Here is a 72,089-nt window from a genome sequence, read left to right on the forward strand (position 1 = left end):
AGATCCCGCAAGTCACAGAGGATGCCAGAGGATTGTGGCTCAAGGAAGGAAAGCTGGCAAAGCGAATGAACTAATCCTGCAAGAAGATTTGATCTTCATACCCGTTTATTGAAGGAAACAACAAAACCATTAATGGCGTATGACAGAGAAAAGAAAAAAAGCATGATGCAGACCTCCAGATTTAGAAAATGCACATTGGAATGTGAAGCTTCACTGGTATTGATCGATGTCATGAAGATCATATCCCTGGAAAATAGATCTAATCAAATCTGATTGGGTTCGAGTTGGAGAAGGAAAAACCTAACACGACATTATTGAATGCAATTTTAGATGGGAATCCAAGATGATAAGTACATGAGCTCGAGACAGAAAAGGGGATGCTTGATAAGAAGAAGGAGAGTGAAGAGAGTTTGAGTGCAGAGAAGAATCATCTCCCTTAGATTTTATTCTAAGAAAGTTGCAGAGTGAGTTAACAAGAAAATCAGTGAGAGGGTTTAATTGATAGTGATAGAGTACCGATAAACTGTAGCAGGTCTAACAATTGAGCTAACCGATGTAGTGTGATTGATCAAGAAGGCATCCAAGTGTGACACAATGTTTTCTGAGGCTGTGAAAGAGAAAGAGAAGAGAGGCCAAGAATCAGAGGGAGCAATCTGTTAACTGGCAGTGTGAGATCCAGTGAAGAAGAGAAGTTTGTTAATCGACAGAGACCTATTTGATCAAGAGTTGCAAAACTCATTTTCAACCAGAAACTATAACTGTATCAAAATTGTATTTCACTATACATCACCAAGTTGGAGCTTGGTGCAGGGGTTGGTGCTCCTTGGGTTGGTGCCCTAAATCAATAGGGGTTGGTTATCCTTGGGTTGATGCCCTAAATTTTTGTAATTCAATGTTTCACTTGTGAGGCTGGATTGGAGCAGTAGTCTCCAACAACATTTCTCACCGAGGTTTTTCCCACATTGGGTTTTCCTCGTACATTTGATGTTGTGGGTTGCATTTTTGTGATTGTCTTCTGTGGTAGCCTCATTTGCCTTACTGGTTTGATTATTTAGTGCTTAAGATAACAAACAATATTCTAAGGTTTGTTTAAAAGGGAAAAGAATTTAGGAACCACTGATTCACCCCCCTCTCAGTGGTACATTGTGTTCAACAATTGGTATCAAATCCTAGGTTCCTGGTTGTTTAAAAACCTTGGGTAGATTCTAGTCTTAGAACACAATGGAAAGAAACGAGTCTGCCTCCTGAAAAGCTCCCATGTTTGACGGGTCTAACTATGCCTTCTGGAGCAGAAGAATGGAGACCTATATTTCCTCCCTTGGTTTTGATGTGTGGATGTTTTTCAGGAATGGGTATGTTGTCCCTAGTGTTACTCCCACTAATTCGAATGCCAAGGAGTATGAGAACAATGCAAAGGCCAAACATGCTATCTTGAAAGGGTTGTTTGATAATGAGTTTGTCAAGATCATGCACTGTGCATCTGCCAAGGAGACTTGGGATAAAATGCAGAGGTTATTTGAAGGAGATGCAAAAGTTAAAGAGGCTAAGCTTCAAGCACTAAGGGGCCAAATTGAAGGCATCAAGATGAAGGATGCAGAAAAAATTGCAGACTACCTTCACAGATTTGATGAAACTATGAATACCATCAAAGGACTTGGAGAATAAATTGCAAATGAGATCCTTGTTAAGAAGATACTTAGGTCTCTTACACCTAAGTATGATACAAAGGTTTCTACCATAGAAGAAGCCAAGGATCTGAAGATCTTTACAATGGATGAGCTATTTGGATCACTAACAACCTATGAAATGAGAACAACTGGTGATGCATCCTTAAGGAAAGAGGCAACGTTCAACTCCACCTAGAAGGGCAAAGAATTAGCTACTCAAGGATCCAGTGAAGACTCTGATGTAGAGGTAGCAAACTTTTTTAGAAAGCTCAAAAAAGGATTTGACAAGTATAAAGGAAAGGTACCACTCAAATGTTTCAACTATGGTAAAGTTGGACACTTTGCTACAAAATGTCCTTATAATAAAACCGATGGAGATGAGTCAAGAGATTTCAGCAGATCTACTAGTAAAAATAAAGAAAGAAATGCCTACCGGCAAGGAAGAAGAGGATACCAGAAGCAGAACAACCTCTATACTATTGAGGATGATGCCATGGATGAAGAAAGTGCATCAGAAGATGACTACCATGAGAATGACAAAAAAGTTAAATCTCTTTATGACACTTGATGAACCAGTTGGTGAAGAGGAGGAGGAAGAGGATATTGAGGTTGAAGTGGATTTAGAAGGAGAGATTATAAGTCCTCTTGAGGAGATGATTAAAAAAAGAAGAGAACTCAATAAGTTCAAGCTTACTGTTGTAGATGAACAAGGTCTCTTGAAACAATCCTTGGATGAGTCCAATTAAGTTATATTTGACTTGAAACTGCAATTGGAAGAAGCCAAGAGGATATGTGAAGTTACATCTTCTAATCTGATGAAGAAGGAAAGGGAGCATCAAGATCAAGAAGCAACAATAGTGAAGCTCAGAAGGGAGCTTGAAGAAAGTAAGGAAGAAATAAAAGCGAGAAGCAAATATGAAGGCAACACTGAAGCCTTAGACAAGATGTTGAGCAAACAAATGCAATCCAAAGATACCGGTGGCTTTGAAGAAGGTCAAAGTTCAAACAACAAAGACACATCTGGTAAGGAGATACAATTCACTTCTTTCAATGAAGGTAAAGAGAAGAAGATGTTCACAGTCAGCAAGGATACCGAGAAGAAGACATATGCAGATGCTGTTTGAAATCGCCACACAAACCGGTATACACAAGCAATGAACCGGAGGCCACACTCATTGTACTAACATGCAGATCCAAGGAGAAATGTAAGAGTTGACCATGAAGGATTCACTAGATTCAACATCATGAAGGGAAGACCCCTGATGAGGTAGTCATTTGCAAGACTAAGGCAACCTAACCAGTATGTTTCAAACTTTCATGGTTACTGTTATCAGTGTAACAAATTTGGGCATAGAATAGCTAACTATAGATTAACCAATAAGCCACTATGAGTTATGAAAGTAGAAATCCTTTTAATGCACTCTGGGATATGAATGTTGTCTGTTATCAGTGCAATGGATTTGGTCATAGGAGTTTTGAATGTAGGAAGAATAAACCGGTGTCCTACAATAATTTCAAAGATTCATCTTTAAATAAAAATATGAAATGCTATAACTGTCAAGACTTTGGACATATAGCAAAGTTTTGTGAAAAAAGGAAGATCAAGCAGAAGAAGACAAATCTTGATCAAGATCCGATAGTTGAACCAGAGCATAAAATAACAATTGACAAGAAGAAGGAAACCAAATTGGTATGGGTTGAGAAAGAAAAGGACAAGGCAGAATCAAGTCTGATAGTTCAGACTGCTTTACATGTTGAAAGGAAAAATCTATGGGTTGTAGATAGTGGTTGTTCCAACCACATGACCGGTGATAAAAATAAATTTATCAAACTTGAAGACTGGAATGGTGGTTTAGTAAGATTCAGAGACAACTCATCCATAAAAATAAAGGGAAAAGGTAGTCTAAATATTGATGAAAAATTGAAGGCACGTGATGTATATTATGTGGAAGGCCTAAAGCACAATCTACTGAGTGTGAGTCAGATGTGTGACAAAGGTTATAAATTCACCTTTGATTCAACTAGTTGCCAGATAAAGAAAGAGAGTACCGGTTAGGTTGTGGCAGAAGGAAAGAGAACAAATGGCAATGTTTACAATCTGAAGGAATGTTATGAGTCCTAATGCATGATAGGACAGGTTGATGAAAGTTGGTTGTGGCACCGAAGATTAGGCCACATAAAATTTGATAACTTAGTTGCAGTAAGAAGAAAGGGGTGTGTAAGGAATATTCCACCCATCATCAAACCGGTAAGCACATTTTGTGATGAATGTGTAAAAGGGAAGCAGACTAAGGTGAGCTTTAGGACAAAAGAGCACAATACCTCAAGACCACTTGAAATTGTGCATACAGATCTGTTTGGTCCAACTAGGACAAGAGCTCTTGCCAGTGAAAGATATTTTATGCTCTTTATTGATGATTATTCAAGAATGACATGGGTCACTTTCCTGCAAGATAAGTCACAAGCATTTGACAGATTCAAGATCTTTAGGAACATGGTGGAGAAGGAAAGTGGGTGCAAGCTAAAATGTCTAAGATCACACTGGGGTGGAGAGTTCACATCAAACAAGTTTGAAGATTATTGTGAAAAACATGGAATTAGAAGGTAATACCTCCTCTAGAACACCACAACAAAATGGTGTGGTAGAAAGGAAAAACAAGACAGACAAGGAGATGGCCATAACCATGTTAAATGAGGCTAGTCTGCCAAACACATATTGGAAGGAAGTTGTTTATATTATTGCATATACTTTGAACTAGGTTCAATTAAGAACAAACAACAGAATGACACCTGATGAGTTATGGTATGACTGGAAGCCCTCAGTCAAATACTTCAAGGTATTTGGAAGTAAGTGTTTTATCAAGAGAGATATGGATGGTCTAGGTATTTTTGACTCCAGGAGTGATGAAGGAATCTTCCTTGGTTACTCTTCTAACAAAAAGGCGTACAAATGCTACAACAAGAGACTAAGAAGAGTCATTGAGAGTGTGGATGTAAAAGTTGATGATGATATGCACAAAGGAAGTCAATCACAGGTAAACCGGTATGATGATTCCGGTGATGAAAGTGAGGAAGCTCGGTCAGACAATGAACCAGAAAAAGCATCTAAGAAGGCTCTCAACTGGTATGTGCAGTTGAATTACTCGGAAGAGAAAATTCTAGGAAATAAGAATGATGGTGTGTAGACTAGAAGAAGACTTGCCCAGAATGATGAACAAGTCAGCTTCTGTCTCATGACTGAAGTAGAACCTAAAACATTCAATGAGGCCAACAAAAGACAAGAATGGATGGATGCCATGGAAGAATTGCAACAGATTGAGAAGAACAAGACTTGGGAATTAGTCCCTAGATCGAAAGACAAGAAAATCATTGGCACTAAGTGGGTCTACTGGAATGAGATGAATGAAGAAGGTAAAATTGTTAGACATAAAGCTAGACTTGTGTGCAAAGGATACTCTCAAGTAAAGGGCATTGACTTTGAAGAAAAATTTGCACCAATAGCTAGATGAGAAGCGATTAGAATGTTTCTATCATTTTCTACCTACAAGGGTTATAAGGTATATCAAATGGATGTAAAATCTGCCTTCCTAAATGGAAATTTGGAAGAAGAAGTGTACATGGAGCAATTGGAAGGGTTTCTATTACATGATGATGAAGCCTTTGTGTGTTGGTTGAAGAAAGCTCTGTATAGTTTAAAGAAAGCTCCTAGAGCATGGTATTCAAGATTAGATCAGTACCTGAAGGAGCAAGGATTCAAAAAGGGGAGTGTTGAAAACAATTTATACATAAAGAAAGATGGAAATCACATGATCATTGTGGTTGTGTATGTAGATGACATTATTTTTGGAGGCAATAAGGACACCCTTTTCAAAGAATTTGCTGACTAGATGCAGTTAGAATTTGAGATGTCAATGCTTGGTGAATTGACACACTTCCTTGGTTTGCAGATATTACAACAAGATTGTAGTAACCCACCAAAATCGATTTCCACAAAAAATTGAGTATTATTATTATTATTTTTCATTATGTTTTATTCAATTCCATACTCTGGGCATCCATCCCCTTAGGATTAGGCATTCATCCATTCGGGATGAGCTTCTAACCATACGGGTTAGGCAATTGTCCATACGGGACGTAATATTCCATCTATCCAATACGGGATAGGCATCTACCCATACAGGGTAGGCATCCATCCAAACGGGATAGGAGATGCTCTGGCCAGAGACTTAGACTCATCGGGACCATTCGGGTCCTGAGCCACTCACTAAGTACTACACTCTTCTAACAAGAATGCACCGAGGTCGCCGTCCTTAGGAGTAATTAAAAAAATAATACAAGCTTGAATTCCGCCTCGGAATTTGGCTTAAAGCCTCGGGAAGTCAAGCGAATCCATACGGGATTCCTTCCGAGTATGCATTGAATTAAATTGATTATCTTATTTTTCAATTAGGATTCTTACTCAACCAAGCCTAGACCCCACCCACGAACGCCTGAGTACGAGGGACAACTCCATCCCAAGACTGCCTACATACCCGCTTCGGCACGGGATCAAGGCGTAAAATATGTAGTTCTATTTTCTAATCTATGGTTTGATGTAAACTGATTTGTGGGTACGCAACCCTTTCTAGGGTCAATGTCCCAGACAGTTTCTCTGCGGTTGCTACCCACGATGGTAGCGCTTAAGCGAAGGCTCAAAATGGCCTATTGCTTGTGGCCTAAAAAAAAAATAACTAGACCCTAATACTTATCGTGAGCGTCACCCAATTGCAAATCACTAATATCCCTTCAAGATGAAATAAATAAATAAAGAAAATAAATTTCATGAGGGTATTTAACTTGACCATCCTTAAAAAGGGGTTTACTATGGTGTATCTCAACGGATGTGAAAATCATTTAAAAGTTATCTTATTAAATTATCGATCCAAGAGGGATTACCCGCCCCTTGGATTTTAACTTCCAAATGTCCCTTATTACTCCCCGACGATTTATAGGGACGATGCCACAAACGTCGTTAATGCAACTTTATTAGGCGTTAAGTGCAGTGTTTCAACACGACGACATTACCCGTAAGCGTGACCCAGAGGCACCATATATACCGAACGCTGCTAGTTTTGGTTTTCCAACTTCCTTTGTTTAGTTTTCTAACTACGAAAAACAAAAAATGAAAAGCGTAAATAATTGAAATAACTACTTGAAGTGTAATTTGCATAATAATGACCACCACGAAACTTGCATAATAGTAATTGCATGAAAGATGTAATTATTCCATAAATAATTCGCATGCTATGAACCATCAATGAAAGCAATTAATCTATGAGAAACTTGCATGATGTAAGAAGATTTAACGAGTCCAAAATAACGATGAAATTTAAGCATTTGCATTAATGTAAGTTAATCTCTAAAGACCAATCAAGTGTCCCAATGATTCTTAATGGGTTGAGTAATTAAATTTTATGAGAATATAGTCTACAATTTTAAAACTTACTAAGGATAATTTAATTATGAACTTGCTACATATTAGCCCAATTTTTCTAAGTCGAAAACGATATCTTAAAGTTACACTGAAAAAAAAATCATTATTTCCTAAATGCCATTACTATCAAACTAAATTTTTTTTTAACTAAATAACCAATAGTAATTGACACAGAGTATTAATTTATATATAAAAAAAAAACCCCAAATTAAAATTTCAATTTACAAGTTAGAAAGGGAAAAAAAAACTTTTAATTAAATAACTTGTTTTACTTTGGGTAGTAAATAGGGTGCGGGGTGGGGACCACGGGTCCCATCACCCCTGCGGCCCTGCATGCGCAGGTCCGCAGAGATGAGGGGACCCGCGGGCCCCTCCGTACCCCCTGCGACGGTTTTAATATAACCGTCCCGCAGTGATTGCCGTCCCTTATTTTGAACGTCGTGCGTTACGGAGTTTTAGGGGATTTTTCTTAAAGTTTGAAATGATTTCCTTTTTTTTTTTGTTATTTATATATATATATATATATGTTTTTATATATATTATTATTTTTGATCTTTCCCTTTTTTTGATGCAGGAGTATTGCATTTTCAAATTATTGAAAATCACTCAGAGAAGGTTAGATAACAGGTATGTTAGAAATAATAATAACAATTACAGATTAAATTTCAGGGACAAAATACAATGAAGCAGTAACCAGAGAGGTTCTTCTTCTTTTTTTTTTTCCATTTCTTTTGTTCTTTACACAGGGAGATCTATTCACAGAGAAAAGAGATAATTTATTTATACACACAGGGAAAATCTTAAACGTATTTCTACAGAGGATTTAGATAACCAGAAAATGAGAAATCTTAGAGAGATTGATTACAGCGAGATCCTTTCAAATATACATTTCAGACTTTAAATCAATAACCAGAGAAAAGAATACATTTCAGACTTTAAATCAATAAACTAGAGAAAAGAATGCATTTCAGACTTTAAATCAATAACCAGAGAAAAGATTAGCTCTTCAAATCTAAAACTTAATAAGATATTTTAACGATTTAATCTGGATGAATCTAATTCTTATCAAAAATTTGAAACGAATGGATCTAATTTTTATCATAAATCTAAAAACAATAAATCTAATTCTCATCAAATGACTCTAATCTCCTAAACCATTTAATCTACTTCTTATCAAAAACTGAAACTAATTCTTATCAAAATCTGAAACAAATAAATCTCATTCTCATCAAATGATTCTAATTTCCTAAACAATTTAATCTACTTCTTATCAAAAACTGAAACTAATTCTTATCAAAATCTGAAACAAATAAATCTCATTCTCATCAAATGATTCTAATTTCCTAAATAATTTAATCTACTTCTTATCAAAAACTGAAACTAATTCTTATCATAATCTGAAACAAATGAATCTCATTCTCATCAAATGATTCTAATTTCCTAAACAATTTAATCAAATCTAATCTGCAACAAGAATAAGATGCACGAAACTAAATTTGAAAGAACCTGGGTGCTTGAAAATGGTGTGGAGCCTTCTACGAATCTTCCTTGATCCTCCAAATTTGAAGAGAAATCCTCCCAAACAAAATCTTAGCTGAAATGAAACTTGACTACAAAGGAAAATTTTACTTGCAGAATTTCTTATGGAATAGCCAACAACTCTTTTTGAAACTTGTACATCTTTTATATAAAAAATTTCAAATTTCCACTACCTAATTTTTAATTGAAAAAAAGAGATTCTCTCCCAATTTGGCCTTCATGCAAATTGATTAGACTTAGTGGGAGGAGTTACATGCAAGGTGGTGGAGAAGCCTCTAGAAGCTTCTTATTCCTCCTACAACATGTGCCTTAATTTGGGTGAGGGAATTTAAATAACCAATTAAAAAGATATATATATATATATATATATATATATATATATTTTCCATGTGTGTGTGTGATTTATTATTTTTATTCCTTTACAATATTCATTCAATAGTTTATCCAAAAGAAATATATTAGAGTTTTGTAAAAAGGTGATAAAGGAGGGTTGTGACATCCTCCCCCCCTTAATCCGCGCATCGTCCCGATGCACTTATTAAATGCATTCAAAAGAGTTTATAGTTCATGTTCAAAACAAAAAAGGAAACAACTGCTGCATCTCCCTAGTATCCTCCCACGTGGCATTCTTTTCGTCATACTGGTCCCATTGCACTTTGCACTGATCAACCTCTCTGTTGCGCAACTGGCACTGGCGCCTCTCCAAGATTCTGAATGGCTCTATCATTATTCCTCCCATTTCTTGGACCTGTAAAGCATCCCAATTCAAAATGTGTTTCTCATCAGGTACATACTTTTTAAGAAGAGATACATGGAAGACATCATGGATTTAGCTCAATTGCGGAGGTAAGGCCAACCGATAAGCAACTGGATTAATTCTTCCCAATATTTCAAAAGGTCCGACATAACGAGGTGCAAGCTTAGTCTTTTTCCCAAATCTTATGGAACTCTTGTGTGGCCTAACCCTTAGGAAGACTTTCTCTCCTACCTCAAACTCCCTTGGTGTTCTGTTTTTGTCTGCATAACTTTTCTGCCTATCTGAGGCTTCCTTCAATCTTTGCCTAATTTCCTTAGTTTTCCTTTCCATTTCTTTCAACATATCTGGTCCAATAATCACTCTATCTTCAAGACTATCCCAACTCAAAGGTGTTCGACATGGTCTACCATACAAAGCTTCAAAAGGCGCCATTCCCAAAGATGTTTGATATGTATTATTGTAGGCAAACTCTACCAAAGGTAGGTACTCTTCCCATTTCCTCTGTTGGTCCATGCAGTACATGCGAAGCAGGTCCTCCATAATCTGATTTGTTCTTTCTGTCTGACCGTCGGTTTCCGGATGGTATGCGGTGCTAAAATTTAGTTGAGTTCCTAGAGCTGATTGAAGAGTGGTCCAAAACCTTGAAGTGAATCTTGCATCTCTGTCTGATATGATTTTCTCTGGTATTCCATGCAACCTAAATATTTCCTTAACGAAGCGTCTAGCCAAGGTGGGTGCATCATCCGTCAGATTTCCTGGTATAAAGTGTGCCACCTTAGTGAGTTTGTCAATTACCACCATTATTGCATCATGCCTAGAAGGTGACATGGGTAACCCTTGTACAAAATCCATGCTAATAACTTGCCACTTATGTTGAGGTACATCGTGCAATTGCAACAATCCAGCTGGGTGTCTATGTTCTGCCTTTACTCTTTGACACTCCAAACATTTAGCTACATACTTGACAATATCGCTCTTCAACCCTTGCCAAAAGTATAACTTCTTTAGATCTGCATAAAGTTTGTTAACTCCTGGGTGGCCTGAATAAGGTGCATTGTGAGCCTCCGACAAGACTACTTCCCTCAAGTTCCCTGAATTAGGAATATAGATTCTATTATTGTATCTGAGCAACCCATCTTCATCTAATGTATACCCTTCGACCTTAGGATCGGTCGGGTTGTGTCTTATAGTTAATTTGACTTGCTCATACCATGGGTCATGCCCTTGTTCATCCATTACTTGCCTTTTGAAGGAGGTTTTGAATGTTGCTATAGTCATCAAGTGTCTCCTCCTACTTAAGGCATCTGCCACCCTATTTTCCTTTCCCTTAATATATTCAATTTCAAAATCATATTCACTTAGAAACTCTAACCACCTTCTTTGTCTGGCATTTAAGTGAGGTTGGGTAAAGATGTATTTTAGTCCTTGGTTATCTGACTTAAGCTCAAAGGGCTTCCCTAGTAAGAAGTGTCTCCATTTTTGCAGGGCATGCACAATTGCTGCCAACTCTAAGTCGTGGGGTGCATAATTGACTTCATGAGTCTTTAGCTTCCTAGATTCGTAAGCCACTACCCCTTCGTCTTGGACAAGTACTCCTCCTAACGCTTCAATAGAAGCATCTGTTATGACCGTGAAGTGTCCATTTGGATCTGGTACCTTTAGAATGGGTGCTGAAGTTAGTTTTCCCTTCAAGATTCGAAATGCCTTATCACTATGCTCGGTCCACACAAACCTTTTGCCCTTCCTTTGCAACGAGGTGATGGGGTTTGCTATCTTAGAGAATCCTTCCACAAACCTCCTATAGTAACCTGCTAGCCCCATAAAGCTTCTTACCTCTGAAACATTCTTAGGGATTGGCCATTCTACTATCGCCTTTATTTTATCTGGGTCGACTGCTATTCCTTCTTTTGATATTATATGCCCAAGATAGTGAATCTTTTCCTCAAAGAAGGCACATTTGGACAATTTCCCATATAACTTATGTTCTCTCAATCTTTGCAAAACAATTTGTAGGTGCACTAAATGTTCCTCTTCATTTCTAGAGTAAATCAATATGTCATCCAAAAATACCAAAACAAATTTATCCAAGTAGTCATGGAATACACTATTCATTAGGTTCATGAATGCAGCTGGGGCATTAGTTACACCAAAAGGAACTACTGTGAATTCATAATGTCCATACCTCGTCCTGAAAGCTGTCTTCGGAATGTCTTCTTCCTTAATTCTGAGTTGATGATACCTTGATCGGAGATCTATCTTTGAGAAAACTGCCGCTCCTTTCATTTGGTCAAAAAGGTCCTCTATGCGGGGTAAGGGATACCTATTCTTTATGGTGACTTTGTTCAACATCCTATAGTCGATGCATAGTCTTAAGGTTCCATCCTTCTTCTTAACAAATAAGACTGGCGCTCCCCATGGTGATACACTTGGCCTTATTAACCCTTTAGTTAAGAGTTCCTCTAGTTGCATTTTGAGTTCTTGTAATTCGGTTGTGTTCATCCGATAAGGTGCCCTTGATACTGGTTCAGCTCCTGGGAGTACTTCGATAGAAAAGTCAAACTTCCTCTTGGGGGGTAAACCGGGTAATTCTTCTGGAAAAACATCCTTAAACTCCTTTAAGAAAGGGGTATTTTCAAATGTTGGTGTATTTTCCTCCTTTCCTTCATCAATTTCAACCATAAAGATTTGTCCTCCTCTTCTCCTTTCCTTCTTTAATTGCATTGCTGAGATAGTTTCTATATTAATGGGTTTAAACTTTCCTTGGATTTTGACCCTTTTCCCCCCATCATCCAAACATTCAACAACTTTGTTATAGCAATCTACATTAGCTTGATGGTCTGCTAACCAACTCATTCCCATAATTACATCATATAATCCTAGGGGTGCCACATAGAGATCTACCCTTGTTTCGAACTCAGGGAATTGTACCCATGCCCTCGGTAAACACTTAGTTACTTCCCTAGTTGCCTTATCCCCATATTGAACCGTCCATGATGACTCCATTTGATTAACTTTTAATGCATATTTGTTCACTAATTCAGGTGAGATGAAACATTCAGATGATCCACTGTCAATTAGAATTGATATTGGTTGTTCAAATAGTGTACCTGTAGTTTCCACGGGAACATTCTGGTATCTTCTTCTTTGGTTCCTAACTGCTACATGAATCCTTTGTTGGGGCCCTTGTTGGGGTTGATTGGCCCTAATTTGTCCTTGCATCCTGGGGCACTCTCTAGCAAAATGGTTTTCCCCGCACATAAAGCATCCGCCTGGAGGACCTCTCCTACCTTGATTTCTAGGGGGATCATTCCTTGTGTCATTTCCCCTGGGTGGATAAGTTATCCTGTTCTGCTGGTCATTCCTGTTATAGTTGCCCCTGTTATTATTGCCCCTGTTATTATCATTTCCATTCCTCTGATATTGATTAGGCGGTGGTCTCCTTTCGGAAGAGTTATTCCTTTGACCCTTGTTGAAATTAGTGTTTCCATTGAATTCTTGCTTCCTTTTAAATGAGTGGTTCCCATTATAGTTCCGTCCTGCTAGTGTTTGAATCTTCCTCTCTTGCCTTAGGGACTTTTCAAGTACTTCATTCATATTTCTGGGTCCATGCATGTCAACCTCTGCCCCTATGTTGGTATTCAGTCCCAAAATGAATTTCCTTGCTTGGCCTTCTTCATCCTTTTGGTACATAGGCACATATTTAAGCAACTTGGCGAACTTATCCCAATATTGTTGAACGGATAGGGGCCCTTGACGTAGATTATGAAATTCTGTCACTTTCTCATCAAAGAATAATTGAGGGAGCCACCTATCTCGAAAATGGTGAACAAATTGATCCCATGTGATCGTATCCCTGTTATACCCATTTTGTTCCTTGGTGTTGGTCCACCAACTAGCCACCTCCCCTGTGAGTTGATAGGAGCCCCATAAAGCCTTGGTTGTTTCGCTAAAATCTCTTAGCTCAAAATATTTTTCCATTTCATTTAGCCAATTCTCAGCCCCTTCACCAATCTGCCTCCCATCGAACTTAGGAGGGGTGATTTTCTTTAAATCCTTGGAGAGTTCCAATATGTTATTTTCCTTTCCATTACCCATCACATTTCCTTGATTGCTACCAGGGTTTCCATTCTCGGTACCACTTCTGTTCTCATAGTCATTCTGCCTTTCCCTAAGGTCCTGCAGTGATTGTTCCAAGAAGTTGATTTTATCTCTTTGTTCGGTTAGAAGGTCGATTATAGCTTGGACCCCATCTCCGTTATTCCCTGGGTTGTGTCAATCCTCTTCATGATCTTCCTCATGGTTTCCTTCATGGTTTTCTTCATGGTTTTCCTCCCTTTGACTCCTAGTACATCTTCCATTACCCCTTCCTCTTCCTCTTCCTCTTCCTCTTGCCATTCTAGGTTTTACCTGAAAGTTAAATTATGTAGTTAGTTTTTTTTTTGTAGAATAAAATTTAATTTCTATTATTGTAAAACATTCCCTTAGTTGAATAAATTGAAGCGAGCACAAGGCCTAGATTTGAACCTTTGCTCTGATACCACATGTAGTAACCCACCAAAATCGATTTCCACAAAAAATTGAGTATTATTATTATTATTTTTCATTATGTTTTATTCAATTGCATACTCTGGGCATCCATCCACTTAGGATTAGGCATTCATCCATTCGGGATGAGCTTCTAACCATACGGGTTAGGCAATTGTCCATACGGGACGTAATATTCCATCTATCCAATACGGGATAGCCATCTACCCATACAGGGTAGGCATCCATCCAAACGGGATAGGAGATGCTCTGGCCAGAGACTTAGACTCATCAGGACCATTCGGGTCTTGAGCCACTCACTAAGTACTACACTCTTCTAACAAGAATGCACCGAGGTCGCCGTCCTTAGGAGTAATTAAAAAAATAATACAAGCTTGAATTCCGCCTCGGAATTTGGCTTAAAGCCTCGGGAAGTCAAGCGAATCCATACGGGATTCCTTCCGAGTATGCATTGAATTAAATTGATTATCTTATTTTTCAATTAGGATTCTTACTCAACCAAGCCTAGACCCCACCCACAAACGCCTGAGTACGAGGGACAACTCCATCCCAAGACTGCCTACCTACCCGCTTCGGCACGGGATCAAGGCGTAAAATATGTAGTTCTATTTTCTAATCTATGGTTTGATGTAAACTGATTTGTGGGTACGCAACCCTTTCTAGGGTCAGTGTCCCAGACAGTTTCTCTGCGGTTGCTACCCACGATGGTAGCACTTAAGCGAAGGCTCAAAATGGCCTATTGCTTGTGGCCTAAAAAAAAAATAACTAGACCCTAATACTTATCGTGAGCGTCACCCAATTGCCAATCACTAATATCCCTTCAAGATGAAATAAATAAATAAAGAAAATAAATTTCATGAGGGTATTTAACTTGACCATCCTTAAAAAGGGGTTTACTATGGTGTATCTCAACGGATGTGAAAATCATTTAAAAGTTATCTTATTAAATTATCGATCCAAGAGGGATTACCCCCCCCTTGGATTTTAACTTCCAAATGTCCCTTATTACTCCCCGACGATTTATAGGGACGATGCCACAGACGTCGTTAATGCAGCTTTATTAGGCGTTAAGTGCAGTAGTTCAACACGACGACATTACCCGTAAGCGTGACCCAGAGGCACCATATATACCGAACGCTGCTAGTTTTGGTTTTCCAACTTCCTTTGTTTAGTTTTCTAACTACGAAAAACAAAAAATGAAAAGCGTAAATAATTGAAATAACTACTTGAAGTGTAATTTGCATAATAATGACCATCACGAAACTTGCATAATAGTAATTGCATGAAAGATGTAATTATTCCATAAATAATTCGCATGCTATGAACCATCAATGAAAGCAATTAATCTATGAGAAACTTGCATGATGTAAGAAGATTTAACGAGTCCAAAATAACGATTAAATTTAAGCATTTGCATTAATGTAAGTTAATCTCTAAAGACCAATCAAGTGTCCCAATGATTCTTAATGGGTTGAGTAATTAAATTTTATGAGAATATAGTCTATAATTTTAAAACTTACTAAGGATAATTTAATTATGAACTTGCTACATATTAGCCCAATTTTTCTAAGTCGAAAACGATATCTTAAAGTTACACTGAAAAAAAAATCATTATTTCCTAAATGCCATTACTATCAAACTAATTTTTTTTTTAACTAAATAACCAATAGTAATTGACATAGAGTATTAATTTATATATAAAAAAAAAAACCCCAAATTAAAATTTCAATTTACAAATTAGAAAGGGAAAAAAAAACTTTTAATTAAATAACTTGTTTTACTTTGGGTAGTAAATAGGGTGCGGGGTGGGGACCACGGGTCCCATCACCCTTGCGGCCCTGCATGCGCAGGTCCGCAGGGATGAGGGGACCCGCGGGCCCCTCCGTACCCCCTGCGACGGTTTTAATATAACCGTCCCGCAGTGATTGCCGTCCCTTATTTTGAACGCCGTGCGTTACGGAGTTTTAGGGGATTTTTCTTAAAGTTTGAAATGATTTCCTTTTTTTTTTGTTATTTATATATATATATATATGTATATAAATATATATGTTTTTATATATATTATTATTTTTGATCTTTCCCTTTTTTTGATGCAGGAGTATTGCATTTTCAAATTATTGAAAATCACTCAGAGAAGGTTAGATAACAGGTATGTTAGAAATAATAATAACAATTACAGATTAAATTTCAGGGACAAAATACAATGAAGCAGTAACCAGAGAGGTTCTTCTTCTTTTTTTTTTTCCATTTCTTTTGTTCTTTACACAGGGAGATCTATTCACAGAGAAAAGAGATAATTTATTTATACACACAGGGAAAATCTTAAACGTATTTCTACAGAGGATTTAGATAACCACTTAATTCCCAAAGTCTCCAAAAACCATTAATGGTTAACCCAAAACGTTCCACATGGTTAAAACATTTGTTTTGACTCAACCTCTACCCAACCCAAGGGTCTCATCAAGCCTTTAATGCTTTGACCATGATTATCTCTTAATCATTTGCACAAAGGTTTATCCTTGGATTAACTCCTAATCCAGTGGGTAATCCTAATTTAGGCTTGACTCTTAGCCTCTAGATAACCATGAGGTCTTCTCAGGCCTTTAATGCCTCCAACCTCTTCTTTCAACCCAACCCTATGTTGACATTTGTCACCATTTCATTGGTGCAAATTGTGCACATGGATTCCCAACTTTCAAGCTTGACCCTTGATTAAATCATTCAATCCTGGCCATCCATTGCTCCATTTTTCCTATAAATAGAGCCCATTCCTTCATAAACTAGATCCTGAAAACTTGTAAGCATTTAGACTATAGACATTTTTAGAGAGCATTTAGCATAGCATAACTAAATCTTGTCTTTTGGTTAAAATACTTCATTTTAGCATAAAAATAGCTTTTCATTTCATATTTGGAGCTATACTACAAATCTCAATCCTCCATAAGCATCCATAGTGCAAAAAGCTGCTGAGAGCTACACTATTTTGGAACTTGGAGAGGAGAGGAACAAGGGAGAAGAAGCTAAGGCCATGCTATGAGGCAGTTGGAGATGTCTCATGATCTTTGTTCTACTTATTAGATATATTAGCATGTCTCTTTGTGTCTCTTTTGGTATGCCTTCATATGTTTAGTTTTAGATTGACTAACACTAATGTTTTGTGTGCTTTTGTGTTATTTGATCAAGAACTAACCTTGTGCCATTTAGGAGGGCATCATTTGGTGAACCTGACGTGAATCGAACACGCAACCTTCTGATCCTTTTTTTTTGAAAATTAACATTTTTGCTTGTTGAAACTGCCACACAGGTCGTGCTTCGGCGCTAATGAACACGTTTTAGCGCTATCGAAACAATTTCTTTTAGCGCTATTGAAAACGTTTTAGCGCTACTGATTCTATTCTGGCGCTTTTGTCACAGTTCTGGCGCTATTGCAACTATTTTGGCGCTTTTGTTCTCTCGGATTTTTCCTATTCTTTAAGCGCTACTGTGTAAAATAGCGCTTCTGCGTCCGCAGACTAGCGCTATTGTATTAATTAGCGCTTCTGTCTAAAAAAATAGAATAGTGCTATTGTGACAGAGTGTTGTCCAATTCGCTTTGTAAAATCAGAATTTAGGCTTGTGTAAGCCCACACTAACATTTGACCATTGACTATGTGCAGGTTCTAATCTTTTTTGTGTGCAGGGGAAGGAGTTAGTTTAGATGCCTTAAAATCTTTCTTTACTTTCTTTCAAAAAAGTTGGTTAAAAAGAATCCATTTTTCCTTCTTGCACAAGTTAAAATCAACCTCACGTTTTATTTTGGAGTGCATAAAATGAACCTCAAACTTGTTTTTGGTGCTTAAAACAAAAATTCATCTTTCTTTATTGCAAGGTAAAAAGAACAACAACTTCAAACATTTGTTTTCTTGCAAGTTAGGAAACACACTTTATTTGGTGCTTAAAACCAAACAATTCCATTTTCTTGCATCAAACTAAGGAATTTACAATCCACACTTCAATTTTTGGGCAAGTAAAAAGAACAAATCAACTTGTTTCAAAAATTTTGCAAAGCGATTTTTCCTTCATGCAAACGTGTTGACCAGGATTTCCAAATTCTAGATTACAAAACACATTGCCTTTGGAGTTAAAATGAACACCATGATTGTTGGAGCAACATCTCCAAATAGTTAGATCACATTGCAATGGTGGATTAAAAAGAACAAGTGAATTTGGTGTTTGGCACGCTTGTGCACAAAGGTCAGTCGAGTGGTCCTACCTCTAACACACACTATCCTCTCCCTTGGCTCTCGTGGTCCTAGGTGCAAGAGAAAAGTGTTAGTAACACTCAAATTTTATCTTTTTAAGAGAGGCCTGCCAAGGGATCGATACTCTTGGGAACGACCTCGAGCGGTAAATCCTTTGAGCCGCTATAGAAATCAGGTGAGAGCGAAAGCTGTAGCCTTGGGTATAGCTGTTCCTACAGTGTAACTGGCCGAAAGGACAAATGGGCCCCACCACCAGTTACAAGGCTCTTAAGTGAGTCACTGCAGAATGAACTTATGTCCAAAGCCATCGAACATGACTAAACACCTTTAAGTAGTAGCCCACCTGTTCTATTGATTGAGGATATTTGAGATATAATTTAGTGCAAGAGCATAGAAGGTTTTGCTCCCAAGATACTCACCATACATATTTCCTTGAGTAAAAACATAGCTTTTTGAAAAGTCACTTGTGGCTTGATAAAAGTGGTGACTCCCCCATCATAGGGATCATCTATTTGTTATGCTCGCGCAAGACTTAGTATATCACATCCTTACCTGCCACGACGGGATTCATAAGGTATGTAGTACCAAAGTCGAAGAAATATCAAGATGTGGGCTAAATTTATCACAACTGGCCATTTGACCTTAGGGATAAAAAGTGTTTGAAGTGTGTTTGTTTTACAGACCTAGTGCAAATTGAGCCGACTTCAGGCTTTGGAACTACACCTTAAAATAAATCTAAAGGAAGGGTCAAAAACAAGTCCAAAAATTGGGTTGATCTAGACCCATACTCATTTGTGCCTTTGAGGCAACATTCTTGTGTTTGTGTGCTTGCTTTGTTTTCTTGTCAAAGAAAAATCAGAAAATCAATCCCAAAAACAAAGTATTCATCCAACATTTCTCAAAAACAAACAAAAATATCAAAAACAAAGTGCAAACAAACAAAGAGTCAAAAATTATGACCATTCTTCACATCTTGCGAAAGAAGAAGCGTCATCAGAATATCACCTTGAAAAGGAGACCACTAAGCTCAAAGGCTTTAATCAAAAGAAGGAAATTCTTCTATCTCAATAGACAAATTTTTGTCTCACATAGAGTCTTTCTACATCGCATGTGTCTATACCTTCAAGGTAAAACAAACGAGTTTGATTCAGGATCATTGAACCGCAGAGCTTTTATGCAATATAGAGCTCTGAGTTATCACAAAAATCAAGGAGGAAATATTAATCCCAATTTCTTCCCAAACATCTGTATCACCTACAACACAGCTCGAGAAGTGCCACCAACACCTGAAAGGGAAGAGGTAGAGTTTGTTCCATTTGTAACACAAAGCTTTTATTGAAGTTGAAAAACAAAACATCCATCATCTCATTCATACATCATTATTCCATCATCAATCCATCCCAAAACTCTCAAAATATTAAGAGGTTCTTGTCCCAAAGTTCTCTTTTAGATGTTGCTTGAATCAATCACATGACATTACTTTTTAGATTGTTTCTACATCTAGGATAAGCTCATCCTAAGAGACACATCTACGTAGGTTAAAACTAGCTCATGAGTGAATCCTCTCATTGCTAGGTAGTCAAAATCTGTAACACATCTCAGATTTCTCTACACCTTATCACATCCAAACTCCTCGAAACAAACAAGCAATTCAAAGAAAGAATTTTGGTTACATCTACCTTAGAGTGCTAAGAGATCTACATACAACACAATCCACCAACCATCAATCATTCATCAAACAACTCATCATCATCTTCAATCAACTTCAAACACAAACTTGCAAACATAGAGGATGTGCTGCCGGTACAAAGGATGTTTCTTGGTCATACCGGTAAGGTGAACTGAGTCGGTAGTCAACCTTGGTTGACAAAGAATGTCAAACCAACATAGGAATCCAAGTAGAGGTGGATGTTGCCAAGCATGATAGCTGGATGCTAGGTGGAGGTATTGCACAGGTTGGTGGAGTGTGCATCAACGTAACAAATTAGCTAGCAGCTCGACTTTTATGAAGAACCTGCAAGTCACGGAGGATGCCAGAGGATTGCGGCTTGAGGAAGGCAAGATGAAAAAGTGTTTGAACTGATCCTGCAAGAAGATTTGATCTCCGTACCTGTTTGCTGAAGGAAACAACAAAACCATTAATGATGTATGACAGAGAAAAGTAGAAAAGCATGATGCAAACCTCGAAATTTAGAAAACACACATTGGAATGCAAAGCTTCCCTGGTATTGATCAATGTCATGAAGAGCATATCCCTGGAAAAGCAGATCTAATCAAATCTGATTGGGTTCGAGTTGGAGAAGACAAAACCTAACACGATATTGTTGAATGCGGTTTTAGGTGGGAATCCAAGATGATAAATAAATGAGCTTGAGACAAAAAAGGGGACGCTTGATAAGAAAAAGGAGAGTGAAGAGAGTTTTGAGTGTAGAGAAGAATTATCTCCCTTAGAATTTATTCTAAGAAAGTTGCAGAGTGAGTTAACAAGCAAACCAGTGAGAGGGTTTAACTGGTAAACTGTAGCAAGTCTAACAGTTGAGCTAACTGGTGAGGTGTGATTGATCAAGAAGGCATCCAAGTGTGACACGATGTGTTGTGAGGCTGTGTGTGAGAGAGAGAAGAGAGGCCAAGAATCAGAGAGAGCAATCTGTTAATCGACAGTGTGAGATCCAGTGAAGAAGATGTTGGTGTTGGAAATAAGCCACACCCGGACTGACGATGGACTGGTCCAAGAGGGGCCAGTAGCTCAGTGGTAGAGCACTCCAGCAGCATATGGAAGGTCCTAGGTTCGAGTCCTAGCTGGTCCATGTCTCAACATGGTATCAGAGCCAACATATTAAGAGAATAAATTAGATAGCCATATTACTCATAAGCATTTATCGGAAGTAAATAACAAATCAACACAGAGGCTATATACGCAGAGGATATATTCGACTAAGAAAATATTCAAAATGTCAAGTAATATGAGAGTGGAATATAGACTCAAAGGAGCCTCCAACTTCGTTTCCTGGAAGATACGAATCATTGCCATTCTTGAAGAACTAGAATTAGAGTCTTACATAGAAGAAAATTTAGACATGCCAAATGATGAACCAGAGAAATCTACCTGGAAAAGGCATAATAATAAAGCAAAGAAAATAGTTATTGAATCAGTCAAAGGTCATATTCTTCCATCTATAGCTAGACTGCCTAAAGCATATGAAGTATTTAAAACCATTAAAAATACATATGAAGTTAACAATGCGAGCAAAATGTTAACCTTGAAACAACAACTTTTAAACATAAAGATGAATAAAGATGATACAATATCTACATACTTTTCAAGGATATCTGAAGTAAAAGACCAATTACAAACTATTGGAAATGAGGTAGATGATCAAGAAATCTCTCTCATAGCCCTAAGAGGATTACCAATTTCATGAGAATCCTACATTCAATGTATTAGCAGAACACCCCCCTTACCCAAATTTGAACAACTTAAGAATGAGTGCATTGAAGAGGAATCTTGACTAATCTCAAGAGGATTAGGGACAAATAAAGAAGGAGAAACCCAAGCACTTAATACAAATACCTTCAACAAAAAGAAAAAGTTCTCCAAATGGAAGAGAGGAAATAAAAACCATCAGAAAAGAGATATGTCTAAAATTCAGTGTTACAAATGCGACAAATATGGGTACACTCACAGGAATTGTCCAGAAAGGAAGAAAACACAAGCTACTCTAGCCGAAGTCAAAGGAGAAAACTCACTTTTCTTCTTAGCCCTATCAAGTGAAATAAATACAAATAAAAACACTTGGATCGTAGACAGTGGAGCATCAAGACATATAACTGGATTCAGAAATCAGTTTGAGACACTTAACGGGCACTCAAGTGAAGAGGTTACTATTGGAGATAACTCCACATATCCTGTGAAAGGAATTGGGACCTGTACTATCAAACTAAGAAATGGAGTATCTCTACAATTAAAGGATGTTCTATTTGTACCTGGAATAAAAAGAAATCTAGTCTCAATCTTATCCCTAGCTAATCAAGGATATCGGGTTACCTTCAATGAAGATAAAGTTCTACTTTGGCCTAAAAATACAAATATAAAAAATGCCATAACAATAGGTTCAAGAGGTGGTAGCCTATACAAACTATGTAGTGATCAAAAGGAAGCACTAAATCTTGAAGTTTCAAATAATAATGAATTATGGCACAAAAGATTAGGACACCTAAGATATAGTGCTCTATCCAACATAAAGAAGATTACTTCAGGACTGCCCCAACTAAAATCTGAACACACATGCATTTGCAAAGGATGTGCCTTGGGAAAGAATTTGAAATTTTCTTTTCCCTCAAGCAAGCACAAATCAAAAGTTATTTTAGAACTAATTCACTTAGACCTATGCGGTCCCATGTCAACACCATCCCTAACTGGATCCTTATACTACATAATCTTTGTTGACGACTACTCTCGAAAAACATGGATATATTTTCTAAAGTGCAAAGACTCAAATGAAGTACTATCTAAGTTCAAAGAATTCAAGGCACTAGTAGAAAACTAGTCAGGGAAGAAAATTAAGGTGTTAAGATCTGATAATGGGGGAGAATATACATCTGACAACTTCAAAAACTTTTGTAATTTTGTTGGGATTAAGAGGGAGTATACTGTACCATATAATCCACAACAGAATGGAGTAGTAGAAAGAAAGAACATAACCATAATTGAAGCAACAAAAGCCATGATGCATGACCAAAACTTACACACTTCATTCTGGGCAGAAGCTTCAAATACAAAAGTCTACATTCAAAACAGATGTCTGCACTCAGTTCTAGAAAACATAACTCCTGAAGAAGCTTTTACAGGGAACAAACCAGACTTAAGTCATTTAAGGATATTTGGCTGTCCTGTATATATACATGTTCCTAAAGAAAAGAGGACAAAACTAGAACCATCCGGAAAAAAGAGGTAGCTTCATTGGCTATAGTGAAAATACTAAAGGATATCGTATTTACATTCCAGGAAAAAAATCTGTTGAGATAAGTAGAGATGTAAAGTTTGAAGAAAACACTACACTCAAAGAACCTGAGGATGATAACATTACTAAAGAAGAAGAAGATCACATAACTGAGATTGAGAGGGAGAATATCATAGAAAATTCCAAACCTTCAGACACTGAGAGGGAGGACATCATAAGAGATTTTGAACCTCTTGTTGATGAAAATATTGAAACACTCAATAACAAGAAAAGACCTCTATGGGCAAGGAAAATGATTGAAGAGAATAATGTAGAACCAAATTAAATTTCCAAAGAAAATAAGAGAACAAGAACTCTAAAATGTTATGCTGCACTTCTAACTAAACTCACAAATTCTGAACCAACAAATGTCAGAGAAGCCTTATCAAAACAGGCTTGGAAAGATGCTATGGTTGAAGAATATCAATCTATATTAAAGAATGATGTTTGGGATATAGTGCCTAGACCAAAAGACAAATCAGTTGTCTCATCCAAGTGGTTATTCAAGATCAAATATGCATTTGATGGCAGCATTGAAAAACATAAAGCTCGCTTTATGGCTAGGGGATTCTCTCAGAAAGCAGGAATTGATTATGAAGAGACATTTGCCCCAGTTGCCCGGTATACATCAGTAAGAACAATCATTGCAATTGCAGCATCCAAAGGATGGAAAATTCACCAAATGGATGTAAAAGACTGCCTTCCTAAATGGTTCAATTGAAGAAGAAGTATATATAGAACAACCAGAAGGATTCACCATACGTGATAAAAATTGCTATGTTTGTAAACTAAAGAAAGCTCTCTATGGGTTAAAACAAGCACCTAGGGCCTGGTATGCAAGGATAGACAACTATCTCTCCAAACTAGGGTACTCCAAGAACCTAGCAGATCTCAACATCTACTTCAAGGCTTCAAATGGCAATATGATTATATTGGTCCTTTATGTGGATGATCTTTTGATAACAGGAGAGGATAATCTCATTGAGAAATGTAAGCAAGATCTGGCAGCAAAATTCGATATGAAGGATCTAGGGCTTCTACATTATTTTCTGGGATTAGAAGTATGGCAGAAGAAAAACTACATCTTCCTAAATCAAGGAAAGTACACCACAGATATTCTAACTAGATTTGGGATGATGGAGTGTAAGCCATTAGCTACACCAATGGAAACTAATTTGCACAAGCTGAAAATTGAGGTAGAAGATTCAGAACCTACAGATCCCACACTCTACAGACAAATCGTCGGTTCACTCATGTATTTGGTAAATACTCGTCCTGATATCTGTTATGCTACAAATGTATTAAGTCACTTCATGTGTGAACCTAAGAAGATACATCTAATGGCTGCTAAACACATTCTAAGATATTTACGAGGCACAATAGGACTTGGCTTAAAGTATGAAAATGTTGAGATTCAACTTGAAGGATATTCTGATTCTGATTGGGCCATAAGTACCACTGACCATAAAAGTACTACAGGGTGTTGCTTTAGTCTTGGTTCTGCTATGATATCTTGGTTCAACAAAAAACAGTCAGCAGTTGCACAAAGCTCCACCGAAGCAGAATATATGACAGCCTCCATGGGAGCTCGTGAAGCGGTATGACTAAGAAAGTTATTATTTGGATTATTTGGAAAAACTCTGAATTCAACAATAATTCACTGTGATAATCAGAGCTGTATCAAGCTCTTAGTAAATCCAGTTTTTCACAATCGATCCAAACATATTGAGATCCCTGATCACTACATAAGAGATATGGTAGATCGAAACGTCATAAAACTAGTGTACATCAGTACTGAAGAACAAAATGCTGATATCTTCACCAAGCCACTTGCAAGATTGAAGATAGAATACTTCAGAAGTAAACTTGGTATGACTAGATTATAATTGAGATTATTAGGATGAAATTCCTACCATGTGTAATTTGTTCATGAATAAATAAATAAAATGTATATTGCAATATTATAACTGTGTTCAAGAAGATGACGATCTTCTTATGTTTAAGGTTACTATTTCAAGGTGACGATCTTGAGAATAGTTGACCAAGTGTCAAGATTGACTACATTAAGTTGTTGTCCCGAACTGTGCCAGATATCTTGATCCTAAAGTATGTGATCATCTCATGATTGACTTCTTAAGTGATTGTCCCGGACTGAGCCAGATATCATGATATTGAGTTTATTGTCCATGTGACAAGACTATATTAAATGTTGTCTCGAATTATGTCGGAAGTCATGATAGAATATGCTCCCAAGAAAATTACTTAGATCCACTCCTGCTAAGAGGGAGTGTTAAGATATAGCCCTCATGAATCTAACCAATGGTAAATCGGTTATTATTTGGAGAGTGATATATTAACAGAGCATACAGTTTGGAAATTAAACATAAACAAACTAATTGTTATGAACGGTTGCCTCCGTAGGGACATGTCCATATGTGGCAACTGCCACGTATGGACATGTCCCTACGTAGGCAACCTTTCCTCTTGTATTTAAACCGGATTCAATGATGGAGACGATCAATAACTTATGACAATCAGTCTTCCAGAATCGCTGTCATTATTCTTCGATCCATATTTCACAACATGGTATCAGAGCCAGGTCTAGGCTAGGAGCCCGAAGCACACGAGAGGTGTGGCTTAAGGGGGGGTGTTGGTGTTGGAAATAAGCCACACCCGAACCGATGATGGACTGGTCCAAGAGGGGCCAGTAGCTCAGTGGTAGAGCACTCCAATAGCGTATGGAAGGTCCTAGGTTCGAGTCTTAGCTGGTCCATGTCTCAACAGAAGAGAAGATTGTTAACCGACAGAGACCTATTTGATCAAGAGATGCAAAACTCATTTGCAACCAGAAACTATAACTGTATCAAAATTGTATTTCATCAACAAGTTGGAGCTTGGTGTAGGGGTTGGTGCTCCTTGGGTTGGTGTCCTAAATCTTTGTAATTTAGTGTTTCACTCGGATTGGAGCAGTAGTCTCCAACATCATTTCTCACTGAGGTTTTTCCCATATTGGGTTTTCCTCGTACATCTGGTGTTGTGGGTTGCATTTGTGTGATTGTCTTCCGTGGTATCCTCATTTGCCTTACTGGTTTGATTATTTTAAGATAAAAATTGGTGCTCTAAGGTTGCTTTAAAAGGGAAAAGAATTTAGGAACCACAGATTCACCCCCCCTCCCCTCCCCTCTTAGTGGTACATTGTGTTCAACAACTTTATGTGAAATTTATCATATAAGAAATTTGTGGACTATTTTGATCTCAAGGCAAAGTACATGCGGCAAAAAATTATTACCAATCTTGAGAAAATATAATTTCAATTCAACTTATGGATTTATTCATCATCATCAAGTGTGATAATTCATCACATTTACTTTTACAATTTATGGAGATTTATTATTCCCAACTCTAATTAGTTAATTTAAATTAATATATGCTTATATGTGTATCATTCAATTAGCCTAGATTAAATTTGAAGAAAAGTTATTTTCTTTTACAATTTAGAATAGATTTTCCACACATTTACTTTAATAATTCATAGGAATTTATTATTCACAATTCTAATTAGTTAATTTAAATTGATATATGCTTATATATATGTATCATTCATTCGCCTAATTTAAATTTGAATTTTTCTTTTTTGACTTTTACAATTTAGTATCTCCCCCTACTTTTTGTTCTTCACCTAAGCTAATGCAGCTTTAACTAATCTGTACCACCTATAGTCCGCCCGGCGGAGCCTTGTCTTTTTTCTTTTACAATTTAAAAAAGATTTTACTAGGGGAGACACTTTGTCTAAGTCACATCAATTGTCATTATATGCACAAAGATATCGCTCTACTTATATATTAATTGAATTAATAAAACTTAAATAGTCAATAACAATTTTATACTTATTCACCCCAAAGAGAATACATATTTATCCTTTTTAAAAATAACTTAGGGGCATCCTTGGTCTAATCTCAATGATTCCCACTAGACATTGTCTTGGGCTTATTTTTTTATGTCAAGTTGGGGTGCCAATGGGACAAGATGAGGTGAGACTAGTCCCCTACGAATGGATACAACTACTCGCAAGCCACACCCACCAAGTTAGTTTGGTCATCAAGAGTCGAACCGTGGACCTACATAAAAAGAACCTTACCAACCACTTAGACTAAAAAATTACCCCATAATTATCCTTTTTTAATTGACAAACATTAACCCTTAACTATTAAACTACTAATATTTTAAAAATAATAAGAAAAAGAATAGCGAATTTCAAAGGCTATACTTTCCATACTTTATATCTTTCATTTATACAATAATAGAAATTAAAGCAATTTTCCATTATAGTTTGTGGGTACTTTACCAACCCATTTCTTCTCAATATTCAATATGATCAAATTGTGAATAGAGCCCAACTACCAGTCAAGACAAAGATCCTTTATCCACTTCATTGAAAAAACATGGTACGTAAAAAACAGCACATCTGCACTTTGGAAATGACAAACTGACGTTCCACTTAATTCAGAATGAAAGTCTTCCCCCGCTTTAACTGCTCATTTACTTAGAGAATTCATACCATTTTGGTTATCTACCTACTATTTCAAAACCCAATGTGAGACATTCCAAGCCATTTGAAACCTTCACACTTCTCAAACTCGTTCAATTTCTGGTTTGTTGGGAATACCCTACACGTGCCTATCTTTCCCATATGAAGAAAAATATGAATTGGATTATATTATTTGACTGTAGATTGTAAGTGACCTCCACTATATGTGTGTAGAATATCTTAAGAGTACAAAGACAAAGGAGGTGTGCAGATGGTCCTGCCTAACCCGATTTCCATAGCACAAGAATGACAGTTGAGAAGCCTTAAAAAACTCAAATTGATAAGAACTTGAACAAAAAGAAAATTCTATATCATGTCCTACAAGATTTAAAGCTATCCAGTTGTAGTACAGAGCACTGAATCTGGGAAAGGAGGAACAATATCCATATATCAGTAGTTTTTTCCTTGTGGGTTTGTGTAGAACACTTGAAAATGTCCAACAATGGAGATGGTCTTAGCCAGCGTTTGATTGAAAAGAGGAGGAAGGAAGATGAATTGGCTAAAAGAGCTGAAGAGGAGTCATCCTTCATTGAATCTCTTCTGTCTCAGGAGAGCATTTCATGGCCTGGAGTTTTGAAGGCCTCCATTTTTGAGTCCAAAAAGCTCTGGATTCTTTCTGGACCTTCTATTATTGTCAGTGTTTTCAATTACATGCTCAGTGCTATTTCCCAGATGTTTGCTGGTCACTTGGGAGAGCTTGAATTGGCTGGGGCATCCATTGCTAGTACTGGAATTCAAGGATTGGCTTATGGAATCATGGTTGGTATCATAATCTATCTGCCATCTTTCTTTTTTTTTGGGCCCCAAGTTCATAGACCATGGTACAGAATAGTTTTAATGCAAAGAGTGAGGACTGTGATCTTGATTTTATTGTTGTCTGTTGAATTTTGTGAAGTAGATTTGTATGTTTATGGATTTAATTGACGGACCAGTCTTCACAATCTATCATCATTTTTTGCTCTTTCTGCTATCTATATCTGATGATAAATTATGGAATGTGATCTGAAATGTTGATGAGAAAAATCATTTAATCAAATTCAAAAACATTTCAAGCAACTTAAATCTCGATATATCTTTATATAGACATTATTAAAACTGTAATAAGAAAATCCTTAATCTTTTAATTATAGATTAAGACGTTTAAATTATTGATCAAAAAAGAAAAATCTGATAGCTCAGTGGTAGAGCTCCCAAATTTGAGTTCTAATTGATTCATACAAAGTTGAACATAATCCTTAACATCTGGATTAGACTAAGAATCCCAACAGCTACAGTATAATTGAAAAGTTGAACCCAAACCATAAAAATGACTGATCCAAACCAATAATTTGACACAAAATCTTTCTTTTTTTTCACTGGCTGCTCTGATTGATTTTGTTATTGGCCTTTGACCTTGCTTATAATTTGAATGAAACGTATTTTGAACTTACTGTACAGTTAAATCCTGGGTTTAATTCCTAACAGATGATGAAAACTGAATATTTCTTTCAATAATTGTTTGAGGTTTTCTATCTAAATTTTTTTTTTTTTATGATAATGGATCAGATCTGAAATGTCGATCGGAAAAATATACACAGCTAATCTAGAAACAACTCTTATAATATGAACTGGGAATATTTTCTTGTTGGTATTCAATTTTAACTTGTCTTGCTTTAAAAAGGTGGTGTTGCCCCCATTGTCTAATAAAACTGTTGGGCCATTTCTTTTCTTCAGCTGGGAATGGCAAGTGCAGTGCAGACAGTGTGTGGGCAAGCTTATGGTGCCAAACAGTACCATATGCTAGGAGTCATTTGCCAAAGGTCCATGATCATAATGACTGCAACAGCAGTTGTGCTAGCCTTCATCTATATATTTGCAGATGATATTCTGGTGGGAATTGGGCAGAGCAAGGATATAGCTGCTGCAGGTGGGGTTTTTGCAAGAGGGTTAGTGCCCCAGTTATTTGCCTTTGCCATAAACTGTCCAATGCAGAGATTTCTGCAAGCTCAGAACATAGTGGCACCACTGGCATATATAGCAGTGGGCACTTTTCTGCTCCATGTTTTGCTCTCATGGCTGGCAGTTGACAAACTGGGTTTTGGCCTTCTGGGGGCAGCCTTAACACTGAGTTTATCATGGTGGATTCTGGTCATACTTACTGCTGCCTACATATTCTACTCCCCTACATGCAAAAACACATGGATTGGTTTCAGTATGAAGGCTTTTACAGGGCTCTGGTCTTACTTCAAGCTAACTGTAGCTTCAGCTTTCATGCTAACGTATGGATCCTCTCTCTTTTGCATGTTGCATTTCCCAATAATAGAAGGTTTTGTTTGTGTTTCAGAATCCTTAAAAAGTACAGTTTGGTACATGTAAACTTCTTTGTTCTGTTAATGATATGCTCTGTAATTTCAGGCTGGAGATATGGTACAACCAAGGGCTTGTGCTTCTGTCAGGATGGCTTCCAAATGCTGAGATTGCACTTGATTCCATTTCTGTGTGGTATGTATTTTCTCAGTAGGGAAAGTACTGAAAACTATGTGTTTGTACTGACTGGTACTGACTTTAATTTATTTTGGATTTTACAGTATGAACTACTGGACGTGGGACATGATGTTTATGTTAGGGCTCAGTACTGCTGCAAGGTACTCAGTTATGCTGTACTTGCCCAATATTGTGGGTTTTAAGGAATCCACCATAAATTTTCATTCTTGCAACTTTTTTGTTTTTAGCTCACTTAATTTATAGGATAAGATATTTAATAGAATAAAACTCTTCTTCTAAAAAATTTAAAATAAATAGGATGAAGATTTTCCTCCTCTTTTTAAAATTAGGGTTTTTAATACATATTCTATTTAATAGAGGAGAATAGTATAATAGTAATTAAAAAAACATGTTAGAGGCACATTCACAATGTCTAATGAATCCAAGTTCATAACAAAAAAGATGCTTAAGTTCATTAAAGTCTAAGTAGTTAAAATAGCGTGAGGAAGGTCAGTATTATAACTACTGCCTCAAATATGTAGAGATCATTTTTTTTCTTACTTAACCATTTTTTTAATTGAACATTTTTTCATACCTTGATTGTTTTCATTTTATAGCTTCATGTTGTGACAAAGATTTTATTTTATTAAATTATGTTTTTGCAGTATAAGGGTGGGTAATGAGCTTGGAGCAAGGAGACCCAAAACTGCAAGGTTTTCAGTTATAATTGTAGTTACTACATGTATCATAATCAGTGCCATTCTCTCGTTACTAGTTATGTTGTTGAGGAAGGATTTGGGTCTACCATACACAAGTAGTGCTACTGTTTTGAAAGCTGTCATTGCTTTGGCACCATTGCTTGCAATATCAGTTTTCCTTAATGGCGTTCAACCAATTTTATCAGGTACGAAGACCACGATATCTTTTTGACTATGATGTTAGGCTAACAAGTTAAAAGTCATTTTTTTTGTTATATTCATTAAAATCTTTGAGCTAACACATGCCTTACATCATTCGTATAATTTAAACAAGAAAACTTGAAGCCAATGACATTATTGTATTTTTTATATTTGAAACTGCAGTGTATTTAGTGATAGAAGTATTGTCTTTTGTGGGTGCAGGTGTGGCTATAGGATGTGGATGGCAAGCTCTTGTGGCATATGTGAATTTGGGAGCATACTATGTTATAGGTTTACCTATTGGTATAGTACTAGGATTTACGTTGGGTATGGGAGTAGAGGTAAATAATATTTTCTTCTTTCCAATCATTTAAATTTTTTTTTTTTCTAATTTGTTGGTATTAAGAATATAAGTCTAAGAATAACAATAATTAACATAATTATGTTTCAAACATATCAATTTAATTTATACTACAAATTCAATATAAACACGTGCATATTCATATCTATCAACGTAAATGATGTATTTAAGATATCTCTAACAATTACTTATTCTATAATTTCGATCTTGATCTTACTCTTATTATTCAACCATCTTATGTGATAGGGAATATGGTGGGGAATGACAGTAGGAGTGGGACTTCAAACAATAATCCTTATTATACTTACAGTACGGACTAATTGGAATAAAGAGGTAAAGTAATTTTTTAACATTTTATCAAGTTCAATCTAAAATTTTAGGAACCAAAACTTAATTTTGTAAAATCTATAAATTTTAGATAAACAAAAAAACTAATGAAGAAAATTTGTGCAGGTGGAATCAGCTGAACGACGTGTTGAAGATTCACAATATGAGTCACTTGTTACAAATGAGACAGTTTAATCTTAACGACCCTTTAAAAGACAATGAGCTATTTTTAAAAGTCCAGTCCTTTTAGAAAGGAAGGACAACATAAGATTTTGAAATAACATTGAGCATGAAATGTTTCTTGAAAATTATTCAATATATTAAAGTCCGTTCATCCCTGACTTTTAGATTTTCCAATAATGATCATTATTGACTTTGAATTTTATTTACAAAAAAAATTAATGAATTTAAGTCATTCCAAAGATGACATTACAAATTATTCTAAAATTTTCTTTGGAAGTTCAAACACCAAAATTATTAATGTATGAATGTAGAGAAGGATAATTCATTTCTAAACTTAGACTCAACTTTCAAAGTAATTGTTTTAAAATTTGAATAAGTCTAATTTTATATATAAATAAAATATTATCACTAGACAGTTAATTTTAAATTTGATCACAACATTTTAAATCTATTCACTAATTTAGAAGTGAAATAGTCTTACTAACTTTCTAAATTAGTAGACACCTCACTTTGATGCAAATAATGAACTTTATTATTTTTTAAATTCTAATTTTCTCTTTGTATAATGTTTACACATTATTATCAATCTTCATAATATTGTTGTATGTTTTTCCATGCCATTCATGGCCCTTTTTTTGACAACACATTTTATATCTATACATGATGTTTGGAAAGTGAGAACATTGAATTTTGAACATGACAAAACCCTAATCACACACACATGCTTGCATATGAATGATATAATTTTTCTCCACAATGGATAAATGAAGAATATGAAGCCTTGAAGATCTTTGAAAACGCTTGATAATGAATTCTTGAATGCCTTAGGTTAAATACTTATGAGGCTTCGAGTCTTAGATTCAAAATGAGTTGAGAAGGATGCCTTATATAGGGATTTCATAATTGAAATCACCTTTAGGTCAACATATAATTAACATATTTTCACATGGAGCTAGATTTGAATAGGGTAAGACCCCTCAATCTTCCTCCCGAAGTTCAAGGAAAAAAACGCGTGACCATAATTTCTAGCGCTTTGGTCTTGACCACTTTTTTTTGAATTTATAGGGATGCAAGCTATTGTGATTCTAATGCTAAATCCAGCTCAGTGGCTCAAGTCAAGATGTAAATATGTAAAATATGCTTTGAGAGTTGAAATTAGGGTAGGATTAAAGATAGACTAGGATGAAAGGATAAAGGGCACACCTAGTATTAAGGGTCCAAATAAGAGTGTGATAATGTAATAAAATAGAAAAGACCCATAATATTGAATTAAATATCAATTAATAACAATGAAGGTCCTATAATGAAATTGGACACACTGATAAAGGGTGTACAATTCACGACACTACAAAGATTATAAAGTAATAGATAAAAATATTGATATCACAAGTTGAGGATACAATAAAAATTCCATTGACGGATATAGAAAAGGCATTTAACTAGGACAAGAGAGAAAATAAGTTCTGATGCTCTTCAAAAAAGGATGTTAGAATATGTTTAGGAAGACAAACACAGACACACAAGAAACAATCCAAGTGTTAGTGTTAGAAATCACAAATCAAAAACTATCCTAAGCAAGCATATCAAGAGAGACACCAAACACAAAATAGAAAGCTTAACAAAATTAAGAAATACAACAAAACATCTCCAAATGCCCTCCACCATGTTTGTAGCCACTCCTCACGTGTTCTTCTCCTCTCCAAGTTCCAAATGAGTGTAGCTCTCAGTAGCTTTTTGCACTATTATGTATGTCTTATGGAGATTCAAGATTATAGAATGAAAACTTATGAGAATGCAAATGTGAACAAGCTAAAATGAGATGTTATTTAATTATCTAATGTTAATTTTAGCCAAAAAGACAAATGTAGATTATTATGCTAAAATGCTCTCTAGAATTCACTATAACTTAGATGCATACAAGATTTTAGGATCTGGATTATGAAGAAATGAGTTCTATTTATAGGTAAAATGGAGCAATGGATGGTTGAGATTGAGTAATCTCAACAAGTTCCAGGATTGATGGGTTTATGATCCATGTGAGGGTTTTCAACCCAATCCCAGGATGACAAATGTCAACATGAGATGGGTTGAGGGGAGAGGGAAGAAGCATTAAACGCTTGACATGACTTGAAGGTTAACTTGGGGGGTAAGGTTAATGTTGAGTTGAATGAATAAAGCCATTATCCAATAAATAATGTCTTTATCCAATGGATAAACTCTTGTGCAAGAGTTAGTGAGGATAACCATGGTCAAAGCAATAAATGCTTGAGGAGACACATGGGTTACATGGAGGCTGAGTTAGAGGTTAAGCCTCTAACCATGTGGGTGAGTAGTTTTAACCATTAATGGTTATGTAAGAGCCATAAATGGTTGTGTAAGAACCATTAAGGGTTTGGAAGACTTTAGGGGTTAGCATGTGGGAGACATAAAGCATTAAATTCTTTTCAAAGACTTTGAGGCTTTGAGAAGTGACTCCAAGTTGCTTAGGAATGTGACAATATTTAGGAGATGGATTAGGCTAATTTAGAAGAACTTAGAAAGTGGTTAGAAGAGTCTAGAAGGGGTTTTAGGATTGCAAGTGGGTTTGGTGGGTGAGGGAAAATAGGATTTTATTTAAAATAAAATTAATTTATTTCAATTGTGGTTGCAACTTGCATTTGTAGGAGAATGCAAGTGGGGGGGATTTGTTTAGTGATTTAAATAAATATTTATTTATTTATTTAAAAGAAGAAAGTGGTTAAATTAAATAAATATGATTTATTCATTTAATTGATTTAGAGGTGTGGTTTAATGAATTAATTTAAATAAATTAGGTAATTTATTTAGTTAATAGTAGAAGAGTGTAAGGATGAGTTAATTAAATATTAATTTAATTGACTATTGGCTAGTGGATTTAATAATCAAATAAATAGTAAATATTCATTTAATTAAATGGACAGATTTATGTGACTACAAGTTCAAACATAATCATGAACACTGATAAGGGAAAAATGATATAAAATTAATAAGGTTAAGATGAGTAGAAAAATGGATGGTAGTCTACTGCTAAAAGAAAACATAGAGACCAATGAGGTTATCCCCAAGCTTAGGAAATGGAATAAATATCTTGAATTAGAGAGAGACAATTGAAGGATGCTAAGATAATATAGAATCCATCCATAAAAAGGTGAAAGATCTCAGGTATGAATATTGGGCCATTATTGAAGGATTAACAAACTATGGTAATGACATGAATGCACTAGAAGATGACGAGCTAGTTTTGAGTAAATTTAAAGAAGTTTTTATGAAATCCTTAGATGATCCATCAACAACTTGAATGATGATGTTTTGAGCAAGGTAATAGAAAAGGAGATATAATAAAATTTATAATAGGAAAATTAAAGAAATAAATGTAGATAATTAAGTTGATGGAAAATTATGGTATGTGTGTGTGCGTGTGTCTTAAGACATCAGTAGAGAGAGAATCACCAATTTATCAGTATCTTTTAATGACTACATGAGGAAATAAGATGCCTTGGAGAAGGAGGTGACAATTGATGATAATAGTGAAGCAAAGTAAATTTTGATTGTTACTTATTTTTGTATACCTACAACTTCCCTAAAAAATTTCCTTAGTGATAAAAGGTAATTTTTTTAGTTTTAAATCATTCTTTCCTTTGTTACATCACCAAATATTTTTAGCATGCATTCAATGATTATATTCTAGCAAATATATTGCCAACTGTCAATCTTGCAAATGTTTGAATCTATGAAGGAATATGATTTAGTTCTAGTGCAAAGATGTCAATTCTCTAATAATATTCTCAAGTTCCAACTATTAGATGGTGATTTCAAAGGAATGTGCTTTCAATGTCATTTTGAATTATAGTCATCCAATATTTTAGTGAACTATAAACGATATTGTAATTAACTATTGGCACCTCATGTCTATAAAAGGGCCAACATTATTTATTTTCTGGGATTCAAATTTGTTGATAACTTTGAGAATTTAGTTACAAAATTATTTTTTATTAAGATAGCAGGGAATATAGTCACAAAATTGTGTCTACTTTAAGGTTTTCTCTCGCATTCATGTTAGAATTTGGTGTTGTACACCTTATATATAACATTGATTTAATTTAATCATGTAATTAGATAATTATTTATTTGTGTTACATCATAGGTGATGTGTTTAACCACATTAAATAGTTATTTGTAGCCACTTGTAAATTTCTATGTAACATTCGGCTAGATACTTTATGTGAATCACACATGGGAAAACTATTTAATTTAAGTAGTCTTCCCTTTTTCAATTTGTTGGAAATTAATTCAACCATCCTTCTCACATGATAATATTGAACTATATGAGAATGAATTTGCAAAAAGAAATTGTATGGTTTCCTTCTAATTTTGGTCAATATTTAATTAAAGAGGGTAATAAAGTCTTAGTTGGCCAACATCCTCATATTAATTTTCCAATAATTCTTGTTGGGGCCCAACTTGTCTCCAAAATTTTGGGGCATTTTTGTGATTGCAATTGAACAATAAGATTCTCATAGGCTTCAGATAAGACATGTTCACATTTTTACCATTATTTAAGTGTATTTTGTGTGGGAATGCTTATGAAGATACATATCACCTTCTTTTGAATTGAAAATTTTCCATCCATTTCTAGAAATGGCTACAAAATGGCTTGGCTTGGGAAGTGTTAGTAGCAACAATGCAGGAAAACTGAGAGGAGTTGGGGGGGGGGGGGGGGGGGTGGCGTGAATTGGTTTTCACCAGATTCACAAACTTAATAACTTAATCACAAAAATAGATCTGATAAACTGCAACAATAAAAATGATAAGCAAAATTGATAGCACAACACACAACACCAAGATTTTGACATGGAAAACCCGGTTAAGGGAAAAACCATGATGGGAACCTACCCACAATAAGATGATACACTATAGCAGTATGTGAAAATATTACAATGGGGAATAGACATGCATTTAGGCACACTTCCTAGAGACCACTGCCCAAAAGATAATGACCCAAAAGGCTACAAACCTTAGGGAAGTCTCACTGAGTTACAAAAACATTTGGACTACAATCTGGAAGAAATGAACTGAAACAATAGCATCTCCAAATGCCTAATTACAGTTTCGGTTAAGCTCAATTGTCTGCTCTGCAACATCAATATTTTCTCAATCACAATGTTGAAGGATGAATCACTTGATCACACATACACCACTCTTTGATAATGCAAACACAACCATGACACTTAATTTACATGATTATATCACCTATTTATACAATTCATCAACCTTGATAACATGGTCGGCTGAACCCTCAACTCACAATTACAAAATTACATCACATGATACAAAGATCAATCACCAGACCAATATAATGATATACATGATATATCATGGACCCAATTCAAATCCCGAAACACATAACACTACCAGAAATCACGCCAAGATCAACCACAATATGCTACACCATCAGGAAAACCTCATAACACAAAGAACATCACCGGTTAAGCAAAATCACCAAGAACTTGCACAATGATCAATGTGGATCATCAAAACAAATAGGACATAACTAGAAAACACCAGCATGTTAGAATCATCAACAATAGTTGCACCAACACCACTTATCAAATCTTCATCGATTAACATCTAAACTCAAGAATACCCAAGCAACAACAATTGTCACAAAGAAAAGATAACTTGTGGAGCACCAAATCACAAACCATCTGAAATGAAGATACATAAGACCATCCCAAACAATATCCCAAAATCTCAGATTTATGTCTTGTTTTTAGGAAATACTGAACTCTGCAAAGCACTGATCAGATAAACAAACATAAACCCAAGAAACCATTTGCAATCATCGGAGCAGGAATATGTTGACATCAATGAAAATTCCAACCTCACTAATTTTAGATTACTCACGTCACCAGTCACCACCTTCCTTTAGGCCAACCAATATCAAATTTTGGGATGTCTATAAACTACATAAGCTAAATTTGTTGTATTGGTTTCCATTGTTGAAGACTTGAATATGCATTGGGATCTTAATGACACTTCGTATTGTGTGTAGTTGGTGTACTAGGCCCTACAAAATTTTTATAACCACCAAGGTGTGCTACACTTTGACTCAATCCATGATATAATAGAAATTAAATTAGGGTTATAGCCTAATGAAAATGTCATTTATCATGGATTTCATATTGATAATTGTGAATGTAAAGTGAAGGGAGAAGTATCAATCATCCATTAGATAAGCATTGTCTCACAAATGAATAAATATGAAAAAATTTCATAAGCCCTAGTCGTGTGTCTTGAACTTGTTTATGAGATGATTTAAAATAAAAATATATATTATTTATTACTCATAAAATTGATATCCAATTATACATTTACTAGACTTTAATATGATTCAAATAGATTTGTTAAACACATATTAATGCAAGGTCTAACCAACTTACGTAATGTCTTACCCTTAGTGAATAAATGGTTAAACAAGGGCCACATAAAAAAATATTAGTGACCACTCAAATATTTGAGGAGGTTTTATTTTTATGGAGGGTTAATGGTCTCATTGTTTTTATCCATTTTTTCATATTTATGAAGTGTTTTGTTATACTATAAATCTATATTAAATATTTTTTTTCTAAATTTTGAATATAGCTACTTCATCATTTAAGAAGATTGCATAATCTATGTTATGCATTAAGATTTAAAAATACAAGTATATAAAAATTGAGATTAATTACTAGGTATACACAAATTTATTTTGAATGTTTTTTTTTTGAGTTTCTTAATTGGTTGGTAAATAATTTAATTACTTTTTTATTATTTTTAAATGAATTGATAAAGGATAAATACTTTAGTTAATAAAATAAAATAAAAAAGAACCAAAAACATTTATTTTATAATATATTTTATTTATTGTACTATATTACTACAACCACTTTCCTTTCATTTACACATTCCACTTTCTCAAAAATATATTTCATTCATTTAATTCTTGATAGGAATATTCTTTTCACTAATGTTTCACTATGATCCAATACTAACCTATTTACTAGCAATGTTCTAGATATAGATATTTCTTGCAACATATAGTTCATAAGGTCCATAAATCTTTAGCCAAAGAAAGTTACCTTGTACATACAACAAATCTCAATATGTGGATAGCATTAAGGCTGGCAAATGACAATTAGGTTGGCTAATAATTCAATTTCAAAATTAAACATACTAGAAATTGCAATCTACTGTGCTAACTAATTTTTTAAATAAACTAGATTCATCCACAGTTCCATCAATGTTTATGAAATTCAACAATACCAACTTCTAATAGATGAGACTTAACCATTTAAATGAATTTATGTCTAATGGATGGGTCTCATAAAAGCATGTTGCACAATGCACACTAATGTTGACACTCAAAACTAAGTACAATACTCAACTTAAAATTTGGAAAAACATAAATTATTAATAACATTGAAAAAAATGTTAGGTTAGGATAATTTCTAACATTCTACTATTACGTCCACTAACAAACATTGCTACTCCATTTTTCTTCATCTCTGTAAATTTTTCCTATAAATATGTTAAAATGAATCATAATAAAATGAATCATATATATTTGAATAATGTGTCAAATATAAATTCAATGGAACAAGTAATGAAACATGATAAAAATCACATGAATGGTCACCATTATTTCAAAAACTTTGGTTCATTAATTTATATTGTTTTATATATCACTTTATTACTTATCGACTAAATTTTGATATTAAAATTATTAACTTTGTTTAGTTCTAGCTAAGTTTTATTTATTCCACATTTGAGTGATCTCACAATAATGTATCTCACTTATGGAATAAGGTATGAAAATGACTCCTATATGTGAAAAAACCAACAAGATCTTCAAATGAATCATCAAGTTTGAATGAACAACCTTCTAAATATACATCAATTCAACATATAGCTTTCAAAAGGCGCCATCACTATTCAAAAGTCAAAAATATGGATTTGTAGATATGGTGTTTGTTTTTAGTTAGAAAAATAGGTAAGGTATTTGTCCAACAAAAAAAACCAACCATATTGAAGAATTTTGATATGGTATTTGTTTTTTGTTAGACAAATAAGTAAGGTATTTATCTAACAAAAAAAAACACCATATCAATATTTTGTTTTTTGTTAGATAAATGCCTTACCCACCTTATTTTTCGGATAAGGTATTTGTCTAGCAAAAAGCAACCGCCATATTTACATATTCATATTTTTACACATTGTGAATAAAGTCTTAACAAAGGATAACGCAATGTTATATGATCAATCTTAAATCAAATTTGATATCAAAACTCGACAATAATCTCAACAATTTTGTAGCTATCTAAAATTTATCAAAAGAGTTGTGTTTTTTTTTTTTTTTTTTTTAAACTTATTTGGATAGACATTTTATGTTTCCTCATATTTTTTAGATTAGGTTAAATTAAATATTTTATTTCCATATCATTAATGTTTTGCATTTTTTGGCACTTTGATTTGCACGTGACATTGACCTGGGTCACGAGTTCGATCCTTGGAATGCTCGTGATACTTCTCAAACCGATGTTGCCCTGAGTCACGAGTTCGAACCTCACTCCGAACGAATAGGAAGTTAGTCTATTCGTACAATGGAGCAACTAGTGCAACTCCGAAGACAATAGGTATTTCATAAAAAATGAAAAACCTAACTTTAAATGTATTTCAAGACTCTCCTTTCACATGATATAATTAAAATAAACAATTAATTGTATTTTTATAAAAAAAATAAACAATTAATTGTATTTTTATAAAAAAAATAAAAATTAATTGTTATTTTGTATATAATTATTTTATTTGTATATAAATTTTAAATCTTAAATATATTATCACAATTTTCCTATTTCATGTAATATAATTTTTAAATTTTTTTATTTTATTTATAATAAAAATATAGAAATATGATCATGAGACCATTAAATTTAATCAATGTTAATTATATAGAAGTGTTATTATTATTTACTTATATAATGTTTTTTAAAATTTTTATTGTATTTCACATTTGATCTTCAATATATAAACCACATCAATTTAAATAGGGAAATAAAGATCTTCAAACCATTCAATTCTTTTTAATAAATATCCAACCTTTAAATAGCTTTTTGGAATTTATAGATGTATTCACATTTGGTCGCAGCTAAACTGGCTCCAAAACCGCATAGTACGGATCAGTAACCTTTGTGTTATTGATTTTTGCAAAAATTATAGATTGTTGATCATGATCACCAAAATTAGCCGTGACTTTGATTTTTCGAAAATTTTCGAAAAATCAATAACACTAGTTTTAACATGCGGTTTTGGAGCTAGTTTAGTCACGTCCTTTAGACTTTTGTCTAGATTTCCTTCAAGTTATATAGTTAGTATCTCCTATCAGACACACCAAAGTGAGACTATTGAGTTGGGTGGTTTCTTTTGCTATTAAGAGTAAACTTAAAACCTAGGTATAGGTTATCGACATCTATTTCTTCTAGTGTTGGGAATGTATCTTATATATCCAATTTAAAATGTCTTAATAAAAATGAGTTGGTAGATAGATAAAAATTTAAATTTTAAAATAGTTTTTTATTATCATCATAAGTTTCTTCAGTTCCTACACAATATATATCTCTAACTCATAATATCATTTAGAAGAATTTTTTTTGGTTGATAAAATGTTATATATTTTATTAATAATAATACATTTACAATTACATTATTTTCATCCAAAAATAAAAAATAAAAAAAAATTATTTAAAATGAGCAACTCCTGCCCTCCACCTACTATCTCCCAGTCCATCAGAATACAAAATATACTACCATGAGTGCAAAAATAGAAAATACCCTCCCCTCCCTACCTTCAAAATACCCTGAGGCCATACTGAATACGACCCTCAACATCTACATGTACGCAATCCAAAAGAATAGTATGCAACCTCCATAGTATCGACATGATTATGAAAATTACAAAACAGGCTCCCACATAATAATCTTTACACATTACCTTGCCCTTGACATGCTTGCCTCACCTCACCTCACCGTTGTCTTCTATTAACACCTTGCCCACCCGTCGCACCATTGTCTTCTATCTTGACCGCTTCAGCTCCCCCACTTGCCACACCTTGCCGTAGCCTCCGAGCATGACTGCTTCGACTCCCATGCTTCTTTTTCCCTCTCCAATAGTCTGCAAACTTGAATTTGAGTTTGGTCAAATCCATTAACTTCTGCGGAAACACAGATGCGAGTACCAATTCCCAGTCGTTCACATAGTCTCAGGCCGCTCTCCAACCTTCAATAGCTTCATATCTTTGTGCAATTTTATCCTCCATGACATGCCACAATATGAATGGATGAACATGCGGAGGGTACCCCGGGGCCGCCACCCAAGCTCCCAATACCGTTACAAAACCTCACCCCGACTCTGCATATTCAAGGAGCATGTCCAATCTCTACCTCAATTCTGGCTTCACACGCCTCTCCATCACTCGCTTCACCTCCTGAACACTAGCGCATTCCAATCCCCATGCATAAAACATGGATGCTATGTCTGTGTTCATGCAATACTTCTAGCTCGCTATGATGTAGTCGTAGCCAAGTACCGAGCGGATTTGCAGAAGAAAAAAGGGGTCATCTATGGTAAAAACAATCTTCATCCTTTCGAGCGTGATTTTCCCCTACAACAACATCTGTTGCTTCGACACCTCCAAACTGAAATTCGCCTTCATGTGCAAACCGTTATGATCACCTTCACCATCAACAAACAAAACATACCCTCTCGATAATTTATCGATAGTTGTGTTTCCATTTCCCACAAAATAAAAAAGATGGTAATAAAGGCTGGAATACAAACATCAAACGATCCATAAATGACTTCCACTACCGATCGCCACCTATCATCCCACCTGCCTTCCAATTTTCACAATATCCAACATATAAAAAGGCAAATAAATGCATATATGTACAGTTCCAGCTCGTCGCTAGCTCTTCACTCAATCCTATCAGCCGCCAGTTTGGATAATGAATCTGCCATCACATTTTTGATGTAGAGTCAACAGGGAAACTTGGTGTTATTAGGCCTAGGCCCACACACTAGGCTCCAATTATCCCTCAAGACAAGATTTGAGGTTTCTTAATGCAAGAAAAGGCATCACACCAAATTTGTGTAACAAGATCCATCTATCAACCCCTTAAACCCAACACCTACAAGGCCAGGTATCACCAAACACATGAAATGAAATCACCAACTTGAGGGATGGATCAGAGGGTTTCTTCAACACACAAATACACCAATTCAACAGGTTTTAACAACCCACAAGCCTTATAACCATGATTGTCCGATATGTGCTAGTGAGGGAGGCTTAATTGCATTAGGTCGACCTAATTGGTTTTTGGACCTTAATTCTCCAAACTCACAAAGGACTTCCCAAACACATGGAGGTTTGAAATACCCTTTTGGAAGTTCTTCAAGACTCTAGAATTTTAGATTCCATCCCTCAAGGCAAATGTCTGAACCCCAAATCAGTCCTATTAGGTCGATATGCCTAATTGGACAGGTTTGCAAAGGAAGTACACCACTGATGACTTACCCAAGTCAAGTTATGGTTTTGGAAGTGTTGTCTTACTATAAAAATACCAATTCAAGCATTGGTTTGGCTGATCCATCCCAAATCTGCATGGTATGCATCAATTTGCTCCTTAACACAAGTTGGTCACATGAGGATGCCCGACTAGGGTCAATGTTTTATCACACCTACCCACACTCTCTTGCACAAGGCTTTTATAATTTTAAAATACATCCTCCAAACTTGTCTTCCCCCCAAGGCCGAAAGTTTTCCACAAGGGAGAGTCAAGTTAGAGGTATTTGAACATAAAACCCTAGGTAAGGGGAGGGTTTCAGACCTAGTAGCAAAGATCTGTCTCTAGAATGTCACAAACTCCACCAAAATGAATGAAATCAAAGCCAAAGTGACTCTAACACATCCTAATATGTTTCTATGCCCAGATTAATGCATCCCCAATCTAATAACACCACAAGAATTGCACAAAGAATGTGAAATTGCAGGAAAATATGTGTTTTCATTCAACTTCAATCTCCAAGCTTTCTCTAACTGCCATGTCTTCGGCCTTGTGGGCCTTATATAAGTTTCAACTAACTCCCCCAGCTGATATTTGAAAGTTTTTGACCGTTGGGAAGAGTGGTTGGCCGAAAGACAAAGGTTACATTATGTTGTCAAGAATGTTGCCATGCAACATTCTTGTCAACTTGACAATTTTGATCATCCACATATCAACCCAACCAATTTGGGTTCCACACGATCCAAAGTGACTCAAAAGACTCAAAAATCCTATTCCTATTCATTCTTGACCCTATTGACTAGATTTGACCTTGTAGGCTTATAAGTGCCAAACATGTCTATGGCCTTACATAGTGGGCCTTATTACAAAACAAAAATTAAAAAAAATGGTCCATAGGACCTTGACACATCTAAACATCTAGTTACATCCTTATACTCATGGCATACCATGAGTGGTGGTTTTGTTTGAAGGTGCCCTTGCACCAATTTCCTTCTTGGTACATGAGGGAAAATTTGAAATTTTTGAATCTCTGATTTTTTAAAATATTATTTGCACCATTTTATCCAGTTTCCATACCCCTACAACCCCATTGGCAATTGCATTGATCACTATCTGGGAATCACCTTCCATATGCAATTGATCAATCTTCAACCTTTTCGCCAAATCCACTGCTAGCATGGCTGCTTTCACTTTCGCTTTATTATTAGTCCCTACCCCTATATACTTTGAATCAATAGCAAGAATCTTACCTTCTTAGTCCCTTGAAACACATCCATCCCCGGAGGGACCAGGATTCCCTTTTGAGGCACCATCAAAATATACCTTCAGCCAACCTGGCTCTGGTTTGGCCCACTGCACACCTTCTCTCCCTGTTCTAGGATCAACCCTAGCTTGCCCATTGGCAGGCAAAATTTTCAAATAGGGCTAACATCTTTGCAACAAACTATCAGAAAAACTAAATCTTTGATACTTCGGGTTTTGGCTTGCCATAGCTGCATTAACTAGCTCTGAGATAGAATTCAAGATCCTCATACATAGTCTAGCTTTAGTTTCTTCCTTGCCCAAAAAAATCCTTTTGTTCTGCTACTTCCATAACTCCCATATCACCATCGAAGGGCAAATTTTCCAAATAGAGTCAAAGGCCGATTGACGGATTGGAATTGTCCAACCCTGAAACATTTATTTGATAGTCTAAGGAAAGGCACAAGAGAGGTTTAGCTTACCCAGTACAAAGTCCCAACAATATTTCACATACTTACAATGCAGTAGCAAGTGGTCCATCGTCTCTTCTTGTTCCTTGTATAATACCCATTCGAACGGGCCATGAAACCCATACCACATCAACCTTTCTTCTGCCAAAATCCAATTTCTAGAGGCTGACCATTCAAAAATCCTCACTTTTGGGAGACAAAATCTATTCCAACATAATCAACCAACCCCTTCTTTATCATCTATCACCCCTTCCAATAATTTGTAGCCAATCCTAACATCATATTCCCCTTTTTATCGCCCACACCAAATCAACTCATCCCTTGCACCAAATAGCACGAATTGTTGACTATTCAAAATTTCCTTCAAAGTAAAATTATCATCCCATGAAAGGCCAATTTCATTCCCATCTTTCCACTTCCATCTGATTTCACCATCCACTACTTCCTTTATGATATAGTCTTTTACTTTCTTCCCCCCATCTAGCCTCAGTGATCCGTTTGAGATCTTCTCTATCATTACCTTCACTGAGAGACGAGCACCCTTCTAGTGAATCTTGCCATAGGTCAGAACTCATACCATCACCGAGTTTCCATTAGATATGATCCAAAATGACATGCTTGCAATCAAGTAAGAAATTACAGATGGAAGAGCCCCTGGGAGGATCAACTAGAGTTGTAAGAATTCTATTTTCTTTTAGAGAATCTAAATACTTGTGCTGAAGGATCTTCGCCCATTTTTTATTTGGCTTTCTGTAAATGCTCCACACTAAATTTTCCCCCATAGCCTCAATGATAATGTGCCATTTCCTCAATCCTGCTCCACCAGAGTACTTGGGTTAACAAACCTTATCCCAGGCGAGTAGAGGAATTTTATCCTGCTCTTGCCCCCAATTCCAGAAAAACTTTCTCATCTTTTGTTCAATCATCTTGATAATCTTAGCAGGAAGCTTCATGCACATCATCGAATAGATCGACATAGGAGAGAACACATTTGAGAATAATTAATCTGTCAGTTGAAGAGAGCCATCTTCTTTTCCAGCCCTCTAGCTTCCCATAGCATGAATCAACCAACTTATTCTACAAATCAACTCGATTTTTCCCAACAAAGAGAGGCACAACCAAGAATTTGCCTAGAAGCTGACCCGATCTAATTCATAGGAAATTACAAATATCTCTTTGTTTGTTCAGATCTGTATAAAAGAAAAAGGCTTTTGATTTGTGCCAATTGACCATTTTCCCGAACAAAGCACAATACCTATCCATGGTTTCCCTCATACACCTTGCTTCCCTAAGGTTAGCCTCATCCATTAATAAGGTATCATCAACAAATTGTTGATAAGTGACTGCCTTCGTGCCTTCTGCAATACAAAACCCCTTCCACCTACCTTCCATCATGTGCTTATTAATCAACTTGCCCAAATTTTCTGCCATGACTATAAACAGAACAGGAAACGAGGGGTCCCCCTGTCGAAAACCTCTTGAGGAGTTAAAGAAACCTTGCGGGGACCCATTTACTAGTACTGAAAAACCTAGTAGTTGATATTCAACTTTTAATCCAAGTAATCCATTTCTCATCAAACCCAAACTTACTCAAGACTTGTAGAAGAAAGTCCTAGTCCATATAGTCATAGGCCTTCCTAATATCCAACTTCACCATCATTCAGTTTGTTTTAGCTGTCTTGATGGTATGGATAGCCTCATGCGCAATCACAATACCTTCCAGGAACAAACCCACTCCACTCTTCTAAAACAACAAACGACAATAAAGATTTCAATCTATTATCAATCACCTTCGTGATAAATTTATAAGAAACATTATACAAGGATATAGGCCGAAAGTCATCAAAGGTAGAAATCTCTTTTTTCGGGATCAAGGCAATGGAAGTATTATTGAAATCTCTACACATATAGGAATTTAATCTGGATTCTTCCACAAGCTCTAATAAGTCATGCTTCACTATATCCCACACCAGAGGATAGAATCTAGCTAGCAAACCATTAGGGTTAGGGGCCTTATCATGACCCAATCCAAAAAGAGCCTTCTTTAGCTCCTCCATAGAAACATAGGTGCCAAAAGTATAGCATTCTTTTCATAGGAAATACATTTCAATGATAACCTCTTCTTGATGCAGTCAAGGTAGGGAGATCCAATGAAGGATATCCCATCCTTGCAGCCTAACACAAACACCATGAAAGATATATCAATAACCAGTAAGCAACACCAGATAAAGAAGAAAGAACAACCGGTAACATCATATAATACATAACTGATAAACAATATGAACAATTATTATAACAGTTTGAAGAATTATATATGCCACGTGCTGGATCTCAGTCCAGGATACAAACAATGCCTACAACACAAATATAAGATCCATAGATCATCTACACATCAAGTCGGCCCCCGCAAACAGTTTGTTGGTTCAACCCTAATCCAGACCTCAGCCCTTCTGGCTTCAGTCTACCAGACCAAAATCTCGTCAGTTCTACATCTTCGCTCGATCTCTAAACTTTGTCTTATATCTTCTATCTTCTCAAATAATTCACAAACTTCTATTTATATCGTCCGAAAATAATAACAACTTGATCAAGTTGGCCCAAAGACCAATCGGTTCATGAAACATGTAAACAATAACAAGTCGGCTCAGATCATTAAGAACAACTTACAATGCAAAAAACATCACACGGTCTTCTGAGAACATTGGAAAAGACACAAGAAACATAACTCAACAATCCGCAAGTCACGAAAATCATCCGCAACCCAGTCTAACTTCGCTCAACACTCTACAAGACTAACCAGTAAGAAAATATCAATCGGGCCAATACCGGAATCGATATCTCACCAGGATCAAATCCAAATGCCATGAAACTCGAACACAACAAAGACCATGAACTCAAGGGAATAAATCCAAATCCACAATGCTAAACTCTCAAACATGAAGAAATTCCACGATCTTCAAGACTGCTAACAACTCAACCGGTAAGAACTACATCAATGCTCCTATATCAAACTCTTAGGGTTAATTTAAAGTGAGTCTCATCACTTGATCTGATTCGTCAATTTGTCAATAGGTACTTGCAACTGCCTCAGGGATTTGGTGATCTGACTATAGCTTTTGATTGCCTCTCCTCAGTGATCTACCAGTCCAATTTGCAACCTGCCTCAATCGACGATCTATTCAATTCTCCACCCACTAACTGCCTCAAGCTCAAGCTCTAGGATCGGCGGTCTACCTACAAACCTTTCTGTAGCGTCCTAAAATTGCAACACCTTTCAATTTCGATTGCATTTGGGTCTTCACGATGGCGGCGCAACGTTGAAATTAAATGGAGACCCCGAAACCTGTTTACGACACCAAAAACTACATCTTTTTGCACCTTGGCCTGATCCTCCTTGCACATTGCTGTCTCGGGAGGTGGGACCATGGCGCCCAGTGCCCTAGTCCTTCAGGACCATGGTGCCTAGCGCCCTTGTCCCTCAGGGCCATGGCGTCCAACGCCCTGGTCCCTGGCCCTATTTTGGGCTCGGTCTCTTGTTGGGCATCGGGTCTTCAAGTTTGCAATTTGGAAAATAATGCTCCTAGGTCGGCCTAAGGTCAGAAAAATCAGTCTCCTAACCCTAATTGACAAGTATATAAACTACATTTCCCCTCCCAGAAAAAAGGTGGTAGTAGCAAGAGGCGGAAGCGATATTCAAACATTCAAGCATTCAAGCATTCCTTCAAGCAATTGAGCATTCTAAGTCTCCATTCAAGGCTAGGTGTTGCATTCAAGACAAGGATTCAACCATTGAAGAGGAGATCACCTACAACCTACAACATACAACATACAACATCATTACACCTTCGCATGTAAGAATACAAACATTCTTACAACAAGGTATCAGTACTTGTTTACATTACAAACATTTACATTTACAACATTCTCATTTCTTGGTTAATTCCAAAACCGGGGTTTGACCTGAAGGCAAACCCCTAATCCCTAACCCCCCAATTGTCCTCTCTTTTCTATGTGTAGGTTGCAGGTACGCGGCTGTAATTGAAGATTTGGAATCCTTATGCAGAGACGAACAGATCCCCCTTCGTTTCACAGATTTTTCGGAGGACCGTGTGCACTCCGAGCGCCATCGTCCCGTCAACTTTCGCTCAAATTTGCAGGACAACATCGTCTCGACATTTTACTACTAATTTCAGGTCCGTAGCTTCATCCCGTGTCCCTATCTCTGTCTATAAGTGAATCTTTCTTACTTTACATGCACTCCTAGTTCAATCCTCCTATCTACATTCTTTACAAAAGAGGGTATCCTTGTCGTCTCAACCCTTGAAACTCATTTAGAATTCAATCTTGCATTGTGTGGGATTGGATCTTGTGAGTTTCAACCCCTCTTTTGAATGTAAAGTCTCTCCTAAGTGAAAACCGTCAACCGTAGTGACCTCCTTTCTCTCTCCTTGGAGTGGGGGAACACCTGGGATTTGATTTTCCTCTTTACACTTTCTTTGCCTCACGTTAGGAGATCTGAACAAGTCCACAAGTTGCCTCTACTTCCTCTCCAACAAACTGTGTCTTCCTCCAACAATAGGCTCACAAACTAGCTCTGATACGATTTGATGCAGTCACGGTAGGGAGATCCAATGAAGGACATCCCATCCTTGCAGCCTAACACAAACACCATGCAAGATATACTGGTAACTGGTAACACAACACTAGATAAAGCAAAAAGAACAATTGGTAACATCACAAAATACATAACCGATAAACAATATGAACAATTCTTATAACAGTTTGAAGAATTACATATGCCACATGCTCGATTGTAGTCTAGGATATAAACAATGCTTACAACACAAATATAAGATCGACATATCATCTACATATCAAGTTGGCCTCCGGAAATAGTTTGTCGGTTCAACCCTAATCCAGACCTGAGCCCTTTCGATTTCAGTCCACTAGACCAAAATCTCGCCGGTTCTACATCTTCGCTCGATCTCTAAACTCTGTCTATTGTCTTCTATCTTCTCAAATGATTCACAAACTTCTATTTATACCATCCACAAATAATAACAACTTGATCATGTCGGACCAAATACCAACTAGTTCATGAAACGTGTAAACAATAACAAATTGGCTCAAATCATTAAGAACAACTTCCAATGTACAAAACATCACGCAGTATTTCGAGAACATCGGAAAAGACACAAGAAACATAACTCAATGATCTGCAAGTGATGAAAATCAACCGCAACCTGATCCAACTTCAATCAACACTCTGCAAGACTAACCGGTAAGAACATATCAACTGGGCCAATACCGGAATCGATTTCTCACCGGGATCAAATCCAAATGCCATGAAACTCAAACATGACAAAGACTACGAACTCAAGGGAATAAATCCAAATCCACAATGCTAAACTCTCAAACATGAAGGAATGCAATGATCTCCAATAAATTCCACTGCTAACTGCTCAATCGGTAAGAACTACATTGGTGCTCCTGCATCAAACTCTTGGGGTTAATTGAAAAGTGATTCCCATCACTTTATCTGGTTCAAAAATCTATCAGTAGGTACTTGAAACTACCTCAGGGATTCAGCGATCTGACTAGAGCTTCATGTTGCCTCTCCTCGACGATCTACCTGTCCAATCCGTAGCCTACCTCAATCGACAATCTGTTCAAGTCTCCACCCACAAACTGTCTCAAGCTCAAGCTCTAGGATCAGCGGTCTACTTACAAATGTTACTCTTCCTTATGTTTGACAAACTGAACAATTCAACAAGTTGCCTCAACTTCCTCTCCAACCAACCGGTGCATAGCTGGTTCTTTCTCCAATAGCAGGTTCACAAACCAACTTTGATACCATTTGTGGAGGTGGGAAAGCGAGATTGGGTGACCAAGTCCTAATCCCACTTTTCATGCCAACACATTGGGAATACAAAAGAGCCTAGGGAGATAGATCAATTTAGCTACTTCTTGTGAGAAAGAGAGAGCCAAGGATTACCTCTAAGGGTTTATATTCCTCTTGTTGCAAATGATAAGAAAAACTAGGGTTTGGTTGATCAACTAGACTAGGAGATGATGAATGAAGCATAAATGAATTTTAAATTACACAAACTTGCAAATATAAAACTGAGATACTGAAAGCATGAAAGGGAGAGGATTTTGGATGTGTACTTGATGCTACAAACTGAGATAAATTGACTAGGACCAAGGTGTCACACTATTGTCCTGTTTCTATAAATAGGAGGCTATAACTGAAAGACTACAAACTAAAGATCCTAAACCTTCAACCTACCAAAATTCACTGATTTTGAGGGGGACCAAGGTGACACGCTCCTATCCTGGGCATGACCAGGGCACCATGCCCCTATCTTTGACAATTTTCTAAAAATTTGAGACTTTTGGGTGGTTCTTGTGTCTTTTCCTGATTTGAAACTGCCTCTAGGTACCTGTTCATGCACCTACAACTGAAAAGGGAAGCTTTGGGTGGCTATATAGGGTTTTTCCTTAGTCAAACCCCTATTTTGGTGATTTCCACCTCCACAAATAGCCGATAATGTACTGAAAATGTGTGTGCTAGAACCTTGTGTGTATGCAAGATCCTAAAATGAAAGAAACTAGAGCTACCCTGCGCATGAGAATAAACCTTAAATGTAAATGAAAATACTTCAAACCAAATATACTAAATGACATAAATCATGAATGTAAATATGCAAATTGATGTAAAGATGCTCATACAAAGACATGAAAATAACATGAAATCATACCAATCCCCAAGGGAGAGATATTGACACTAGATCTCCTATTACTCTTCAATGTCTTCAAGGCTCCTAATTGATGATGAATGCTTGATTAAACATTGTTTAATTTTGTTGAAGACTCCACATAGGCTTCTCTTTCACTACACAGAAGGCTCCTTGTGCTCGTTCCAGCAAAATTTTCCTATATTTGATTCCATATGATCCCTTCAAATGAAGAAAGAGAGCTCTTATGTATGAAACCCTAGATCTTAATTTCACCTTGATTCAATCTTTAGGCTGACCTAGGAATTGAATTTACCACCATTATTTTGGGTTTAAGCATTATAATATCATAGAATTATGCTCCCAAAATTTTGGGAAAAAAGTCGAGGACCATGTGCACTCCCGCCACGGTCCGACCAATTTTTCACCAAATTTTCAGGGTTGTTAGATATGATGATATTAGAGCGAATCCCAAAGTTAAATCTGATTTCGAGGTGTTTTGATATGCGAAATTGGGCCTTAAAGGTCGAAATAGGACATAAATAGGGTTTATGATTAAAATGATTTATTGAAGGAATAAAATGAAAATAGGCACACTTAGGGTAAAGGGCCCAACTTTATAACATGTAAAGTGATGAAACGTGACTTTAGATTTAACTAAATTAATTAATTAAATGCTTAAAGGGAAATTAGAAATGTAAGATGCAAGACACACTAAGGCGGATACTAACCTAAGTGTGAAATTGTACCACCCTAGCAAGGGTGTACAATTTACGACACTACATTTAGCCCCCAGTTAATAGGTCATATGACACTACATGCATATGAAAGCTAAAATACATAAAAGTAAACATCATTTGAAAAAGGATACATCCACAAGTTGTCGAACGAAGCCCCCAATGGTATATGTAGTACACAGTTAGGAACCACGCCCTACAAAACCACATGTTAGATAAAATCACAAAACCACCTAAATTCTTACTAAGGAAGGTGATGAAAATTCGAGGGTAGCTATATGCCCCCCTGTTTCGACTTGCTAATTTTAGTGTGTTCAAACAAGGTATCATGTTTACCACATCGAATTGTGAAAGAATATTGATGACAAATGCTCACAAGAAGATTCAATACAAGATAAAAAACTAATGGAGAATAATTTGGTAAGAAAGAGAACTAAACCTCAATTCCAACACAACAAAGAGTGTGAGGATTTGAGAGTTCTCTAACACAAGATGAAATATTTAAATAGAAACAAATGCAAGAGATATAATCCAAAAATGCAACTCCATAAAATAAATTGGAAAAGAATGGAGGATTCAAATGACATCAAAGAGAGATTATTTATAGAAACACTCTTCTAAAGAAGGCAAGAGATCCTCATTAGGGGCATGCACGTTCACAAAATAGAAGGGTTTATTATAAAATATACTACTCAATGAAGAAAACAAATTGATGAATGATCAAAGATTTCCATGACCAAGGAGGAGGTCCCTATTAAGGATATGTACTTAATATCCCCATTAGGGATGCTTGTTCCAATATGAGAGAAGGAATTCAAATATGAATACACCTCCACAATCAATAAGAAATCCTTATAGAAGACACTACTTCACGAAGGGGAAATTTTAATCTCAAGAAGAAGAGATGTTTGAAATCACTCTTTCCCCCCATATATAGGGAGAAGAGATGAGAAAGAAATAGGCTATTATGTTGCTTCTAAAATTATTATTGCACGTGAAATTGTACCATCATGAATGACAATGAGCCCCTAGTAACTGAGCTACCAATGTCACATAATGATGATCAACATAATAGGAATTAATGTTATTTAAAGACATGATAGATTAAATGAGGTATTTGAATATGACATGTTAAATTCTCTACTATAAGTGAGATTAAAACAATGTATAAGATGATGAATGTTAAAAAAAAATTAGAAAGCGAGAAGTTTATAGGAGAAGAATATGCCACTAAGTCATACTTCTCTTGCACACAAAAAATCTTAGGAGAGGGATAAGTATAATTCATTAGAGCCTTATTCCTAAAAGAAGGGATTTTAGAATGAGTAAAAGATAAAGTCTCATAAGGGGTATTAGAAATATCTTGAGGAGATTCATAAAGAGATTTGTTCATCACCAAGATTTCCTTATGAGGGGGATGAGTATTGAAAGAAGTAGAAGGTGATTAATTAAGTTCATCATCACTAATAAATATAGCATTCACATTGAGAGATGGTCTTTTAGATACTTTGGTGGGCTTAGAAGGATTATATCCAAGTCCAAATGAAGCTTCATGTGTGTTATGTTCTAAAGGAACTTTAATTCCTTTTTCATTTGTGCCACAACCATTACCATCATAGCCACTCTTAGGTAAAATGTGAAAACTAGGACCATAAAGAGATGCCAAATCTAAAAGAGATGGTGATGCCTCATAGGTCTTAGTGCTATAGGAATTAGAGGAAGGATTTGAAGAATTATTTGAATTAGAAGCAACCACAAAGTGGTTACTTAGTTGCTTAGACAAGGTGGGTTTCTCTTTGGGTTCCTCCTTAGATCCTTTCCAAGATACTCTATACTCTCCTATAAAAGTAGGGGTAAAGTCTAGAGATCCCCAATCATCATCTAAGAGCACTCCTTTGGGGGAAAAAATATCCTTGGGAGGAGATTTTGATTAAGTAGAAGAATCAGGAGCACTAGAAGGAACAAAATCATTAAAGGAAATAGATGTATTTGAAGAAGTAGGAGGATTGGGAGAAGAATGGGAAATAGTTGAACAAGAAGATCTAGGTTTAAATGATTCTTGAAGTTTGGTATCAGATAATAAGGTGTATGTCATATTGTTATAAATGAACTTGACTTGCCTATGCAAAGTTGAGGGGACAACTTGCATGCTATGAATCCAAGGTCTGCCTAATAAAAGGTTATATGTCAAATTACGAGGCATAACATGAATAGGTATAACAAGACCTACCCTAACAAGCAAGGTTATGACACCTAGACATTATTTAGCAACATTATCAAAGCCTCAAACAGTAAGAGGCAGGTTCAATTAGAGAACAATCCACTTTAATCTTATCCAATAAGTCTACACCACAAACATTAAGGCCAGATCCATTGTCCACAAGGGTTCGTTTTATAACACTATCATGGATAATAACCACAATAATAAGAGGATCATATTGATGTTGGATTTCATGAGAAGGTAAATCTGATGGTATGATGAAAGAATAAGTATCTGATAGATTACTACGAGGGGGGGGGGGGTGAATCAATAGACTAAAAAATTGTATCAAACTTCTCAAACTCAATCTCAATCACACAAAGTAAACTTATCAATAAAATATCACTATCAAGATCAATACTCATAAGAATACTTAACATCAACCAGTTTACTGTAACAACACCTTAATAGTAAATCATCATTCAACTTGTAAACATCCAAATGCTTAATCATATATCAACATAGTTCATCTCTCAATGCTTCCGGTTATCGTGCCTTATCAGAATAGTTAAGTAGTTAATGAAATCAACAAATAAGATCATAGCCACAAAAATATTCACCACATGACACAAATGTTTATACGTGGAAAACCCAAATAGGTAAAAACCACGGTGAGATGAGACTCACAAGATAGCTATCTGAACTCTTTTGAAGTTTGCCCTATTAGGAGCCAAGCCTGTTAAAGATTTTAAAATAAGTCCTATTAAGAACTGATTATGTTAGGAATCACCCGGTTAAGGGATTTACAAATGCCTTTCTAAAAAGAAAATACTCTGTTAGGAGTAACCTCGATAGAGGATTTAAGAATCCAAGAAAATGGACCACCTTGTTAGAGGATTTAAGAAGTAACCAAGCTTTTTAGAGCTTTCCTAGTTAGGGGATTTCAATTCTGTTGTAATTGTTAGAAGACAACAGGTTTTTCTTGATTTGTCTGAATAGCACTACGTTTGCTTGATCAAATCCTTTTAAGCTTCAATATGCCTTTACTCAAACTACAGATTCATTATCCGGTTAGGCAACCACACACTCAACCAATTTTTGTCAACATCTTTTACAAAACAACTTCATCGACCTTAAATACAAATCAATTATGTCGGTAGCACAACAAAAACCTAATTCTCTCATAGAGATTACAAAAAAATCGGTTCAAGTGTGACCGTTAGATTTACATAACAATCTGTACACATTCTTCAAGAAAATTTGAACCGCTCCATGATCACCGCTTCATCGGACTTGTAACTCATCACGATCTTTGCATTAGATGCAATCCAATTTTCTCATTCTTGAGACAAACAAACAAATGCGCCATTACCACTCAACATCAGATAATAAACCATTATAACCATTTCAACAAACTTAATCGGGTAGGGTTTAACAAAGACAACTGGTAGGATTTACCGGTTAGATAGCATAGAAAGGGTTTAATCTTATACACCGTTTTACCGGTTTAACTTACAAACTTACATACCGGTTTACAACATCTTCCACAAATCTCTTCCTACCAGTTACAAGACAATATCAATAATAACAAAAAATCAACAATATCATAAATACCATTACCGATTCAATTGACATCAATGACAACATAATATATCATTAATGCAATCTTCATGCAAATGCCAACAAACTCATCTTGTGTGAATACTTTTTGAGCTTTGGTTTCACCTATAGGATCAATCAAAGAAGTCATGTTATTAGGTGTCACTGCAGGTGGGACATCTAAGTTTTTCAAAGAATCTTGTAACATCCCATGATAAGCAGGTGAAGTTTGAACCAAAGCCCAAATAGAAATATTGGCAGGAGTAGCTTTAAGTTGTTCAATGAGATCATACTCCTTACTAAGAGTTTGTGTTATATGAGGTTCTTTAGGAAGAATAGGTTGAGGATCTGGAAGATAAATTGGGATAATTAGGGGAGGATTAGGTTGCCTATTGTTTCTTGTGGTGTAGGTATGAGCAATCGTATTATAACTCTCTCCAATAATTTTTTGAGCATACTCATAAGGGCTCTTAGTAGGATAACCTCCTTGCATAGTAAGAATAGGTTTCTTGGGAGTGAAAAAATGATCATTAGCTTAACCACCTTGAACCACTAAGATAGGCTTATGTTGAGAACTTTGAGAAGGACAAGCACCTTGAACTATGAAGAGGGATTTATTAGGTGTTTCATTCACATCTATCAAATTGATTGAAGATGGTTTAGGAATATCAAAGGTGTCCTTATGAATTTTAGAAGAAGAATGGACAAGATTATTGGAGGAATTGTTGATAGTCTCTTCTTGCACTAAAATTTTATCATGGATAAGATCAATTTTAGGAGATAGACTAGAAGTACACATTGATGAACTGAACCCCATAGAATTGTAGGGCGATGTTGGGGCACTCATCTAACGAAGGTTACGGGGTGCCTCGATAATGAAGCAGGTGAGGGAAACTAAGTTACTTGATATCGGTTGCCCATCTATTCATCAACCTTCTCGATTCTACCACCATGTTCTAGTTTTGGTGGGTGGAGGGTTATATTGCCCCGACCCCGACAATAGTTGGGTGGGAGGTAGAAGTTGTAGCAGGGTGCAGAAAGAAGAGTATTAGTAGGAAAGGTTATAACACCCTCTATTATCAAAGGATCTACATGGGGAATAAACTATCTAGGAGAAGGATCAACATTAATTTCTAAAATTTCACCTTTGAGAGGGAGATATTTGAAAAAGATGTCAACAATCTTACCTTGAACTAGGGTATCCTTATAAGTAGAACCAAGTTGAGGAAAGGGAGATGCTTTATTTTTAGAGGGAGAATGATTGATATTCATGGAAGGTGAGATGATATCAAGCAGATTACTCTCATAGGGTAGAGAATAATCAACACCTTCTTCTAATGGCTCATCCCAAATAGTGAGATCATTGAAAAATATTAGAAATATCTTGCACAAAGATGTCCTTATTGCCAATTTTGGGAGAAGGGATAACAATGTTTATTAACTATTTATCCTTAAGAGGGAGAGCATCACTACATGTGTTTAAATCATCCTCTTGCCTCAAAATATGTTCAATAGGATGTTTAGGGTAGAGAGAATTGAGGAAATTTATTATGATTTCTTCTTCTTTTTCTAAGGCATCTTTATGGGTAAGACAAGCTTCGGGGCAAGGAGAAGCATTTCTCATTAATGCAGCATCTCTAGTGGGAAGTTTGTTGAAGTCAAAAGAGGAAATGCCATCACTAGGAAAAGTAGGGACACTACCATCTTATTTCATAAAATGATCCTCATGAGAGGAGTATTCTTTAGGAGGGAGATGAACATCTTTTTTCAAAGAGTTAGGAAGGAGATCTTTGAAAGAAGTGCTCATAACCTCTTGTTGCACTAACATGCCTATATTGGTAAGACCAAATTTAGGAGAAGATAAGTCAATGTACATGAATACCTTTTCATTTAGAGAGGAATCATGTAAAGAGGGTAAAGTAACACTAAGAAAAGTATTTATGATATCATCCTCTTCCTCTAAGATAGCTAGATGGGAAGTGCACAATTTAGGAGAATTGTGAAGATCAATCCTCAAATCTTCATACTTAGAACATATGAGAGTTTTGAAGGGGTTGGTAAAAAATATTTTAGGCACTAAAATGTTTTCATAGGTAGGAGGAGATTATTTAAGAGATGGAAAAATTAAAGCAAGGGAAGCTAACCCATTATCACGTTTATAAAATGAATGCATCATGACAACAACTTTCGTCTTTCAAATGATAACATGTGCTAAATAGAAGAAAATGTTCAATTTTAACCAATTAAATCACTCTAAATGTTGATTTAGAAAATTAAATTTATGACTGAAATGTGTCCCAAAATCAGATCTGAAATTAATGATCCAAATTAAGCTATCCACAAGTTCAATTTTGAATTGAAAAATTAGGGTTTTTTGCAAAATTAACCTTTAAATTTTGAAATTTGCAAGGAATTGAAACTTGTAAATGTAAATTTGGATTTGAAATAGAAAAAAAACTCAGATCTGAGAACATAAATCAGAATTAAAAAAGATTGGATTCACGTCAGATTCACCAAAATGTGGAGGCGGGAAAGTGAGATCAGGTGACTAGGTCCTATCCCACTTTTGACAATACATTGGGAATACGAAAGAGCCTAGGAAGATAGATAACTTTGGATACTTCTCATGAGAAAGAGAGAGAAAAGGATTACCGCTTAGGGTTTCTATTCCTCTTGTTGCAAATGATGAGAAAAAACTAGGGTTTGATTGATCAACTAGACTAGGAGATGAAGAATGAAGCATAAATGAACTTGAAATTACACAAACTTGCAGATCTGAAATGAGATACTAAAAGCATGGAAGGGGGAGGATTTTGGATGTGTACCTAATGTTGCAAACTAATCCAAACTGACTAGGACTAGGGTTCCACACCACTGTCCTGTTTCTGCAGACAAGAGGCTGTAACTGAAAGATTGCAAACAGGAGATCCTGAACCTTCAACTTGCCAAAATTCACTGATTTTGAGGGGGACCAGGGTGCCATGCCTTGGGTAGGACTAGGGCACCATACCCCTCTCCTTGATAATTTTTTGCAAGTTTGAGACTTCTGGGTGGTTCCTATGACTTTTCCTTATCTGAAACCACCCTCGAGTACCTGTTCCTGTTCTTGCACCTACAACTGAAAAGGGAAGGTTTGGGTGGCTATATAGGGTTTTGCCTCACTCAAGCCCCTGTGTTGGTGATTTCCACCTCCATAAATAGCTAATAATGTACTGGAAATGTGTGTGATAGAACCTTGTGTGTATGCAAGATCCTAAAATGAAAGAAACTAGAGCTACCCTATGCATGAGAGTAAACCCTAAATGTAAACGTGAATATTAATGTCAATGCTTTAAACCAAATATATCAAATGATCTAAAGCATGAATTTAAATATGCAAATTTATGTATAGAAGATCATACAAAGACATGAAAATAACATGAAATCATACCAATCCCCAAGGGAGAGATATTGCCACTAGATCTCCTATTACTCTTCAATGTCTTCAAGGCTCCTAATTGATGATGAATGCTTGATGAAATGTTGTTGAAGACTCCACATTGGCTTCTCTTTCACTACATAGAAGGCTCCTTGTTCTCGCTCCAACAATCTTTTCCTATATTTGATTACATCTGATCCCTTCAGATGAAGAAAGAGAGCTCTTATGTATGAAACCCTAGATCTTAATTTCAACTTCATTCCATCTATAGGCCAACCTAGGAATTTAATTTCCTACCAATCTTTTGGGGTCAATCATTATAATATCATAGAATTATGCTCTCAAAATTTCGAGAAAAAAGTTGAGGACCATGTGCACTCCCACCACGGTCCAACCAACTTTTCACCAAAATTTCAGGACTATTAGATGATGATATTAGAGTGAATCCCAATGGTACAACTAATTTTGAGGTGTTTTGATATGCAAAATCAGGCCTTAAAGGTTGAAATAGGACATAATTAGGGTTTATGATTAAATGATTTATTGGAGGAATAAAATGAAAAGGGGCACACTTAGGGTAAAGGCCCAACTTTATAACATGTAAAGTGATGAAACATGACTTTATATTTAATTAAAATAATTAATTAAATGCTTAAAGGAAAATTAGAAATGCAATATGCAATACAGACTAAGGTGGGTGCTAACCTAAGTGTGAAATTGTACCACCCTAGAAAGGGTGTATAATTTACGACACTACACCATTTGATGCAGTCAAGGTAGGGAGATCCAATGAAGGGCATCCCATCCTTGCAGCATAATACAAACACCTTGCAAGATATATCGGTAAATGGTAACACAACACCAAATAAAGTAGAAAGAACAACCAGTAACATCACATAATAAATAACTGGTAAACAATATGAACCATTCTTATAACAACTTGAAGAATTACATATGCCACATGTTGGATCATAGTCCAGGATACAAACAATGCTTAAAACAAAAACATAAGATCTACAGATCATCTACACATCAAGTCGGCCTTCGGAAATAGTTTGTTGATTCAACCTTAATCTGGACTTCAGCCCTTTCGGCTTCAATCCAACCGACCAGACTCTTGTCAGTTCTACATCTTTGCTCGATCTATAAACTCTATCTTCTATCTTATATCTTCTCAAATGATTCACAAACTTCTATTTATATCATTTGCAAATAATAACAACTTGATCAAGTCGGCCCAAAGACCAACTGGTTCATGAAACATGTAAACAATAATAAGTCAGCTCAAATCATTAAGAACAACTTCCAATTCACAAAACATCACGTGGTCTTCTGGGAACATCAAAAAATACACAAGAAACATAACTCAATGATCCACAAGTCACGGAAATCAAATGCAACCCGATCCAACTTCGCTCAACACTCTGCAAAACACTGGCAAGAACATATGAACTGAGCCACTACCGAAATCGATATCTCAAAATCGATATCTCACTAGGATCAAATCCAAATGCCATAAAATTTAAACATGACAAAGACCACAAACTGAAGGGAATAAATCCAAAACCACAATGCTAAACTCTCAAACATGAAGTAATACCATGATGTCCAGGCAATTCCACTGCTAACTGCTCAACCAGTAAGAACTACATGGGTGCTCCTGCATCAGACTCTCATGGTTAATTGAAAAGTGAGTCTCATCACTTGATTTAGTTTGACTATCTATCAGTAGGTACTTGCAACTTCCTTAGGTATTCAATGATCTGACTACAACTTCCAATTGCCTCTCCTCAATGATCTACCAATCCAATCTGTAGCCTGCCTCAATCGACAATCTATTCAAGTCTCCACCCACTAACTGCCTCAAGCGCAAGCTCTAGGATCAGTGATCTACCTACAAACCTTCTCTTCCTCATGTTCGGTGATCTAGACAAGTCCACAAGTTACCTCAAATTCCTCTCCAACCAATCGGTGCATAACGGGGTCTTCCTCCAACAACAGATTCACAAACCAACCTTGATACCATTTGATGCAGTCAAGGTAGGGAGATCCAATAAAGGACATCCCATCCTTATAGCCTAACATAAACACCATGCAAGATATACCGGTAACACAACACCACATAAAGCAGAAAGAATGGCTGGTAACATCACAGAATACATAATCAGTAAACAATATGAACAATTCTTATCAGTTTGAAGAATTACATATGCCACATGCTCAATCACAGTCCAGGATACAAACAATGCTTAGAACACAAATATAAGATCCACAGATCATCTACACATCAAGTCAGCCTTCGAAAACAGTATGTTGTTTCAACCTTAATCCAGGCCTCAGCCCTTCCGACTTCAGTCCACCGGACTAGAAGCTCGTCGGTTCTACATCTTTGCTCAATCTATAAACTTTGTCTTCTAACTTCTATCTTTTCAAATGATTTGAAAACTTCTATTTATACCATCCGCAAATAATAACAACTTGATCAAGTCAGCCCAAAGACCAACCGGTTCATGAAACGCGTAAACAATAAAAAGTCGGCTCAAATCATTAAGAACGACTTCCAATGCACAAAACATCACGAGGTCTTCCGAGATCATCGGAAAAGACACAAGAAACATAACTCAATGATCCACAAGTCATGGAAATCAACCTCAACCTGATCCAGCTTTGCTCAACACTCTGCAAGACTAATCGGTAAGAACATATAAACTGGACCAATACCAGATATGATATCTCACTGGGATCAAATCCAAATGCCATGAAACTCAAACATGACAAAGACCACAAACTCAAGGGAATAAATTCAAATCCACAACACTAAACTCTGAAACATGAAGGAATGCCATGATCTCCAAGAAATTCCACTGCTAACTACTCAACTGGTAAGAACTACATCAGTGCTCCTGTATCAGACTCTCGGGGTTAATTAAAAAGTGAGTCCCATCACTTGATCCGGTTCACCGATTTGTCTGTAGGTACTTGCAACTGCTCAAGGATTCAACTATCTAACTGCAACTTACAGATGCCTCTCCTCGGTGATCTACCGGTCCAATCTGTAGCTTGCACCAATCGACGATCTGTTCAAGTCTCCTCCCACTAACTACCTCAAGCTCAAGCTCTAGGATCGATGGTCTATCTTAAAACCTTTCTTTGTCTCACATTCGGTGATCTAAACAATTCCACAAGTTGACTCAGTTTCCTCTCCAACCAACTGGTGCATAACCGGGTCTTCCTCCAACAACAGGCTCACAAACCAGCTCTGATACCATTTGATGCAGTCAAGGTATGGAGATCCAATGAAGGACATCTCATCCTTGTAGCCTAACACAAACACCATGCAAGATATACTAGTAATTGGTAACACAACACCAAATAAAGCAGAAAGAACAACCGGTAACATCACAAAATACATAACTGGTAAACAATATGAACAATTCTTATAACAGTTTGAGAATTACATATGTCACATGCTGGATCGCAGTCCAGGATACAAGAAATGCTTACAACACAAATATAAGATCGACAGATCATCTACACATCAAGTCGGCCTCCAGAAACTATCTACCAATCCAACCCTAATCCAGACCTTAGCCCTTTCGGCTTCAGTCCACCGGACTAGGATCTCATCAGTTCTACATCTTCCCTCGATATCTAAACTATGTCTTCTATCTTCTATCTTCTCAAATGATTTGAAAACTTCTATTTATACTGTCCACAAATAATAACAACTTGATCAAGTGAGCCCAAAGACCAACCGGTTCATGAAATGTGTAAACAATAACAAGTTGGCTCAAATCATTAAGAACAACTTCCAATGCACATAGCATCATGCAGTCTTATGGGAACATCAGAAAAGACACAAGAAACATAACTCAATGATCCGCAAGTCACAAAAAAACACCGCAACCCGATCCAACTTTGATCAACACTCTGCAAGACTAACCGGTAATAACATATCAACTAGGCCAATACTGGAATCGATATCTCATTGAGATCAAATCCAAATGTCGTGAAACTCAAACATGACAATGACCATGAACTCAAGGGACTAAATCCAAATCCACAATGCTTAACTCTGAAACATGAAGGAATGACACAATCTCCAAGCAATTCCACTGCTAACTTCTCAATCGGTGCTCCTACATCACTTCCACTACTCCAGATTTCAAATTTGAGTTGCTCTCAGAATTCAGTAGAGATGAGAAGTGGTGAACCTCTTCCTCACAAATGTCTTCCCTCTTAGACAATATATTTCCATTCTTATCTTTGATCTCCAAAATTTTTTTTGGAAATCTCCTAGCCTTCACTGAGGCATGAAAAAACTTGGTATTTATGTCTCAAGCTTTGAGCCATCCTTCTCGTTATTTTTGCTTCCAGAACCGTTCTTCTCTAGGTAGGATCTCTAAGTACTCTACCAAAAGCCTTTTCTCTTGAAGAAATTCATAATATTCACATCCCATGACTGTTGGCTTGATGATGAATGTAACGTATTCATCATTTGTTGTCATTGATGAAACACTCACACACACATATGATTATATTGACTACCGGTGTAACTTCAATTGTTTACACTATCAACTAGTATACTTAGTGGTTAATCTCTAACCGGTACTCTATGTTAAAAGGTATTTGCATAAGAGACAACCCGTGGTTATACTAAGTTGACATCAAGATGAAGATCAAGATGGAGATCAAGTGGAGATTCAAGGACAACGGTTCATATGTTTTATTCAAACCAATATTAATTTTTCCAACCGGTATTTGTTGATTTTTGTGATGAGTTACCAGCACCAACTACTTGGTGGCAATTTTTGTGACGAGTTATGGTCACTTGTCCAAATACACTACACCTAGGAAATTGTGTCATGATTTCCTTAGGCTGACATGAAATCTGAATGTCTATATATCGACATCTCAGTAAATCTTTCACTAATGATGTATGCATGAAGAGTGAAAGTTTTTGTTGAAGAGTGATAAGTGTTAAGATGAAGAGTGTCTTGAATAGCAGTGTTGAATATGCTTAGAAGGGTCTGATTAAGAAAGTATTGTGCTACTCAGAATAGATCAAACCATTCTTGTTGTTTTCTAACCATTACAGCAAAATCAAATCCCCTAACCGGGTAAGCTCTAACAAGCTTCAATGTATAAATCCTCTAATAGGGTGATCCATTAGTTTGGATTCTGAAATCCTCCATCGAGGTTACTTCTAATAGGGTACTACTCTTAATAGGGTATAAGGTTCTAATCAACATTTGGGATCTCTAACAAGATTCTCTCCTAGCAGAGCACTATGTAGACCTTAACCGGTCAGTTATCTATTACTGCAGATAGTTAACTTGTGAGTTCCATCTACCCATGGTTTTTACCTATTTGGGTTTTCCACGTACAAACACTTGTATTATGGTGGATTCTTTACTTTTTTGTGGATGTTGTTATATCATTTTAGATTGCATGCATTGTGTTTAAAAGATTTTTTAATTTCATCTACTGGTTAGTGTTTGAAGTAGTTTTTCTTTTGGTGTCCCTGATTCACCCCCCCCCTCTCTCAGTTCTTTTAAGTCCATCAATTGGTATTAGAGCCTAACTTCTTTGAAGCCTAATTGCTTAGAAGGGAGCCTTGAAACCACCATGGGGGACATGAGCTACTTTGAGATGGCTAGAGAGCTAGAAGATAGAAGAAATGAACTTGAAACCCTTAGGGTCAAATTGAAAGCTTCTCAAGTTAAAAGGAGAGAGCTAATTGAACAACTATTAGAGATATTTGATAATAGTTCTTTAGATGAAGCCAATATTGATGCTTTAGCAGAGGAAGTTGAAAAGTTAAATAGTGAGAAACTGAATCTGAGGAGAGAGATAGAAGGTCTCACTATCTGCATGAGTCAGGAACTAGAAGCTAGAAGAGTTGTTGAAGATCTTATCAAAGAAAGAGATCAAGAGATTGTCAAGATCAAGCGGGAAAATGCCACTATGCATGAGCATTTGATTGCTGAAAGAGAAGAAAAGGAGAGCTTGCAGCTAGATCTTGAACTTGCATCATCTCTGAAAGAGAACCTATCTAAACATAATGAAGATCTCACAAAATAGCTTACTAAAGCCAATGAGAAATTGGAGAAGTTCAACAGAAGTTCTACTGTGCTAAAAGAACAAATTCAATCACAAAGAATGAAGGGTGATATCTATAGACTTGGTTTTCACACAATTAAAAAAGGTGAATCCTCCAGTACAAAGAGCAAGAATCCTAAGAATAAATCTGCTCCTAAGATCAACAAGCCTACTAGTAAGAAGGTCTTTAAACCTGTTTGTTTTGTTTGCCATAAACCTGGTCACACTGCAAATGTTTGTAGAGACAAACCTAACAGAAATGCAAGCTACAATACTAATGCTAGGTATGTGTCCAATAAATTTGAAGGTCATTGCTTCACATGTGAAATGTATGGACATAGATCTGTTGAGTGCAGATATGGAGCAAACAATCCTGTACCACACATGCATCCAAGACCAAATTGTGACCGAATGAGAAACTTTGACAACCGAGTAAACTTGAACTGGCAAAGACCCTATGGCAACCGGTTTAGTCCATTTGAGATGGAAAAGGTAACAAATGTTATTTGCACCATCTGTAATAACTTTGGTCATGTTGCTATGAGCTGCAGAAGAAGAACAGGAAGAGGAAATGCAGGACCTTGGAGATCATCTAGTATGGCTTGTTATCACTGTAACAAATTGGGGTACTTAGCAAAATTCTGTAGATCTAGAAACAACAAACCAGTCAACTCTTCTAAGGATCAAAAGGGAAAGCAGAAAATTAATGCTGAAGAAACCAGAGAGGAAATGAATCGGATTTGGAAGAAGAAAAGTGATGACTCACTTGAAGAAGAAATTGTTCCTTCACCCAGTGAAGAGAACCCTGCACCGGTGACTTAAGCCTTTTTAATAGGGCTAAGGGGAGCTTAATGGTTAAAATACCTCTCGACCCCTTGTGAAAAATGAGCGGGAGAAACATGAAATTTTGGTAACTTCTTGTCAATATGTTATCAACTGGTTTTCCTCTTGAGAGGTGAAATTAGGGTTTGTTACCCTAGCAGGCGAGCATTTAATGCACTAGGTAAAAAGGATAAAAGCAAGTTTTACTTTTTCATTTTAACCCTAACGCATTCAAGAAAGAAATTGGGAGCACTTGTTGAGCTGGGAAATATTGTTTTGCTGTTAATTACTGAATTGTTTCATGATTTATGAAATTAAGCTGAATTGAAGGTTGCAGAAGGTCAAACTGGTGTGCACTTGGGCATCTCAACTAGTAAATAGGGCAACGTGCATGAAACAAGGTATTTATTTGAACATACCACTTCGAATCTTATTCATCTGAAATGGCATCAACTTCAAAGACTATAGAGAGGTTAATGATTACTTATGAGCTTATGGAAGCTGTAGAGGCAGATCAGATTGTATCATATAATGCATTGTCACAAGTTCTGAGCGGAGTTTCAGTCAAAGGTGATTTGTCTAGTTATATTGACTGCAAGTTAGAAGATTTAGGATCTCTATACATTTACACACAATTGAAATCACTTTGTGATGAGAATGGTAAGATTAAGACAAAGTATGCTAGAATTTTTGAAAAAGGGTTTTCATAATGCCTCTTATTTTCTTGAAGATTTTGAAGAAGCGCATATCAGAATCATTTTGAGTTGAGTTCATGGAGAAAACACGTATTTAGAAAGAACTCACACAATTACAAAGGAAGCCATTTAGGTTGTGACTGGCTATTTCTCAACCAGTGAAGTACCTGAGTTAAGGAGAATTTCTAAGGATATTGTCTTCAACTTAACCAATTCTACATCTTATGGGCATTTTTTTTCGTTAACAACATTAAAGACCCTACAGTAAAACTAGCAACAATGGTCATAGGCTATTGAGTATTTTACTCTAGTAGACTTAATAGTGCTCCATCTGTAGCAGTTCATATAGCTCACAGAATGATTGTTGATAATCCAAATTATGATCTCTGTGAAGCTATGAGGAGAAAATTGTTTTTGAATTTGTAATCTATCAAGAAGGATAGAAGTTTGAAATTCAAGTTTGGTTTGCTATTAGTTGGACTTTCTTTTATTTTCAGAACTTTCTACCAGGAATTGGAGACATTGAGTGGTCAAAGGACTCACCGGTCTCGTCACAAATTAAGAGCAACATCAAGGCTGTAAAGAATACATTCCCTGCTGTCATGAATAAGTATTTCAATGAACACCAAAAGAAAATGAGCCTAAGAATGAGACTACGAGAAGAAGTGGTAAAGCACTTTGAAAAGGATATAATCTTCATGGTTACCACTGATTTTTGCCTAATGCAAGCAATTGAGCCCAAAGAGGAAGAAATGGAAGACATGAGTTATGAGGTAAACTATGATCTACTGGTTGGTTATGCTAATGCCCTATTGGCATCACCTAAAGACAAAAAGATGGCAAAATTGGACATTGTGGTAGTCCAAGATGCACCTATACAAACCGTTACTGCACCTATTAAAAGTGCAAGAAGAAAGAATAAAAATTATGATGAAGCATCTCCAGCAACAAAGAGTACTAGGGTTACCAACAATGTCCTAACCAAAAAGGAACTGGGACCCAAAGTATTTATTAAGAAGGAGACAAAGAAGAGAGGCAGAAAATTAATTTTGCAACCAGAGTCTGAGGGAACGGATTTTGATGAAGAACCAAAGAAGGTAAAATCAATTGGCAAAATATCCAAGAAGGTTAAGGAAGTGCCAAAGGCAACGGTGCCTATTGATATAGCATCTTTCAAACTAGAAACCCATTTTGAAAGAACAATGAAGACACTAAGGAGGAATAGGTTTGACAATGTAAAAGAGCATTTTGATTCCTTCATTGAAAATGAGAAAGAGCAAGTGATTCAGCAGGTAATCACTCATCTGTGTCATTACAGTAGATATCCACATGAACTAGAAAAGGATATCTCAAATTATTTATACACTATTCTTTTGAATAAATGGGAGGAAGCTATAAAATTAGAAAAATAAATAATTGATGAGGTATTTGTACAATATTTCTCTAAATTTTCTAAAGATGATATTAGTGCTTTAGTTGCTCGATACAAATCTTAATTTACATTCAAAGCAGGGAGACTGAATTAACTCAGTGGAAAGAGGGCAATTGTTAAAACTGAGACCCATCATATTTCCTATGAAATCAAATGGATGGAAGAGCTTATCCAATCCTCTATGAATGAGGATAATGTTGACAACATTGTTAATCGACCGGAAATGGACAAAGAAGAGATTATTCAACTTGATGAGGTCTACCCTCTCGAGAAAATGGATGACTCTATTATTCATGTTGTTGATGATGTTCATAACACAGTTAACCTATTTGGAGATAACATTGCACTAGATATGGAGCCTCCTGCAAATGTTGATGTATAGGTTACCTTAGTTGAACAACCGGCAACTCAACTAAAAGTGGACGATCCATCGACAATAGAACAACTAGAAAAACCCCAATCTCCACCAGTCCTTCAAGTTATTTAGAAGGAGCCTACTAAAAATGTTGTCACACAATCCTCTAAAAAGGAAACAAAGAATAATATAGAGAAAGCAATCATTAAGGTTGTATCCTCTGAACTAGCAAAGAAGAAGCAACTTGATGAGGATGATGATGATTCTCTAAGTATTTCAAGGCCTATTGATGTGAACAATTTGAGTGCATCAGAAATGATGAAGATTGCAAGTGTCATGCAATCTAGAGTGCATAAGAAGAGACTAAAAGAGAAAAGGGTTGAAGCAAAGACAATTTAGACTGCAATAGATATTTTATCTGGTCTGCTATCGGAAACATCTATAGCACATCTATCTACGCCTATTAGAAAACTTGATCAGTTAGTTGCAGATACATCTGATCAAATTAAGTCACTAGAAGATGCTGCTCAACTATATGCTAAAAAGAGTCACAAGAAGAAATATGGAGAAAAATTGGCAAAAGATATTGATAGTGGCAAAATGCCTCTATCACACAATAAAAGTCTGTTGAGTAAAGCTATTGAAACAGGAGGAAAGTATCTTGCTTCTACCTCCAATGTTACTTTCTTTTATTCTGACATTTCAAAAAGTCAAATTGAAACAAAGAAAGAAATGGAAAGGATATGCAAGGCATATGTCCCACTCCATGACTCCATACATGCCTTTAACAAATCTGTAGATGATTTGCATAACAGACTGGACATCTATGATAATGAGAAGACAAAGAGACTCCAATCTCTTAAAGAACTCAAAAGTCTTCTCACATCACAAGTAGACATACTTTCGAGAGCCCACTCCAATGCAGAAGCTATTCTTGCAACCCCTGAAACCTGCACACTGGACTCAATGGAAGAATTCCATTCACACCTTCTTTCTACATTTGAGTATACTCAGAACATATTGGAATCATGGGAAAATGCTTTGTCATAGATGAAGAAGAGCTTCAATGCTATTTTTATGAGATTGGCTAATGCATGAAATTTTAAGCTACTGTTGTATATGTTGAACACTTTGATACAAATTTTCTATATATATATATATAAGTATGTATGTATGTATATTTTACTTTTTCAATTTGGCATTGTTGTCAAAGGGGGAGTAGAAATATGTATTTGTGTTTTTGAAAATTTTATATAATGTATGCATTAAGGGGGAGCATGAGTAAATGTCTAAAATTTGTTGTGTATGCATACTTAGCGGTATTACTGTAAAAATTATTAAGTGTTGCCACCAATGCCAAAGGGAGATATTGTTGGCTTGATGATGATTGTAATGTATTCATCATTTGTTGTCATTGATGAAACACTCACACACACATATGATTATATTGACTACCAGTGTAACTTCAATTGTTTACACTGTCAACTAGTATACTTAGTGGTTAATCTATAATCGGTACTTTGTGTTAACCGATATGTGCATAAGAGACAACCTGTGGTTATACTAAGTCAGCATCAAGATGAAGATCAAGATGGAGATCAAGTAGACATTCAAGGACAACTATTCATATGTTTTATTCAAACCGGTATTTGTTGATTTTTGTGATGAGTTACCAGCACCGACTACTTGGCGGTAATTTTTGTGATGAGTTATGGTCACTTTTATAGATACACTACACCTAGGAAATTCTATCATGATTTCCTTAGGCTAACATGAAATCTGAATGTCTATATATCGACATCTCAGTAAATCTTTCAATAACATTGTATGCATGAAGAGCGAAAGTTTTTGTTGAAGAGTGTGTTGAATAGTAGTGTTGAATATGCTTAGAAGGATCTGATTAAGCAAGTATTGTGCTACTCAGAATAGATCAAACCACTCTTGTTGTTTTCTAACCATTACAGTAGAATCAAATCCCCTAACTAGGTAAGCTCTAACAAGATTCAATGTATAAATCCTCTAACAAGGTGATCCATTAGTTTGGATTTTGAAATCCTCCACCGAGGTTACTCCTAACAAGGTACTACTCTTAACAGGGTATAAGCTTCTAATCAAGATTTGGGATCTCTAACAAGATTCACTCCTTGCAGAGCACTGTGTAGACCTTAACCGGTCAGTTATCTATTACTACAGCTAGTTAACTTATGAGTTCCATCTCACCGTGGTTTTTACCTATTTGGGTTTTCCACATACAAACACTTGTGTTATGGTGGATGCTTTACTTTTTTTGGATGTTGCTATATCATTTTGGATTGCATGCATTGTGTTTAAAAGATTTTTTAATTTCATCTACTAGTTAGTGTTTGAAGTAGTTTTTCTTTTGGTGTCACTGATTCACCCCCCCACTCTCTCAGTTTTTTTCAAGTCCATAAATGACAAATAACTTCAAAATGAATTTTATCAAGCTCGGCTTCAATTCTCTCTTTCACATCAAAAATGTTTTTGAAGTTGCATCTGTTATATCTTTTGAGGTTTTCCTTCACAAATTACAATTTCTTGAAGAATAAAAAGGCTTTAGTACCCACAAAAAAAGGCACATCACTCCACCACTCAACAATTAG

General features: G+C 36.1%; 1 protein-coding gene across 1 annotated transcript; it reads left to right on the forward strand.

Annotated features, from left to right (window-relative positions):
- Positions 1 to 28,020: 28,020 nt before the first annotated feature.
- On the forward strand, positions 28,021 to 32,201 carry LOC131029447 (protein DETOXIFICATION 41). Its single transcript, XM_057959937.1, has 8 exons — positions 28,021 to 28,569; positions 29,524 to 30,068; positions 30,205 to 30,291; positions 30,378 to 30,434; positions 30,939 to 31,177; positions 31,395 to 31,513; positions 31,780 to 31,866; positions 31,987 to 32,201. Exons 1-8 carry the CDS (start codon positions 28,243 to 28,245, stop codon positions 32,053 to 32,055), a joined length of 1,530 nt encoding a protein of 509 aa, XP_057815920.1. The 5' UTR covers positions 28,021 to 28,242; the 3' UTR covers positions 32,056 to 32,201.
- Positions 32,202 to 72,089: the final 39,888 nt, after the last annotated feature.

This window comes from Cryptomeria japonica, chromosome 4 (assembly GCF_030272615.1).
Source record: "Cryptomeria japonica chromosome 4, Sugi_1.0, whole genome shotgun sequence".
Taxonomy (NCBI): Eukaryota; Viridiplantae; Streptophyta; class Pinopsida; order Cupressales; family Cupressaceae; genus Cryptomeria; species Cryptomeria japonica.

Excerpts from the sequence above, each read along its gene's own strand:
- LOC131029447 (XM_057959937.1), top strand. The coding sequence starts at position 28,243 with ATGTCCAACAATGGAGATGGTCTTAGCCAGCGTTTGATTGAAAAGAGG. Across the intron at positions 28,570-29,523 it reads GATTGGCTTATGGAATCATG|CTGGGAATGGCAAGTGCAGT; the intron begins GTTGGTATCATA and ends TCTTTTCTTCAG. Across the intron at positions 30,069-30,204 it reads GCTTCAGCTTTCATGCTAAC|GCTGGAGATATGGTACAACC; the intron begins GTATGGATCCTC and ends CTGTAATTTCAG.